We start from the raw sequence: 72,089 nt of genomic DNA, 5'->3' as shown, positions 1-72,089 counted from the left end.
GTGAGCCGAGATTACACCACTGCATTCTGTGCAACAGAGAGATACTCTGTCTCAAAAAAAAAAAAAAAAAAAAAGAAAGAAAGAACAAAGAAAAAGAAAAGAAATACAAGAGAGATTAAGAAAACATTTCAAAAGCTCTGAATGTTCCTACCTTATATTGTATACAAAATCTTAATTCTGAATAGAATGATTAACTGCTTAAACTTTAAAAATTAGAAATTTTATAGTGTATTGAATTCAAAATGTTTCTTTAGTTCTGAAGAAAGTGAACATTTATGTTTGGTCCTTTGCAGTGCTATGTTCCCCAAATTTAGATGCTAAATTCATAACTATATTCTCTTTTTTTTTTTTTTTTTTTGAGACGGAGTTTCGCTCTTGTTACCCAGGCTGGAGTGCAATGGCGCGATCTCGGCTCACTGCAACCTCCGCCTCCTGGGTTCAGGCAATTCTCCTGCCTCAGCCTCGCGAGCAGCTGGGATTACAGGCACGCACCACCGTGCCCAGCTAATTTTTTGTAATTTTACTAGAGACGGGGTTTCACCATGTTGACCAAGATGGTCTCGATCTGTTGACCTCGTGATCCACCCGCCTCGGCCTCCCAAAGTGCTGGGATTACAGGCATGAGCCACCGCGCCCAGCCTCATAAATATGTTCTCATATGTCATCTGGTTCAGAAAAGACACCAAAACAAGGATACAGCTCAAAAGGCAGAATATATCCACAAAGCATTATACAAAAATCAGTATTAGATTTTTGTATAATGCTGTGAGGAAACGAGTGGCTATAAATTCTTTCTAGGTTCATAGTTGTTCATGCTACATAACACTTCACTTGTCAAAATGCTTATTAATTACTTGATATCCACACCCATTTGTCAATTTAAAAAACCCTCTTAATAAACAAATGATAGCAGAACAGTATGCAGGTTGTGTTTATTTTACAGAAAAATCTGGCATTCCTTTAATCCTTTAATATTTACAATCATCCTAAAAGTTGTTATCTCACCCTCTTTACCCATCACTCAGCTTCATTTTTAAACGTGCTCACAGGAAAATATAGCTTGAACTACAAATGGGAGATGGCAGATCTGAGGTACAAACCTGGCTCTGAACCTCTCATCTGCTACCTTTTCCTTACAAATGGGTAAAGATGCTCACTGTAGTTTAATAAGATGCCAATAAAGTATATAAAAAGTGCATTTTCTGTTACTATAACTGAATGTCTGAGATTGGGTAATTTATAAAGAAAATAAATTTATTTTGTACTGTTCTGAAGTCTGGGAATTCCAAGAACGTAGCTGTGGCATCTGGTGAGGGTCTTCCTGCCACATTGTAACACTGTAGAAGGCATCACATGACAAGAAGGAAAGAGCATAACAACTCCAATCTCTCTTCTTCTTACAGCGCCACCAGTCCCATTTGGGTCATCCCATCCTGATGACCTTATCTAATTTCTATTACCTCCTAAGGACCCCACCTCCAAATGTCATGAGATTAAGTATCCAACATGTGAAATCTGGAGGATGCATTCAAACTATAGCAAAAAAAAGTGGGTCTATACCAAAGATCAAAGTTTAACCACTGAGATGATTTCACCATTAATACACACACAAAAAAAATTACTGTGCAACACACTGAAGAATTTCACAGATCACCTGCCATCCTGGCTTACACTTTGGAAAAAGATAAATGAATGATAGAACTGAAGCATCAAAACTGTTTGAAAACAATTCATAAACTCAAATTATTTTTCTTATTAAAATGTTGATGACAAACTTTTTGAGAGTAGAGATTCTAGGCATTGAAGTTAGTATTTTATTTAAGAAAAAAATAAATCTAATGGATAACCTTAGCCATTAGATTCCTTTATGGAAAATTTAGAAGAGTCCTGCAGGTTATTAAAATCTAATAGGCAATTGGATCTTTGGAATTATAGCCACATATACAAAGATGATCAATAATTACTGAACTATTGAAGATGAATTCAAGCTTAAAATCGATATTATATAATACTTTTCTTTCAACTTGAGAGAAAATTTATAATGGGAAAAATCCATCTGCTATTTAAAGCAAATCTCAGTAATGGACTTTGAGAGGTAGATACTACTGTATATATTTTTTCCATAAAGACCTGCTCTTTAAGATAAAAAGAACAGGGATATCACCAGTCTTTTATATGAATGTGCATATGGTCATTTCTTCTGCTTAATACTTCATATTCAATTTTGCAGATATATTATCACATATTTGTTTTACCTGGTTGTGTATTTAGATCCTGCTTTTCATGTGGTTATCTATTGAGATACTGCGCTTCATGTGGTTATCTTGTCTGTATCTACCTCTTCAAAACCATGACAGTCCTGGTATAAATGTCAGCTCCTTGACAGTAACAGTGAAATGAGTCCCACAGTAACCCCACTGTGATTCTGATGTGCTCATCCTAGAGTTTTAGCCTCATGCCCCTCTTGTAACACAATCTCAGATCTCAGAGTCGTGCCGTCAACTATTTGGTGAAGTTGAGATAGATTCCCTTTCTATCCTTACATATTTCAAAGCCTTTGCTTTTTCCATGTGAATTATTGACTGTTTATAAAGTTGGATTTGTTCCCTCACTACTCAGCATCCTTTTGTATTTGCTCAAAATCATTAAACTCAGTCTCTTAAATTTGTAACTGCATAAATTCTCTTACTTGAATACTGTGAAAGAACAGTATGAAATCAAAATGCTGTATAATGCACTGAGTATATTTATCAATAATAAATAGGAAGCAAATAAGGAAGAATATGATCATGCAAAGAAGTTTCTATGTCAGACTGGATTAGAAGGCAAATTCGCTGTAGCTGTCATGACTGAGTTATAATGCAAACTTACTTAAAAATAAATGGAGTGTTGGATCTTATGAGAAGCAGCTTTTTTTTTCAAGCTACTTGGACAATAACACCCAAGCAATACTCTCGTTGTACAATCTTGAAAAGTTTCCCCTCACAAAAGAGATAAAGGTAAGGAGAATGGTCCTTAATGAGGCAGTTTTTGACAATTCAGCTATTTCTGGAGCTATTTCAGAGAAGCTATTCAAGACAACGATTTTTGAAGTGGATGTGTTTCCTGGACAGCATTGTCTGTAAATGTTCCAATGTATTCTCCTACTTGAAGGTATGTAGACATTTTGTAGTTAATATATTTTTGTTATTAAGAGCTGAACGTAATTTTTGTTGGCTTGATAATTACTGTCAATTAGTTACAACATCTGTGGTAGGCAAAATAAAAGCCTCCAACTATGTTCATGTCCTAATTCACAGAATTTGGGAATATTTTTGTATTATACGGCATGGGGAAATTAAGGTAGTAGATAGAATTAAGGCTGCTAATCAGCTGACCTTAAAATAAGGAGCTCACAGAGAATAGTTCAGGTGGATTCACCATAATTTTAAGAGTCTTTACAAGTGGAAAAGGGACAAATAATTCAATGTCAAAGTGATATGATTCAACTAGCCATTGCTGGTTCTGAATATGGAAGTAGTTCATGCCAGTGAATGTTAATTGCCTCTAGAAACTAGAAAAGTCAAGTAAACAGAACTTTAGAGCTTCCAGAAAAAATGTAGCCCTGATAACACCTTGACTTTATCCTGGTAAGACCCATTTAAGATTTCTGATCTCAAAAAGTGTAAGATGGTTTAATAAGTGTTGGTTTAAGACAATAAATGTGTGGTTAATTTGCTATAGCAACAATAGAAAATTAAAACATCTTTTCTTTTAAAATTTCAGTGAGGCTTTTAAACTGTTGGTGGGAATGTAAACTAGTAAAACCATTATGGAAAACAGTGTGGAGATTCCTTAAAGAACTAAAAGTAGATTTATCATTTTTCTTTTTTGAGACAGAGTTTCACTCTTGTTACCCAGGCTGGAGTGCAATGGTGCGATCTTGGCTCACCACAACCTCCACCTCCTGGGTTCAAGCAATTCTCCTGCCTCAGCCTCCCGAGTAGCTGGAACTACAGGTGCACGCCACTATGCCCAGCTAATTTTTGTATTTTTAGTAGAGACAGGGTTTCACCTTGTTGACCAGGATGGTCTTGATCTCTTAACCTCGTGATCCACCTGCCTTGGCCTTCCAAAATGCTGGGATTATAGGCATGAGCCACCGCACCCAGCCGATTTATCATTTTTATCCAGCAGTCCCACTCCTGGGTATCTACCCAGAGAAAAATAAGTCGTTATTTGAAAAAGAGACTTGAACATGCATGTTTATAGCAACACAATTCATAATTGCATAAATATGGAACCAGCACAAATGCCCACCAATTGACTAGTGGATAAAGAAAATGTGGGGGGGAATTCCAAGATGGCGTGGTAGGAACAACTCAGGATTGCAGCTCTCAGTGAAGGCGCAGAGGGTGAGTCCTAGCTGCATTTCCAGACGGATCTTTGTTGTCCACAGAACGGGGAAATTCCCAGGAGTAGGAGAGACACGGGATGCCAGCGCAGCCCTCTCAGCTTGTGCCGCCATTTTGGCCGGCGCCACAGCACAGCAGCACCCCACACAAAACGCGCTGGTCTGGGTGCCCTGTTAAACCGACAATCTGAAATTTGGGAGGGCAGATTAGCATATCCATCTGATTAAACGGGACTTGGAAAGAGAGCCAGACCAGGAGATCCCTGGGAAGTGACATTTGAGTCGGTGCAGTGGGTCGCTGCATGGGAAACTGCACACATCCCAGTGCCCTTTCAGCAGGTGACTAAAACACCTGGGAGAGAGTCAACCATTCAACTTAAAAAAAAAGAGAGAGAGAGAGAGAGAGAGAGAAAGGGCTGAGGCAGGGAGCCAGGTGATCAGGCTCGGCGGGTCCTACACCCACAGGGACAAACAAAACGGTAATTCGAAAGGCTCAGGGTTGAGAGTTTCACCGCGGGCACAGCTGAATCCAGGATGGTGCAGCACAGTGGGGGAGGGACGTGCGCCACTACCGAGGCATTCCGTGCCTACTGAGGTACATTCCCAATGCTGACACAGCCTGCCATTGCCGAGGCAACCCACCATAACAGAGAGACTCCGCCAACAGGGAGGAGCCTATGACAGCAGGGGGGAGTCCACGAGCAACAAACTGGAGCCCACAGCAATAGGGCAAAGCCCATGACAGTAGGGCGGAGTGCACGGCAGCTGGGCAGAGCCCACAGCAGCAGGGCAAAGCCCACAGCAGCAGGGGGGACCCCGCGGTAGAAAGGCGAAGCCTCGGCAGGCAAATAGGGAGTAGACTGCCTCCTAGCTGGGCAGGACAGTGCAATGGATACTCATAAAGAAAGCTCTAACTCCCCAAGACAGAGCATCTGAGGAAAAAAAGGGGATTTATAAGTTCTGTTGCAGCAGACATAAACGCACCTGCCTAACAGCCCTGAATAAACAACAAAGCTCACAGCTCAGTACCTAAGCTCCTATAAAGTACAGTCCGTCTCCTCAAGCAACTCCCTGACCCCTGTATATCCAAAGAGTCACCTCAAAAAGGACTGATCAGACTGACATTTGGCAGGCATCATTCTGGGACAAAGATAGCAGAAAAAGAAACTGGTAGCATCCCTCACTGTTCTGCAGCTGCTATAGGTGTACCCCAGAAAAGCAGGGCCTGGAGTGGACCTCAGCAGTTGTACAGCAGAAGGGCTAGAGTGTTAGAAGGAAAACTAAGCAACAGAAATACTTCATCATCAACAACCTGGACATCCACTCAGTGACCCAATTGAAAAGTCAGCAACTACTCAGACGACAGGTGGATAAATCCACAAAGATGGGAAGAAACCAGCACAAAAAGGAGGAAAACACCCAAAACCAGAACACCTCACCTCCTACAAAGGATGAAAACTCCTCACCAACAAGGGAACAAAGCTGGAAGGAGAATGAGTGTGATGAAATGACAAAATCAGACTTCAGAAGGTGGATAATGAGAAACTTCAGTGAACTAAAAGAACATGTTCTAAATAAATGCAAAGAAACTAAAAACTTTGAAAAAAGATTTGAAAGAAGATTCGAGGAAATGATAATAAAAATGGACAACTTAGAAAGGAATATGAATGAATTGAAGGAGCTGAAAAACACAACATGAGAACTTCGTGAAGCATGCACAAGTTTCAACAGCCGAATTGACCAAGCAGAAGAAAAGATATCAGAAGTCGAAGATCAACTCAATGAAATAAAATGAGAAACCAAGATTAGAGAAAAAAGCACAAAAAGAAATAAACAAAGTCTCCAAGAAATGTGGGACTATGTGAAGAGACCTAACCTATGTTTGATAGGTGTACCAGAATGTGATGAAGAGAATGAATCCAAGCTGGAAAATACTCTTCAGGATATTATCCGGGAAAATTTCCCCCACCTAGCAAGACAGGCCAATATTCAAGTCCAAGAAATACAGAGAACACCACAAAGACATTCCACAAGAAGAGCAACCCCAAGGCACATAATCGCCAGATTCACCACAGTTGAAATGAGGAGAAAATACTAAGGGCAGCCAGAGAGAAAGGTCGGGTTACCCACAAAGGGAAGCCCATCAGACTCACAGCAGATCTCTCAGCAGAAACTCTACAAGCCAGAAGAGAGTGGGGGCCAATATTCAACATCCTTAAAGAAAAAACTGTCAACCCAGAATTTCATATCCAGCCAAACTGAGCTTCGTAAGTGAAGGAAAAATAAAATCCTATGTGAACAAGCAAGTACTCAGAGATTTTGTCACCACCAGGCCTGCTTTACAAGAGGTCCTGAAAGAGGCACTATATATAGAAAGGAACAAACAGTACCAGCCACTCCAAAAACATACCAAATGCTAAAGAGCATCAACAAAATGAAGAATCTACAACAACTAACAGGCAAAACAGCCACTTAGCATCAAAATGGCAGTATCAAATTCACACATAACAATATTAACCCTAAAAGTAAATGGACTAAATGCACCAATAAAAAGACACAGACTGGCAAATTGGACAAAAAACCAAAATCCATCAGTGTGCTGTATCCAGGAAACCCATCTCACAGGCAAGTATACACAAAGGCTCAAAATAAAGGAATGGAAGAAGATTTACCAAGCAAATGGAGAGCAAAAAACAGCAGGAGTTGCAATTTTCATCTCCGATAAAATGGACTTTAAAGCAACAAAGATCAAAAGAGACAAAGAAGGTCATTACATAATGGTAAAAGGATCAATACAACAAGAAGAGCTAATGATCATAAATATATATGGACCCAATACAGGAGCACCCAGATATATAAGGCAAGTTCTTAATGACTTACAAAGAGACAGACTCCCACACAATAATAGTGGGAGACTTTAACACTCCACTGTCAATATTAGACAGATCAACCAGACAAAAAATTAACAAGGATATCCAGGGCTTGAACTCAGAGCTGGAAGAAGCAAACCTGATAGACATTTACAGAACTCTCCACCCCAAATCCACAGAATATACATTCTTCTCAGCACCACATCACACCTACTCCAAAACTGACCACATAATTGGAAGTAAAACACTTCTCAGAAAATGCGAAACAACTGAAATCATAACAAGCAGTCTCTCAGACCACAGTAGAATCAAGTTAGATCTCAGAATTCAGAAACTAACTCAGAACCGCACAGCTTCATGGAAACTGAACAACTGGCTCTTGAATGTTGATTGGATAAACAATGAAATGAAGGCAGAAATAGAGAAGTTCTTCGAAACCAATGAGAATGAAGACACAACATACTAGAATCTCTGGGACACATTTCAAGCAGTCTCCAGAGAAAAATATACAGCAATAAGTGCCCACATAAAAAGAGCAGAGAGATCCAAAATTGACACCCTATCGTCAAAATTGAAAGAGCTAGAAAAGCAAGATAAAAAAAACCTCAAAACCTAGCAGAAGACAAGAAATAATGAAGATCAGAGCAGTATTGAAGGAGATAGAGACATGAAAAACCCTTCAAAAAATCAATAAATCCAAGAGCTGGTTTTTTGAAAAAATCAACAAAATAGACAAACCCCTAGCCAGACTGATAAAAAAGAAAAGAGAGAACAACCAAATAGATGCAATAAAAAAGAATAAAGGGGAAATCACCACAGATTCCACAGAAATTCCAACCATCATCAGAGAATACTACAAACAACTCTATGCACATAAACTAGTAAACCTGGAAGAAATGGATAAATTTCTGGACACCTGTGTCCTCCCAAGCCTAAACCAGGAGGAAGTCGAAACTATGAATAGACCAATAACAAGGTCTGAAGTTGAGGCAGCAATTAAGAGCCTACCACACAAAAAAAAGCCCAGGTCCAGATGGGTTCACAGCCAAATTTTACCAGAAACACAAAGAAGAGCTGGTACCATTCCTTCTAAAACGATTCCAAATAATCCAAAAAGAGGGAATCCTTCCCAATTCATTTTATGAGACCAACATCATCCTGATACCAAAACTTGGCAGAGACTCAACAAGAAAAGAAAACTTCAGGCCATCATCAATGATGAATATAGATGCAAAAATCTTCAATAAAATACTGGCAAACCGATTGCAACAGCACATAAAAAAACTTATACATCATGATCAAGTAGGATTCATCCCGGGGATGCAAGGCTGGTTCAACATACACAAGTCTATAAACATAATTCAACACATAAACAGAACCAAAAACAAAAACCACATGATTATCTCAATTAATGCCGAGAAGGCATTTGACAAAATTCAACAGCCCTTTATGCTAAAAGCCCTCAATAAACTCGGTATTGATGGCTGTATCTCAAAGTAATAAAAGCTATTTACGACAAACCAACAGCCAATATCATACTGAATGGGCAAAAACTGGAAGCATTCCCTTTAAAATCCAGCACTAGACAAGGATGCCCTCTCTCACCACTCCTTCAATATAGTACTGGAAGTTCTAGCCAGAGCAATCAGGCAAGAAAAAGAAATAAAGGATATTCAAATAGGAAAGGTAGAAGCCAAATTTTCTCTATTTGCAGACAACATGATAGTATACCTAGAAGACTCCATTGTCTCAGCCAAAAAACTCCTGAAACTGATAAGCAACTTCAGCAAAGTCTCAGGATATAAAATCAATGTGCAAAAATCACAAGCATTCCTCTACATCAATAACAGACGTAAAGAGCCAAATCAAGAACGAACTGCCATTCACAATTGCTACAAAAAGAATAAAATACCTAGGAATACAACTTACATGGAACGTCAGGGACCTCTTCAAGGAAACCTACAAACCACTGCTCAACAAAATAAGAGAGGACACAAACAGAGGGAGAAACATTCCATGTTCATGGTTAGGAAGAATCAATATCATGAAAATGGCTATACTGCCCAAAGTAATTTACAGAATCAATGCTATCCCCATCAAGCTACCATTGACTTTCTTCACAGAACTGGAAAAAACCACCATGAACTTCATATGGAACCAAAAGAGAGCCCGCATAGCCAAGTCGATTCTAAGCAAAAAGAACACAGCAGGAGGCATCACACTACCGGACTTCAAACTATACTACAAGGCTACAGTAATCAAAACATCATGGTACTGGTACCAAAACAGAGATATAGACCAATGGAACAGAACAGAGGCAGCGGAGGCAACACAACATATCTACAACCATACAATCTTTGATAAACCTGACAAAAACAAGCAATGGGGAAAGGATTCCCTGTTTAATAAATGCTGTTGGGAAAACTGGCTAGCCATGTACAGAAAGCAGAAACTGGACCCCTTCCTGACACCTTACACTAAAATTAACTCCAGATGGATTAAAGACTTCAACATAAGACCTGGCACCATAAAAACCCTAGAAGAAAATCTAGGCAAAACCATTCAGGACATAGGAGTAGGCAAGAACTTCATGAACAAAACACCAAAAGCATTGGCAACAAAAGCCAAAATAGACAAATGGGACCTAATGAAACTCCACAGCTTCTGCACAGCAAAAGAAACAGTCACTAGAGTGAATCGGCAACCAACAGAATGGGAAAACATTTTTGCAGTTTACCCATCTGACAAAGGGTTGATATCCAGAATTTACAAAGAACTCAAACAGATTTACAGGAAAAAAACAAACAAGCCCATTCAAAAGTGGGCAAAGGATATGAACAGACACTTTACAAAAGAAGACATACATGAGGCCAACAGTCATTAAAAAATACTCATCATCACTGGTCATTAGAGAGATGCAAATCAAAACCACACTGAGATAGCATCTCACGCCAGTTAGAATGGCGATCATTAAAAACTCTGGAGACAACAGATGCTGGAGAGGATTTGGAGAAAAAGGAACACTTTTACACTGTTGGGAGTGTAAATTAGTTCAACCATTGTGGAAGACAGTGTGGCGATTCCTCAAGGCCTTAGAAATAGAAATTCCATTTGACCCAGCAATTTCATTACTGGGTATATATCCAAAGGACTATAAATCGTTCTACTATAAGGACACATACACACGAATGTTCATTGCAGCACTGTTTACAATAGCAAAGACCTGGAACTAACCCAAATGCCCATCAATGATAGACTGGACTGGGAAAATGTGGCACATATACACCATGGAATATTATGCAGCAATAAAAAATGATGAGTTCATGTCCTTTGTAGGGACATGGACAAATCTGGAGAACATCATTCTCAGCAAACTGACAGATGAACAGAAAACGAAATACCACATATTCTCACTTATAGGTGGGTGAGGAAAAATGAGAACACATGGACACGGGGGAGGCAGTACTACACACGGGGGTCTATTGAGGGGAATAGTGGAGAAACAGTGGTGGGGGGACATGGGGAGGGATAGCCTGGGGAGAAATGCCAAATGTGGGTGAAGGGGAGGAAGGCAGCAAAATACACTGCCGTGTGTGTACCTATGCAACTATCTTGCACGTTCTGCACATGTACCCCAAAACCTAAAATGCAATAAAAAAATGTGATATATGTATATACACACCATGGAATACTACTTAGTCATTAAAAGGAAGAAAATAATGGCATTTGCAGGAACCTCGATAGAACTGAAGACCATTTGTCTAAGGGAAGTAACTCAGGAATGGAAAAACCAAACATCATATGTTCTCACTCATAAGTGAGAGCTAAGCTATGAGGACACATAGGCATAAGAAAGATACACTGGACTTTGGGGACTCAGGAGAAAGGGTGGGAGGGGGTGAGGGATAAGACTACACATTGGGTATAGTGTACACTGCTCAGGTGATGAATGCATCAAAATCTCAGAAATAACCACTGAAGAACTTATTCATGTACAAAAGTAAATAAATAAGAAATAAAATTTAAGTGAGAAATTTGTATATTTTCAGATACCATCTGCATTTTCTTCACGATAAAAATATAATACTTCGTGTTATTCCCACATTCCTCTTCCAGACAGCATATATAAATGGAAAAGTTATCCCTGGATTTCAACCACTTGAGTTTCAATCCTACGCATGCCATAGCATTAAGACCTGCCAGTGCCTCAGTGATCTTATCTGTAAAATGGAACAATAAGAGGTCCTACTTCATAGGGAAGTAATGAGGATCAAATGAGATAATACATGTGAAAAAAATACTTGACACACAGCAAGTGTTCAGTCAATGGATATTATTATTAACCAAAATCAATCCGTTATTCATTTTATCTTTTAAATATTTCCAATATCTGTTCCTACTCTCCATTCCAGGTGTAGATGCTCATCACTTCTCACTGGGACTATGGATGCAACCGTATCCATAGGCTAAAGTACAAGTTCCATGGCCTCATTCAAGATTCTCCATGACCTACTAATTTCTTCCTGTTTTTCATTGTTTCAATTCTGACCAAATCTGTTATTGAGTTGTATGTTCTAGTGCTATGGAACTGCTTTACATCATTTGCTTATGTTCAGTCTTTGCCCACATTCTTTGTTTTACTGCCTTTTACTCATTTTTCAAAGTAATGCTCAACATTTGTCTCCTCATTAAGGATTGGTGTTTGCTTAGACTCTTTGAGCAACCCCAATCTTCTATCATAAAGTTCTATTCTACCCTTATTTAGAGTAATGGGCTGTGCAAATTACTTCTAAAATGCCACAAGGTTACAGCCTCCTTAAACACAAGACAGAGCTTTATTCATTTTTGTAGCTGTAGGACATGACCGAGTCAGACACAAAGTAGGCCATCTGCATATCTATCTCCATCTATATATTTTCTTGCTATATTGAATAAACTCTAACAATTCCAAGTGTTCAACAAGGTTGCATTCTCTTAGAGCATAATTTTAATATTGAGTAGATTCCCATTCTTTGAAAACATAATATGACAATTGACTACATGTGTAGAATATTCTTAATTTTTTTAACTGGGAGAATAACATCTTTTTATTTATTTATTAAATATTTTCTTCATCACATTTTAAAAAGCAAAAACATAACTATTAGAAAAACTATTGACACTAAACCAGAAGCAATAATAAAATTTTAAATATGAGGGATACTTAAAAAAAGATATAATACACTTTTATTATTTCTTAACTTACTTTAATTCTAATTAGATAATTTCTTCACTTAAAGAGATTATTTATATTTGAAAAAATTTCTACAACAAATTGCATTGGAATAAACTTTTGTCATGAGTAGAAATGTCTACATTTCACCTGTAATTTTGCATATACCCTGTCGTTGCTTCTCAGTATGAAGCTTATGTGAACTTTTCATACTGAGTCACTAAAACAGACCTGAAAATCATGGTTTAGATTAAAATTCCATCCTAGAGGCAACCTAGAAACAAATGATATTATCAACTGATAAATGGAAGACACTAGACTCCGACTCTGAGGACGCAGATGTGTGGCAGAGAATCGATGGGGGTGGTCTGGTAAATGAAGACACAAACATGTGGATCCTGTGTGATAACTAGGATGATGATGAGAAAAGTCAGAAATAATACCCTTGAAATCTGTCTTTTCCTGAAGCTCATTTTTCAGTTTGCTTTCAAACTCTACATATCCACATTTATCAATATTTCAAGGCAAATGACTAACCGTGAATTTTAATGTTTTCTTAAGTTTTCCATGGAAAGAGTTCATCAAATAAAGATCAGTGTGTCAATCAAGTGATGGATGAAACTACTGAGTCAAGAAACCATGGTGTGTGAGGAACTGTTGAAACAGTTCAATAGTTGAACTAAAAATTGTAATGTAAAGAAGAAGATTTGGTGTTGTGAGAGGAAAAAAATAGTTATCTTTAAATATTGTTAAGACTTCTATATAAAAATGGGATTTATATATGTTCTTTGTAGTTCTGGAAGGCGCACAATTCAGAAATGAATTTAGTTCCTAACAACAATTCAATAATAATGACAAATATCCAAGGTTAGAATTGTTTTGAATGCTTCTGAGCATTCTATCATTAGAATTAAGTAAATTCTGAAAGACTGATTGTTAGGAATGTGGTCTAATCCTTCCTAAACTGTGGGGTATGATGTGCTAAATTATCTCTGTTTATGGCTCTTTATTAAACAAATACGTACCAAGCATCTCCTATGCTGAGCCATCATACTGGGACTACAACTTCATATCAATGAGACCCTGTGCCTACCATCAAAAAGTTTATGTCACCACATCATATGCTGTACTGAAGGTAAGATGGCTACCATCATAACACCCAGAAAATATCAAGTACTGGCAAAAATGTGGAAAAACTGAAACCTTCATGCATTGTTAATGGAAGTATAAAATGGTACAACAATTATGAAAAACACTATGGAAGTTTCTCAAAAAATTAAAAATAGAATTACCATATGATCCAGCAATTCTACTTCTGGGTTATATATACTCAAATGAATTGAAAACAGATAAAACAATGTTCATAGCAGAATTATTTGCAAAAGCCAAAATTTAGAAGTAACCCAAGCCTTCATCAACATATGAACAAATAAACAAATTGTCAATAAAATGGAATGTTATTCAGCCTTAAAAAGAAAGAAAATTTTAAACATTCTATCATATGAATAAACCTTGAGGACATTATGTTATATGAAATTAAGCTAACCTCAAAAGAACAAACATTGTATGATTCCAATTATATGAGTTACCTAGAGTAGTCAAATTCATAGACAGAGAAGTAAAATAATGGTTGCTGGAGGTTGAGGAGCAAAGAGAAATGGGTAGTTATTATTTAATGGGCATAGAAGTTTTGTTTGTAAAGATTAAAACATTCTGGAGATGGATGGTGCTGATGGTTGATTAATATGGTAAATCCAGGTTATGTGTATTGTACCACAATCTTTTAAAAAGCTCATTATCTAGTTGTCCTTTTTGCTCTCAGCATCTCAGATTCAATCTATATATGCAATGGGAATCCCTTATGGAAATCTCTTATGACAAAACATTTTAAATACTAAAAATTAGTCTGACTCACATTTCATTGTCTTAGTAACCAGCAACACTAGCCACACATTTATCCAAACTAGAAATCTACGAATCAACTCTGACACATCCTTCTCCTTCTTCACTCCCACCCCCAAGCAGTTATTAAGTCCCACTTTTCTGATGTTTTTAATATGTTTCAAATCTCACACTTCCTTACAACTCAGCAGCTAGTTCCTTGCTCAGGTCACCAAAATTTGATGTGTAAGTTAATGTGGTAACCTTTAATTCAACTCTTTACCTACAGTCATATCCCACTTTAATTTTTAACACACGGTCAGAGAAATCTTTACAAAGTGAACTTCCCTATTTAAATTTCAATTCCTCCTTAGGGATTTCAGAATAAGGTTGAAATAAAGAATAAAGCATAAAATCTTAGCATTGCATTTGACGTCTGACCTCTCTGTAATCTTGCTAATTTCTCTAATCTCTCTCCCTTCATCACTTATGCATTTAATCAACAAATTTTTATTGAGTACTTTCTATACAAAAAGTAGTTTGCTAGGTTACAGGGGTAAATGTTAAATAAAACAGAGTCTACTGTTTCATGGAACATATGGTCTAGCATGGGATGGAGACATTAATTTTAAAATTACACATATAAATATATAAAACAAAAGTGATGAGTGCTGGGGAAGAAAGATAAAGAATATATATATAACATATTCTAGGGGTTTGGAAAGGCCTTTCTCTCCAAGGAGGTGATATTTAAGATTTCTAGGTCGAATATCGATTTTAAAGACAAAATGAGAAAAAAAATTCAACCAGGGAGAAAAACATATGCTCTAGTTTAAGCAAGATGGAGGATAGAGTATCTGAGGAACAAAAAACAGTGTAAGTAGAGCACAAAGAATGGCAGTACAAATGGAAGCTAGAGAGCTGTACTGGATGGCTAGGATTTGATTTTTACTCTTCAAGCATTCATCCTCCACTTATTTTGATGTCTTCTCTCAGGCTTGCTCTCTCTTGTTTCTTGCTCATTGCACACTGTGGTTTCTATTGGGGATATTGTTTATGAGCCTTTACCACTGTTCATCCTTGAGGGGTCAGTTGGAGATCTATCCTTGTCTGAGACAGGTGCTGTGCTTGTGTATATCCCTTGAGCTGTGTATAACCCTTCCATAGCATTTTCTGTACTAAAAATTCCTACTGTTTATTATTATAAGAACATCAATGCCTTCAGAGAAGAAACTAAGTACCATTCATCTTTGTATGTCTAGCACTTACCATCATTTCTAGTGCAGTTTCATCAACAAATATTTATTGAGCACTTACTCTGGAAAGGTACTAAAATAGGAATTCTGAGGAATACAAAGTTATGTAAACATGACCTTGAAGGAACTTGGTGTTTATTTCAAACAATATGCAATATACTTTCCTGAGGCCAAATGTGCACAGAGACAACAGAGAGAAGAGCTTTCTTAGACTAATACTTTAGGGTAAATATATATTACAGTTTAACAAATACATTATGGCTTTCGAGAAATTGTGTTCACTTTAAGTACCTTCCAACTCTTTTCTTTTAACACTCCTATATTCAATAGAAACTTAAGAGGAAAGTGATAAATCTATAGAAAAATTAAAATATTTAAGAACTTTGTTATGTTACCATTCTGTTCAACCAGGCCAATGCCATCTGTCAGAATATTTAACTAAAATATTATATGTTATCTGCTTTCTTACTTTTTATTTTGAGATAATTTTCTTTTTTGATTTAGCAGTAGAAGTTGTATGTTTATGGTATGCAACATGATGCTTTTATATATGTGTACATTGTGGAATGGCTAAATAAAGCAGTTTAACACAGGCATTACCTTACATTCTTATGATGTATGATAGATCTATTTAACTTCTGCCTCCTACCTAATAAAATCTTGTGTCTTTTGATACAATGTGTGATTTTAAAAGCTTTCTTAATTTTTAACCATATGTTTCTACTATTTTTTTACATTCTTATACTTTTATATCTATTCTGCATAAAGCTTACTTTATATTACTTTCCTATCCAGAAGTTGTTGTTAACCCTACAACAACAAGATCAATAACAAGAATATATCACAGTAACTTTTTGAGACATTCATTAAGTTTATTTTTATTTGATGGGATAGACTTTTGTCATTAATACACTCAGAATCCGTTCACAATTAAGGACCTCAAAATTTCAATTTTAGCTTTATTGGAATCTATTGACATCAACCCTTTTCATTGAGTTTCTTTGGATTTGCCTTTATCATGAAAACTTTAGATTCTTTTTTGCTTGAGTAGGTGCAGAATATATGGTAATAATAGAATCCTATGGAGCAGAAATGATGTTAGATCTCCAAATATATTTCTATATTTTCTAGAATATGCTCTAGAGAACACTAGCCAACAAGCCAAACTATACAGAAGTGTTATGTGTCTTAACAGGTTTTGGAAACACTATCATAGCTGTTTGTTGGAAAGATAATTTTGTTTTAATTTTAAGGCTCTGCTATGATAAACCAAAAATAAATAAGCTTATTAGCACTGTTCCAAGATATTTTACCACAGATATTACATTTCCAGCAATATCTATTAAACCATGAAGGTGAATTTTATGAACATTTTAGGAAATGCTAATATGGTAAATTCTTTTAACTCAATATATGAATAAAATAACCTGAATTAGTAATTACATAATATCATCATGAAGGTAGTTGCTGGCAGAATAAGGAATAAAATCTAGCTTTTCTTCCTCCCAGTCTTGGCTCATATTCTTTAATGACGGGGTCCAAAGTGGCTCCCGCCGGAGGTCATGGCGCTCACGAAGATGAGGTCATCAGTTCAAGGCTAACCTGAGCAGCAACCTCATAAGCTCAAACTGATTGGCAAAAAAAAAAAAAAAAGAAAAAAAAAAGAAAATGATAGGTAGGTATACGAGTGCATAAACAATCTGTGGAATTCCTAAAATTACTTATGCACTGTAAACAAAACAGATGGCTGAGCCAATGCTGTGAATTAACTAAGCTTATGTTAATTAATTGGATGATTTAAAAAATATATCAGTGAAAACATTTTCTGTTGACATGTAGGGAAGATAGTAAAATAATCCACCTGTAAGACTATATGAGGTTTGCAGTGTATTCTCAGTTTGGCCATAGTAAGTAACTTGGAATTATGTTCTAAAAGGAAGGATAAATCAAATATAATAAGGCTATATTTCAATAAGATATTTGGTAGGGATATTTTATTTTACTTGCAGAAAATAAAGAGAAACACTGCTGGATTGGTTGTATAATTTGGTGGATTAGTAACTAACTAAAATACACTACTCAGTTCTGATTTGGCACTTGAGGACAATTTGGAGGAAGACTTTTAATACTCTTTTCTTGATCCATTCCTATTCAGTGATTTTATCAGTAACCAGGAAGAAATTCTAAAAATTGCTAATGGTATAAAACTCAAAGAAACTGTGAAGTAGACAGAAACCAAAATGTGGGTTTAAGAATTTTTTGACAGGGTAAAACCTGTCAATGTGTTCAATTTGATATTTTAAATTTCAACAAAAATAAATATAGGGTTCTAATGATGAGTAGAAAGTAAAGTAAACAAAGAAACCAAATACAATATTCTGTAAGCCCAGGATAGGGAAACACATTCACTGATCTTCAGGTCAAGTTGGAGTACAAAATTGTGATGAAAATCATTTAAAGTATGGTACTCTAAGCTTTTAAGGATTGTGGGAGTTCAGAGGCAAAGGAAAGAGGCAGCATAGTTCAGTGAAAAGAAGGTAGTCTTCAGAATCAGGAGTCCAGAATTTGGGATGCATGTTCAAATCGCAGTTCCATATTTACTAGCTGTTTGTTCTTGAGCAAGTTTATTTTATATTCAAAATGTAAATATTAGTAAGTTCATCCTTTTCTTTTTCTTTGTCTGCTTCTTTCCTATTCCACTGGTACCCACCATTTTCTTTACTTCTGCTCTAACCTCACACTTTCTATTTTCCTTCTTTTTCCATTTACTTTCTCTTCCTCTTACTTTTTATTCTTCCACGTTTTCTTTCAAAATGCCATTTTCCTGTAAGTTCCACATGAACTTGATCTCCTGACCTTCCACTTAGGTGGTGTCTAAGAGTTCTGGGCCCTGGATGGCAGCTCTATTGCCCTATCATTGCTGTGGCTATGGGCTAACCATCATATTCTAGAATATTCATACTGATGGATCACAGCCCAGAATTTGCAGTGCCAGACAATGTTCAGCAGAACAGGTAATCACAAAATGGGCTGAGGAAAGAGCAAATATTCAGATCACTATAAATATTATAATAATCTTTATGATGTTTGGAAAATATTAATCTATGTCATTTTCTAAATATTTAAAGTCATCTGCTTTTGAATTTAATTGAATGGGTGTTCAGTAATACTTGAGATTATATGATGCTGTTAATTTTTCAATGATAATATAACTTAAAGTAAAAATATGTTCTAAAATGAAAATATCAACATTTCTTGATATAATTTGTTGTGAGGTTATGTATGTATCTCCATGTAGACTTGTTAGGTTTCTTTTTTTTTTTTTAGAGGATCTGAATTTACATGTGTATATTCACAAGTGAGTGTGATCACTTTCTTTTGATTGCAACAGTATTTGCATTTTGGTAATAGATTATGTTAGTTTTTCAAACTACAATAGGTATTTTTAGATGTTCCTAAATTCTACAGTAGATTGCATCATCACCACTCCTACCCTAACTCCCAGTATCTCTGTTATAAAGAACACAGAAAGTATACTGTCTTTTTTACATTATGATCTGTACTCTTTAAAAAGTTTGAAAGAAATCATCTGGACAAAACCCTGGCCTGAGATCACTAAATGTATTGAACATAAATCCATGATAACTTTTTATGCTTATTCTATGTGTTTAGGTCTTCTAGTCTTTCTCAAATATATTACTTATAAATTATACTTAGATAAATTTTCTATTGAAATTAACATTTGTCTATCTGTTAGCATAGAACTGTGTACAATTCTCATATATATAAATCTTTATATGACTGGTTTTAATCCTGTTTATTCTTTAATTTTTATTATTTTGTTGCTTTGAATGTTTCTGAAAATTGCTGCATTGAGTCTTCTATTCGCTAGAATTAAACTCACATCTACACTATATTTATCTCCAGCATCTAAATCAATATTGAATGTAGTGGGGGAATCTGGCTAGATGGCCAAATAGGAACAGCTCCGGTCTGAAGCTCCCAGCAAGGCCAACACAGAAGGCAGGTGATTTCCAGCTGAAGTACCCAGTTCATTTCATTGAGACTGGTTAGACAGTCGGTGGAGCCCATGAAGGGTGAGTAAAAGCAGGGTGGGCTGTCCCCTCACCCAGGAAGTGCAAGGGGTCTGGGACCTCCCTCCCCTAGCCAAAGGAAGCCATGAGGGATTGTGCTGTCTAGCCCAGGTACTACACTTTTCCCACTGCTTTTGCAACCCACAGATGAGGAGATTTCCTCCTGTGCCTATACCACCAGGGCCCTGGGTTTCAAGTACAAAAGTGGGTGACTTTTTCAACAGACAGCAAGCTAGCTGCAGGAGATTTTTTTCATATTTCAGTGGCACCTGTGGTATTTGATTTTCTGTTTCTGAGTTATTTCACTCAGTGGTCTTCAGCTCCACACAAGTTGCTGCAGAAGATGTAATTTCATTCTTCTTTATCACTGTATGGTATTCCATGGTGTATATATATCCCACATTTTCTTTATCCAGTCCATCACTGATGAACACCTAGGTATTCTAAGACTTTGGTATTGTGAATAGTGCTGCAAAAAACAAACAAGTGCAAGTGTTTTTTTTTTTTTCATATAATGGTTTCTTTTTTGGAAGGGTAGATGCTCAGTAGTAGTACTGTTGGGATGAATGGTAATTCTATTTTTAGTTCACTCAGGACTGTTCATACTATTCTCCACAGGTTGTACTAATTTACATTGCCACCAACACTGTATGAGTTTCCTTTTCTCTTTATCCTTGCCTATATCTGTTTTTTGACTTTTTAATAATACCTATGCTGACTAGTCGAAAAAGATAACTCATTGTGCTTTTAATTTGCAATTCTCTGATGATTAGTGATGTTGAACATTTTTTCATATACCTGTTGGCTTCTTAAATGTCTTTCTTAAATAAATACATGTTCATGTCTTTTGCCCCCTTTTTAATGGAATTATTTGTTTTTTGTTGGTTGAGTTGTTTGAGTTTCTTTTACAGTCTCGAGATATTAGTACTTTCTTGGATGCATAATTTGCAAGTATTTTTCCAATTCTGTGGATTATCTGTTTATTATTTCGTTTGTTATACAGAGGCTTTTTAGTTTAATTAAGTCCCATTTATCTATTTTTGTTTTCGTTGCATTTGCTTTTGAAGTCTTAATTATAAATTCTTTCGCTAGGACAATGTCCAGAAGAGTTTTTCTTAGGTTGTCTTCTAGGATTTGTAGTTTCAAGTCTTGAATTTAAATCTTTAATCAATATTGAGTTAATTTTTGTATATGGTTGAGAGATAAAGGTCCTGTTTTACTCTTCTGCATACAGCTAGCCAAATTTCCCAGTGCTATTAATATTTATTGAATATTTCCCATTGTTTATTTTCGTCAACTTTGTTGAAGATCAGTTACTTGTAGAATATGTCTTTATTTCTGGGTTCTCTATTCTGTTCCCCTGATCTATATGTCTATTTTTGTTACAGTACTATGCTGTGTTGGTTAGTTGAACCTTGTAGTATAGTTTAAAGTTAGGTAATGTGATCACTCTAGCTTTGTTGATTTTTGTTTGTTTGTTTTTCTTTTTTGGAGTGCAATGGTGCAATGTCTGCTCAATGCAACCTCCGCCTCCTGGGTTCAGATGATTCCCCTACCTCAGCCTGGACAATATGGTGAAACTATCTCTACAAAAAAAAAAAAATACAAAAATTAGTTGGGCGTGGTGGCCAGTACTAGTTCTAGCCAGAGCAATCAGGCAACATAAATTTTAAAAAGCATCCAGATTGGAAAAGAGGAAGTCAAATTGTCTCTGTTTGCTGATAATATTATTTTATACCTAGAAAATCCTAAAGATTCCTTCAAAATATTCATAGATCTAATACATGACATAAGTAAAGTGTCAGGATACAATATCAACATACAGAAATCAGTAGCATTTCAATGTACAAATAATGTTCAAGTTGAGAAGGAAACCAAGAACACAATCCCATTTACAATAGTGACACACACATGAACGATACCTTGGAATACATTAAGCAAGGAGGTAAAAGATCTCTACAAGGAGAACTGCAATACACCAATAAAAGATACTGTAGATGACACAAAGAAATGGAAAAAATATTCTATGCTCATGAATTGAAAGAGTCAATATCATTAAAATTACCACATTGCTCAAAGTGATCCACAGATTTAACAAAATTTCTATCAAATTACCAACATAATTTTTTACATAATCAGAAAAATAATTCTAAAATGTAAGTAGAACCAAAAAGTAGCCTAAATATCCAAAGTAATCCTGAGCAAAAAGAACGAAGCCAGAGGCCAGGCACAGTGGCTCACACCTATAATCCCAGCAGTTTGAGAGACAAAGTCCGGTGGATCACAAGGTCAGGAGTATGATGTTGGCTGTAGTCGCAGATAGTTCTTATTATTTTCAGGTATATTCCTTAGATGCCTAGACTGTTGAGGGCTTTTATTATAAAAAGATGTTGGATTGTATTGGATACATTTTCTGCATCTATTGAGATGATCGTATGCTTTTGTTTTTAATTCTGTTTATGTGATAAATCATGTTTACTGATTTGCATATGTTGAACCAATCTTACATTCTTCGAATAAAACTTACTTGATTATGATGTATTAATTTTTTGATGTGCTGTTGGATTTGGTTTGTGAGTACTTTATTGAGGATTTTTGCATCTGTGTTCATCAGGGATATTAGCTTGCAGTTCCTTTTCTGTTTTGACCTTGCCTGATTGTGGTATCTGGGTAATGCTGGTTTTGTAGAATGGATTAGGGAAGAATATCACCTCCTCATTTTTTTGGAATAGTTTCAGTAAGAATGATACCAGTTGTTACTTTGTGCATCTCATAAAATTTGGTTGTGAATCCTCCTAATATTGTGTCTTTTTGTTGAGAGTTTTTAAAATTATTGATTCATTTATTGGTATGTTCACTATTTCTGTTTCTTCCCTCTTCAATCTTAGAGAAATATATGTTTCCAGCAGTTTATCCACTTTTTTTTAGGTTTTTTAGTATGTGCACATAGAGATGCTCATAATTGTCTCTAATGATGTTTTTATTTCTGTGGTATCAGCTGTAATGTCAACTTTATTATTTCTTTTTGTGTTTGTTTGAATTTTCTCTTTTTTTCTCTTGGTTAATCTAGTTAGTGGTCTATTGATTTTGCTTATTATTTTAAAAAATCAACTTTTTTGTTTCATTAATCCTTTGTATTATTTTTTGGTCTCAATCTCATTTAGTTCTGTTCTGATATTTGTTATTTGATTTCTTCTGCTAGGTTTGGGTTTGGTTTATTCTTGTTTTGCTACCACCTTGAGGTGTGATGTTACGTTGCTAATTGGAGGTTTTTCTTTTTGATGTACGAACTTAATGCTATAAACCAGAGGTGTCCAATCTTTAGGCACCTATTAGTGTTAGTGTACTGTAAATGTGTCCAAGATTTGGGACACATTTAAAGTACACTAACACTAATGATGATGAGCTTTAAAAAAAATCCTAATGTTTTAACAAAGTTTATGAATTTGTGTTGAGCCACATTCAAAGCCAAACTGAGCTGCATGGGCCGCAGGTTGGACAAGCTTGCTATAAACTTTTTTCTAAACACTGCTTTTGCTAAATCCCATGGGTTTTGGTATGCTTTGTCTCTATTTTCATTTATTTCAAAAGTTTTAAAAAAGATTTCTGTCTTAATTTAATTGCTTACCCAGTATCATTCAGGAGCAAATTGCTTAGTTTCCATACTCTTGTGTATTTTTTAGAGTTCTTCTTGGTATTTATTTTAAAATTTGTTTTTCTATGATCTGAGAAGATATTTGATATGATTTTGATCCTTTTGAATTTATTGAGACTTGCTTTATGGCCAGGAATATGGTCAATTTTGGAAATTGTTTCATGAGCAGATAAGAAAACTGCATTTTGTGTTATTGTTGGAGAGAATGTTCTGTAAATGTCTATTAGGTCCATTTGCTCTAGAGTATAATTTAGGTCCAGAGTTTCTTTGTTGATACTTCTGCATCAATGATCTGTCTAGTGTTGTCAGTGAGGTGTTGGAGGACCCCTCAATTATTTTATTGCTAGCTATCTCTTTTCCTAGGTCTAATAGCATTTGTTTTGTGAACCGGGGTGCTCCAGTGTGGGGCATATATGTATTTAGGGTAGTTAAATTTTCTTGTCTAATTGAACCCTTTATCATCACATGGTGGTCTTCTTTGTCTTTTTTTTAGTTTTATTGATTTAAAGTCTGACTTATCTGATATAAGAACTACTTCCGGTCATTTTTTTTTCTTTTGTGTGATACATCTTTTTCCACCATTTTAATTTTCATAGGTATGTCTTTACCCATTAGGTGGGTCTCTTATATTCAGCAGATGGTTGGGTCTTTTTTTAAAAAAAATCGAATTTGCCAATCAGTATCTTTAAAGTGGAACATTTAGGTTATTTATATTCAAGGTAGCATTGATATGTGAGGTTTTGTTACTGACACAGTGTTGTTAACTAATTGCTTTGTTGTGTCAATTGTGTTATTTCTTTACAGGATCTGTGAGCTTTGTAATTACATATGCTCTTTTTTTTTTTTTTTGACAGAGTCTCACTGTTACCCAGGCTGGAGTGCAGTGGCATGATCTTGGCTCACTGTATAAATATGAATATATGTGTACACACACACACACACACACACACACACACTCCTATATTTTAGTAGAGATGGGGTTTTGCCATGTTGGCCATGTTGGTAGCATACTCCTGACCTCAGGTGATCTGCTCAACTTGGCCTACCAAAGTACTGGGATTACAGGCATGAACCACCATGCCCAGCCTATATATGCTTTTATAATAAGGAGTAGCATCCTTTCATCATGTTTAGAACTCCTTTGAGCAGTTCTTATAGAGCCAGTCTAGTGGTGATGAATTTCCTTAGCATTTGCTTGCATTTATTTCTCCTTAATTTTTGAAGCTTAGTTTGCCAGGATATAAAATTCTTGGCTGACTTTTTTTTTTAAAGGCTAAACCTGACACCCAATCTCTTCTGGCTTATGTTTCTTTGGAGAAGTCTCCTGTTACTCTGATAAAATTTTCTTTATAGGTGATTTAAAACTTATCTCTAGCTATTTTTAATATTCTTTTTCTTTGAAATTGACCTTGGATAGTCTGATGACTATATTCCTTGGTTATATCTGTCTTGTACCTTCCAGGTGCTATCTGAATTTCATGTATTAGGTGCCTACATCTCTAGCAAGATCATAAAAATTTTTCTGAATTACTCACTCATATATGTTTTCTAACTTTTAGTTTTTCTTCTACCTCAGGGATGTCTATAAATCATTAGTTTCGTAGCTTTACATAATCCCATATTTCTCAAATTCTTTTTTTTTAATTTTTAAGAATTTTTTCTTTATATTTGTGTGACTAGATTAATTCAAAAGACTAATCTTCGCATTCCAAAATTATTAATTTTGCTTTGTTTAGTTTATTATTAAAGCTTTCAACTGTATTGTGAAATTCAGAGTTCTTTTTTTTATTTATGCAAGTTCTATTTGGGTTTAAATATATATATAAACATGTATATATATGTATATATATATGTGTGTGCACACACACACACAAACATATGTGTACATATGTGTACATATGTCTGTCTTGTCTTTCATATCCTAAGTTGTTTTTCTAATTAATTTGTGTTGGTTTTCAACTGTCTCTTTAATCTCAATAAGCTTCCTTACAGTCTATATTTTGAATTCTCTATCATTTCAGAATTTTTATCCTAGTTAAGATCTGTTACTAGAGTGCTAATGTGATCCTGATGAGGTACCTAAACACTGTCTTTTTGTACTGCCAAGTTCTTACTCTGATTTCTTCTCATCTGAAAAAGATGTCACTTTTTATTATTAAATTTGCATGAGACTTTTATTTTGTTTATTTATTTAATTAGTTAGTTTATTTATTTTAGTTTTGAAACAGAGTCTCACTCTGTCTCCCAGGCTGGAGAGCAGTGGCATGATCTCAGCTCACTGCAACCTCCACTTCCTGGGTTCCAGTGATTCTCCTGCCTCAATCTCCCAAGTAGCTGGGATTATAGGCACGTCACCACACCTGGCTAATTTTTTGTATTTTTAATAGAGATAGGGTTTCAAAATGTTGGCCAGGGTAGTCTCAAACTCCCTGTAATCCACCAGCCTCGGCCTCCCAAAGTGCTGGGATTATGGGCATTAGCCACTGCACCTGACCTAGATGGAAATTTTAAATGTTGTATTATTTTCTCCTTTGCAGGTATGAATGTTATGCATGTTGTATATGAGTGTTTAGCTTTGTTGCTGGGTGTTTTCAGAGGGCCAATGTTCTGTATGAGTTCCTTGGTTACGAATACTTTTGTGCAGTGGCTTTATCAGCTGCTGATTGTTGGATCAATGCATTAGGTTTATAATCTGACTCACTATGTTCTACAGGGCTTCGAGTACAGAAGTCTCAGGAAGCTTATCTTGTACCCTAGCACTATGCCCTTCTGTCTGCAGTTTTTTTATTTGGTGGTGCAGTTCAGTCTCCAGTTCAACAACAGGTGGCACTCAAGTATAAGAGCCTCAGCTCATCCTAGGATACTCCCATAACTAGGGAAATCACCTGCTCTGATGGAAGAGGGAATTCATGGTGCCATTCACTGAGATCTCCATCGGAGGTGAGGTGCAGGGAGGGGACTGCACTGGCTCCTCATCCTGGCAGGCAGGAATACAACCAGTTTTCTTATCACTCCTGTTGCAACGCTTGCAACCTTTAGTTCAGATAGACACTGCCCTATATTTCCAGCCCACAATGCAACTAAGGTGTATAAAGAAATGCCCACCTGGGTCCTGCCAAAATGGCCTCAGGATGATACTTCTTCCTCCAGCCTAGAAAGACAGTTGTGTGGCTGGTTTATTCTCCATTGCAGGAGCTGTTGCCTTGTTTAGTGGGGCAGGGAGATGAGCCCCACCCTTCATGCAAGCCCAGGCAAAGGGCATACCTTCAATGCGAGTGCATCCACTGCAAACAGCACTGGAAAGTCTGTCTCCAAATCCACTCATGCAAATCCCCAAGAAGAAAAGCCTGAGCTGCATCCACAGCATTGGGTGGGGTAAGGTGGGGGAGCAGGTAATGGGATATGATCCCCTCTCCACTTCCACTCCCAGCACAGGTGCCACCTGCCCACTCAGATGGAATAATGCTTCCCTTATTCAGGGATCAGCACTGTGCCCACTTCTCTGCTGGGAGGTGAAGCGTCACCCTCTAATCACAAGTGGGAGCTTTCAGGTAAGAGAGAGAGGACAATGTGATTTTCTTTATCCCAAGGAGAGCTTTGATGGTTTTCATCTCCCATTCCTTATGGAAAAGCCTGTGCTGAGTGCTAGACCTCGGAGTGTCTCACATCTGCCCAGGGTCCTACTGGTCTCTTGTGATTTCCAAAGTCAGAGCAGGTTCTGGGGTATATTTGTGGGGGATATGGAGATGCAGCAATACAAGGGCTGAGATTCTCCAAGCCAGATAGTGGCCCACAACTGGTGCACTACCAGTACAATGCTTGCCATCATAGCATGGGTTTGAGCGGAGTGTGTGTGCACATCCACACAAGCTGACTGCCCAGTGCTCTGCTCTCAGGGAGTTCTCAAATCATTATCAACAGCATTGTCTGGGCTCATAAAGGCAGAAGGACACCTTGGCAATATGGCAGCCAGAAGTCTGTCACAGGAGTGAGAGGAGTAAAGAAATATCTCTACTTACCCTTTCTGAGGGACTCCAAGATCCTCATAGATGAATCTCTGAGACTCTTGCTGCCTTCCTTTTCTGTACCCAAGCTTCTCTCAGCAGATTCTCTTATTGGTTTTGGCTCTCTTCCCTCAGTTTTCCATTTGGGTCATGAGCATTCACCTGTAATTTTCATCTTCTTTCTGAAAAGAATACCAAGAAATTTTAATGTTTTATTGCTAAAATATGTGCTATGTGACCATGGAGAAGATACTGCCTAATGCTACTTCAAAAAAATTTTTAAGGATTTTATAGAGTAAATGACAGTAGACCTGAATCTTGAAAAATACTGAGAAATTATCCAGGTATAATCACTTAGCTCAGGTTTCCTAGAAGACTTTCAGATGAGAATTCTTGTGAAATTGATTTATTGCAAGAGTGCCCTCAGGAGAAAGAGAGGAAGAGAAACAGGACAGGGTAGGGGAAGAAAACTAAGCAAGCATATCAGTTTAGCTAGAGTTTAGCTTCAGTTTGGTCCTGTAAGGAGCTCTGAAGCATGAATTGCAGTATTTGTCTCCACTTTGCATCAGAAGAGCTCTCTTTTGTACCATTGTGTCAGTCATCTGTTGGTTATCACTACAGGTGCTTCAGTTTGTCATTTCAGAGAGTGGGGTTAATCTCCTAGCTATGGCAGTTCCTGTGCAGCCATGGGCAATTCACTGGAAAAGGGGGCAAAGATGAGCCACTAGCAGTCAATATTTTCAGCAGTTGGGAATTCTATCCACTGATCTATTAAAATGGTTTTGAATAGAGCACCAATCAAATTGACGATTTGTATAAGAATGGGAAGGACAGTCAGAAAACAGCTTGTAGAAAGCATGAGCATGTACAATAGGCCATATTTTGTGTTCTGTTGGTGTGTTATAATATACCCATGTATATATAAGTGATAAATATATAATATTTAACATACTTTATATATAATACAAATATAAACATGTTACATATATAACACACTACATATATACGTATATATGTATCTATACATCATGTACAATGAGAAATGATGCTAAAATGATAAACAAATATCATTTATCATTGAACAACAAATTTTAGACTTCAGCTTCTAGGTTTTCTCCTCTATATGAATGGCAAAAATAGTTATAAATGGATAAAAAATACTGATTAAGATACAGTGTTATATCATGCCCCCAAAGACCTGTTTCCTCTTTGACTCTGATGTACAATCTAGCTCTCTTGGGAATTATACGCTTACTAGTTCATAAAATTACTTAAATGGTCTCATATTATCCATAGAAATAACATAAACATGCTTTTTGAAGTAACATTTACTATCATCTTTTAAAAATGTTTTAGAAATTTTTTAAGATACAAAACCCAGAAAATTTCCACTCAGCTGTTTTAAAGAATAAAGAAAATATATTAACTCACATAATAAAAAGGTTTTGGGGGCAAGCTCCTCTAGAGATGAGTTTAGCTTTTGCATAATGTCATCAAGCTCCTCAGTTCTTGCTCTGCCATACTCAGTGTGTCCCTAATCTTTCAAGATGACAATAAAGCTACCCAAGACCCAGTCATTTCTAGTCAGATAACAAAGCATTCAGTGGGAGAAGAAGTTATTTCCTCCTCTGTTTCACTTTTTATTACTGAGGAATATCTTTCACAGAAGAACCTCAACAGAACTCCTCATATTTCATTGACTAGCATTGTATCACCTTCATGTAAAATTCTACCACTAATGAGAGAAATAGTACTACTGTGATTGGCTTCAACTGATAATGGCTCAATCTCTTTATTTAGACATGGTTTCAAACCATTCTAGGCATACTTCTGTAAATAAAATCAAGACTTTATTTGGAAGAAAAAATCAAATGTTGGTTAAAAAGGCAACTAAAAGTACTGCTATGACATAAAAATTAGAAATCAAAATTCCAAAAAAAAACTAAATAAATGAGGCTAGCTTGGTAGATCTTACTGTAATTAACACATATTACTTTCTAATAATCATGATACTATCTTTTATACTCCCTAATAGAGTCTTTGTTTGGAGCAGAAACAAGTACATTCAAATAATTATATTATAAACATAATGAACTAAAATGATATCAGAAAACACTCAGTTTTCGGTTTGGGATCCAGTCTTCATTACTAATTTACAGTGGAAAGACTCAATCATCACAAATGGCAACATAGGCATTGCCAACATATAGGCCATCTTTTCAAAAATTAAACATTATTATTGGCTGACATCTCAATGGGTAAATTAAGATATATTCTAAACATGTATTATTCAAGTTCCCCACCCAGATATTGACAATTTCAAAGGATCTACTGGTTTCAGGACAGAGATATGGTGAGATTATCTTTGAATAATAATCCAGGGACTGAATCTAAAAATCAATGAAAGGCAAACAGTTAACCCAAAGCTTTCATTGGGAAGGACTAGGCAAAGTAGAATCTATGCAGAGCTAACATTTATCCAATTTTTTTTCTGCTGAAAAACATTGCATATTTTTTGCACCATATGTAAACATGATTTTAATCTTCACATATTGAGGTAAGTGCAATTTCTGTATCTACTTAGCAGAGGAGAAAACTAAAACAGTGACAGATTAGATAATGTGTTCCATACAACAAAGGACCCAAAATAAGTCTAAACATTTATAGCTGAATCATTTTCAACAAAGGCACCAAGAACATACACTGAGGAAATGACAGTCTCTTCAATAAACAGTGCTGGAAAAAAATAAATAACCATATGCTGAAAAACGAAATTAGACCCCTATCTCTCACCATATACAAAAATTACATCAAAATAGCTTAAAGATTAAAATCTCAGAATATGAAACTCTAGTTAAATGCACTGGGGAAAGGCCTTAGAACATTGATATGGGCAAGGTTTTTTTTGGTTGGAAACCTCAAAAACACGGGCAACAAACCAAAAAACAGGCAAATGGGATTACATCAAACTAAAGAATTTCTTCGCAGCAAAGTAAACAATGAAAAAGTGAGGATACAGCCTGTCACATGGGAGAAATTACTTAAAACTATCCATCCAACAAGAAACTAACAACCAGAATACATAAGTAACTCAACTCAATGGCAAAAAACCAAATAATCTGATTTAAAAATAGGCAAAATATCTGAATAGACATTTCTCAAAAAAGACATACAAGACAAACATGTATATGAAGAAATGTCCAACAACACTAATCATCTAGGAAATGCAAATTAAAACTACAATGAGATATCATCTCACCCCAGTTAAAATGGCTTTTATCTATAAATAATCTTTAAAAAAATTTTAGTAAAAAATAATGAATGCTGATGAGGTTTTAAAGAAAGAGAAACCTTCATACAGTATTGGTGGAAATGTCAATTAATATTACCTCTATTTCCATAGACTGTGTGGAGTTTGCTCTAGAAAATAAACCAGGTTTATTGTAGCACTCTGGAAAATAGCCAATATATGCAATTACTAAGTACCCATCAACAGATGAATGGATAAAGAAAACATGGTATATATACACAATGGAATAGAATAAAATCATGTCACTTGCAGCATCATGGATGGAACTGAAAGTCACTATGTTACTGAAATAATCCAGAGACAGACAAATATCATATATTCTCACTCATATGTGGGAACTTAAAAAGCAGATCTCACAAAGATAGACAGTAGATTGATGGTTATCAGAAGATGGGAAGGGTAGCATGTAAGGGGCAATGAAGAGAGTCTTGTTAATGAGCACAACAATACAGTTAGAAGGAAAACAATCTAGCACTTGATCATTAAGTAAAGCGACTTATAGTTGACCGTAATTTGTTGTATATGTCAAAATATTTAAAAGAGAAGAATTCAAATATTCTCCATATAAAGAAAAGATAAATGTTTGCGGTGATAGATATTTCAATTACCCTGATTCAAGCATATTATATATCATATGTGTGTATTGAAATGTCATATATACTCTTAAAATACGTACAACTATTAGTTATAATTTTTTTTAAATGTGTTTCAAAGCATGTGGCTAAGAAGTGTCAGAGCCACAATTTACACCTGAGCAACTGCATCTGAGGCCAGGTGGTTAACTGTTGGGCTGTGGATAGCCCATAATGGGCCTTGTGATAAAAACCAGGAGGATCTGGACTGGTGGTGAGGGATAGAAGATGTGGGGTCTGGAAAAACTCCCTGAATGCTGGGAGCGTAGCTTGGGTAATGTCTTACTGGTGCATATGTCCTTTGTCTCATACATAGAGGGCCCTAAAAAGGCTTTATTTTCCAAAATAATTTTAATTGTTCAATAGATGAATCACAAAACAAAAAGTGTACTGGTCCTATGTTTAGTCATCATATGCCCTAGACATAAGGGCCTCAGAACAATAATATCACTAGAATGCAGTCTGAGGTTTAGAACAAAATATCTCTAGATTTGTCTTCTCCCTAAGCTACATTCAAATGTGGAAAATGCTAGTAAGTTCCTGAGTAAAATTAAATACACTTTTATAAAAATCAAATTGAATTACAATAAAACTAGTTGTTCTCCTGAAATAATTTTAACTATCACAGTGCTGAATATCAAGTTAAAATTCAGTATTGGATATATGAAGAAATTACTGTTGCTCATTCATAATCCAATTCATTACATTCCTATTCTGTGTTGATACTGTATTAGGATGTTGAGAATACAAAATTAAGTAAGGTATACTTCTTGTTTTAAGTGACTTATAGTCTCATGAAGAGACCCTTAGAGCTATAGGTGTCATATATTTTTAAAATAATTAGTCAGTAAAATGATTAGGAAATTAGGAAATCTCTTTTAAAAGAAATAGAGAATAACAGGAAGTAGAGTCTGCCTGGGAGGCTGAGATATCGGTGTGTCTTGCTGCATAAGAAACTGTTACTCAAATTTAGTGACTAAAATGACAATTGTCTACTTACCTCTTTTATGAATCAGCAATTTGAGCTGTACTCATCTAGGATGACTCAGTTCTGTTTTAAATGGTGTCAGCTGGGATCATGAGTGTATTGGACTTCATCTGAGATGAACAAGTCTGGGACCTCTCTATACATGCTCTCTCATTCATGAAAAAGCTAGTTTAAGCTTTTCCACATAGTGAGTAAAAACGTTTCAGGAGACAGCAAGCTCTAATTCACAAGTGCTTTTCATTTTATGCTTGCAATTTACTTGCTAGTGTCGCATACGGTAAAGCACATCATAGAGCCAATATCAGAGTCAATTTTGGAGGGTACCATAGAAGAACATGGATACAATGAAGTTGATTCCTTGCGGGTGACTATAGAAACATAACACCACCGACACCCTCTGGCCTCAATGATTCTCATCTCCCCTTACTAAAACTAAAATAATTATCTATCACTTCTCCCAAAACACACAATGTATATTTGTGAGACAGGGCAAAGAATAACTGCAATAATTGCATTAGACAATCTCATTCAAAGGATATAAGGCATACAACAGTCATTTGTTCACGGCAATTATGAAATTTAATCCAGCATATTTTGTTAGGCTTCCTATACCTATTACTAGTTCAAGGAGTATTCCTTTATCAGGATACAGCTCTGCTTTCATAGTCATTTTCTAGTTGGTTGTGATTCATGGCTCTTGGCTCTGCCCTTCACTCCTCCCAAGAACCTTATTTTTCATAAGTGTGTGAGTAGGTTCTTCATCTTGTTTCCTGTCTATTGAAAGTTGGATCACTGGCTGCACATGGTGGCTCACGCCTGTGATCCCCACACTTTAGGAGGCCAAGGCAGGTGGATCACTTGAGGTCAGAAGTTCAAGACTAACCTAAGCAACAGGGTGAGTCCCTGTCTCTACAAAAAATAAAAAATTAGGGGTGGTGGTTCATGCCTGTAGTCTTAAGTTACTTGGGAAGCTGAAGTAGGAGGATCCCTTGAGCCCAGGAGGTGGAGGCTGCAGGGAGCCTGCACTGTGCTCCAGCCTGGATGACAGAGGAAGACCTTGTCTCAAAATAATAATAATAATGAAGAAGAAGAAGAAGAAGAGGAGAAAGAGGAGGAAGAGGAGGAGGAGAAGGAAGGGGGGAGGAGGAGGAGAAGGGGGGGAGGAGGAGGGGGAGAGGAGTAGGAGGAGGAGGAGGAGGAGGAAGAAGAAGAAGAAGAAAGGATCCCCCAAGCTCTCTTTGCTTTTAAGTTGTTTCTGTCCTTATTAAACCTCCATACTGATCCAATTCCCTAAAAGTTATGTTTTCAATGAATTATAGTTCACTTCATGAGACAAAAGCTACATCTATTATTACTTTCTTTCTGAGATATCCTTTTTCCAGATATCTTCAAAAGTATTTTGAAGTTAGACTTTTAAAGAGCCATAACTTCTATGTTCTTGAAGTCTTCTGTCAAAATGAGAGGGTCAAATAGGCACTAACTTGAATATTTCAGAATTCCTAACAAAGGCTCTGATGTCCTTGATGCAATATTTACTCTGTGATGGTTTCTTTCTCTAAGAGTGTTTTTCTGTCAAGGAGTAGAGATGTGAAATAGTCCTTATAGTCAAATCCAGCCATCCTGGCTTCTCTGTATTTCTTCTAATAGTGCTTGAAAACTTAATAGTTTTCTTTTTAGCTCATCTCCCTCACCCTGTACTTTATCATATACATTAAAAGAAGGCAATTGACATTTTAATAATTCTGCCCAGAAACCTTCCTATATTGAGTTGGTCTGTGAAAAACTCAGGGATTAGGGAGCAGAACCCTCCAAAAATTCACATATAACTTTCAACTCCCTCAAAACTGAACTATTAATAGCATGTTGACCAAAAGTCTTATTGATAAATATTTAACACATATTTTGTGTTATGTGTACTATATACTCTATTCTTAAAATAAACTAATCTGAAAATGAAAATGCTATTAAGAAAATCAGAAGGAAGAAAAACTGTATTTACTATTCATTAAGTGGATGTGGAACATCATAAAGGTCCTCATCCTTATCACCTTCATGTTGAGTAGGCCAGGAGGAGGATGATGTGTTGGTCTTGCTATCTTAGGGGTGATAGAATTGGAAGAAAATGGGCCCACACAGGTCAAACCTGCACTGCTCAAGGGCCACCTGTATACTCCATTTCACATTGATCTTTGACTACTTGTTTCATTATTACATGCATGGCTCACCATTACTTCCAGGCTCCAATATCAGATGCCTTACTTAGTTACTGGAGTCCACTAACAGGAATTTTTTTATAACTTAAATTTTGATAACAGTTTCCTCAACATTTTTATAGCATTTGGCTACCACTCAGTCCCAAACTCAAGACCACATCTTAAGATGATGCAGGTACACGTGACACTCATTAGAATAGTATCTTGGCAGAAAGCTCTTTGAGACAAGCAAAGCAGAAAGGGGGCTGGTTAAGTTCTTAGCTCACTACCAGATTCAAAAGAAAGTCATTGATGGGGTGGCAAAGATTATATTAAAATAAACAGAATATTTCATTATCTCAACTGGGCTGAATAGATCCTTATTTATAACATATCCTACACTTTAATTTACTAGTAGATTATAATTTGAAACACCAAAATATAATTTAATTGTATCATAACAACTCTTCCCAAATTTTGTTAAAAGATCAATTGATGTTTAAACATCACTTCTTAAAACAACAATTGCAAAAACAACACAAAAGTATGATTGCTAAAGTATCATACTGTTCCAACTAGCATGCTCTTAGATGTTTCTTTTAGTAATGCAATTTCTGAATTCCATCCTTGCTGTCTGATATTTCTATAATTATATGACTAACATAAACTCTGTTATGCAAATGAAATCATGTGAGATATGAGATAGTAGTGGTACATAAAGTTATTATTTACAATGGATTTATGGCATAGTTATTACAAATGTCTAATTTTTTTCTACACTAACCAAGTAAATAAATCATATCACAGTGGTAGGTTGAGAATTACCAAAATAAAATATTACATTAAGATAACATCACTCATAGGAAAATCACAGGTTTATGGTTCATAGCCAGAAAGGGAGGTGAAGCCAACACTAGCATATTTGATAAGAGGAGACCCTGCTCCATCCTCTCTGATTATCTAAAGTTCACTGTTTCTTGAATTCCTGGCTTCTAAGCTGTTGTAGCTCTTCTTGCCTTGAGTTTTTATGTAAAGACTTAACTACTGAGTCAAATTTGTACATATTATCTTTTATGGACATCCCCTCCCTGTAACACTAGTTCTCAAACTCTTGAAATAATTCATTCAGGTATTTTTGAGTATCTATTGCACCAGACACAGTGCAGCATTTTGGGTTTATATATGGTGCAAAAAAATATCCCCTCAAAAGACAAACTTCTGACCTTATGAAGCTTATTATTAGGTTAGAGGATCCAGAAGTTAATAAAAGATTACACAAATACAGGCTGGCCACAGTGGCTTACACCTGTAATTCCAGCACTTTGGAAGGCCATGGTAGATAAATCACTTGAGTCTAAGGGTTTGAAACCAACCTGGCCAACATGGTGAAACCCTATCTCTATTAAAAATACAAAACTGAGCCAGGCATGGTGGTACGCATGTATAATCCTAGCTATTTTAGAGGCTGAGGGAGGAGAATCAATTGAACTGAGGAGGTGGAGGTTACAGTGAGCTGAAACTGTGTCATTGTAACCCAGCCTGGGCAAAAGAACAAGGCTCCATCTCAAAAATAAATAAATAAATTTACATGAATACATATATCTGTAGTAAGCGCTAGAGATGAGGTATGTGGTTATGAAAGCATATGATGGGAGAAATTTAGGAGGTTAGGTAAGTGAGAATAGTTCTTAAAGAAAAACTAAAAAGGAATCTGAAGGAATAATAGGATTTAACTAGGAAAAGCAAAACTGGAGGTTAGAAAATAACTTTCTAGACACAAGCAGTAGTATATACAAAGCCTCTATGATGTAACACAGAATACTATGATGTAACAAGTATGAGGAAATGAAGGCAGAACACTATGGTAGCAGAGCAGAGAGTAAGGGGACTTGTAAGAGAGGCTTGTAGAGTTAGAATCCAATATTGCATAGATCATGTTAAAGATGTTGCTCTTTATCCTAACAGCAATGGAGAGTCTTTGATTAATTCTAAGCAAATGATACTATATCCTACAAAATTTGTATGACTGCAGTGTTGTTAATGGAATAGTTAGAGATGTATCAGTCAATGTAGAAAGTATCGTCAAGATATGTATCTGGTACTTATTGAGCACCTCCCTTTGTGTATTCGCTCTCACATTTCAGCCCCTTGCTTTACTCCAGACGCAGCTGCTTGGCCCCACTGCTGTTCTACTCCCTGTGGTCTACGAGTCACTTATCTGGGAGGCCCACTCTTCCCCTGTGGTTGCTGCTGAACTACTGAAGTCAATGAACCTCATGTTCTGAGTTTCCAGTTTTTTCTGCTAATTCTGCATTTGTATAAAGTATCATTTCAGAGGATACAAGATTGAGTATTTCAAGTTGTCACCAATGAGGCCAGATAATATTTACTCTAATGTTTGGAAGTTAACCCTTTGATAAGCCACTTTGATAACTGGGAAACAGGTGATAGGAGGAAGCCCGTAAATAAATGTACTCTGTTTCCTCCTCCCTATGGAGAATACCTTGGCAAAATTTTTTTTTGTATGGTATGTCTAGAGATATCTCATGTAGCTGAGCAACCAGCTGCATCTGTTTTGTGGCTCATGATGATGTAGTGGTCAACATAGTAATGCAACATTTTGCATTATTTATAATATTTCTCTCTCTTACTTTGCTGTGTCTCACTCTCCATGCCCTGGGGTGGCACCTCAAAAATTAAACATTAGTACTTAATCTCTGTTTCAGATTCCAACAGGTGAAGGCAGTAAGCTTTTGTAGCATGTGGATGACAATGGCCTGGAATAGGGTGATGAGACACAGATGGTGTATTAACTTCCTAGGTCTGTCATAATGAAGTACAGAAAACTGGGCGGCTTAAAACAACAGAATTTTATCCTCTCACAATTCTGGAGACTTGAAGTTTGAAATCAAGGTGTTGTTGGTGGTGTTATGCTCTCTCTGAAGGTGCTACAGAAAAATCCTACTTTGCCTCTTTCTTGTTTCAAGTGGTTGACTAAAATCATTGCTGTCTTTTGCTTGTAGATGTATCTTTCCAATCTTTGGTTCTGTCTCAAATGGATTTCCTCTTGGGTGTCTGTGTCCAAGTTTCTTGTTATTATAAGGATACTAGTTATTGGTTTAGAGACTAGCCTAATCCCATATGATCCTCACTTGATTACATCTTTAAAGTACCCATTTCCAGCTAAGGTTATGCTCACAGGTTCTGGGTGGACATAAATTTTTGGAAGACATTGTTTGACCTAGCATAAATGCAAAGATACTTGGAGTTAAATCGGCAGGACTTTTTAATGTATTAGATATTGAGGATGAGGAAAAAAGATGGAATCATGAATAACCCTTGATGAATAACCCATGTGTAGTGATGTGATTCATAAAGATAAGGAACCTTGAAGAAAAATGAGGTTTTAGGATAAAGATCCTGAATTCAATTTTAAGCATGTTGAGTTCAAGTCACTTTGAAAGGGCCTTAACTCTTGTTATTCTCAAGATTCAGCACATAGCAGGTACTTAGTAATTACTGATGGATAGCCTAATGATGGTGGCAATAATGACAATGATAATAAAGCTTAACATTTTTAGCAGCTTTAGCCTCAGCTATTTCTTTTTCAGTATTGACTGCCAGTGCCAACAAGAGGGAATGATATGATCCTATTACTATGAATGATGATAAGAATGAAACAATATTTACCATTTATTGAGCACTTATTATATTTATGACTCCATTAAACACTACAAACACTATTTATGATCATTAAACAAGCCAGTTTTTAGATGAGACACGTGATGTTCACAGAGATTAAATAACTTATGCAAGTTCAGACAGAGAGTGTTAGAATATTAAACCTATGCTAGTTTTATTGAAAATATTTTCTTTATACTGCTGTATGGCTTGAAATAAGGGCACATTTGACAATTTGACAGGATAATCATCTCCCACATTCCTGCAGGATAAGTATTATTTTATTTCTATAATTCAGATGTTCAACACACAGTAAACATAAAACATCATCCTGAAATATTTATTATATTTAAAGAGTTAAAACACTCATTTTATTACAAAATAAAGAATGATATATTAATAGTGAAATAATACACTAAGTGAAAAAAATTTTAGTTTTTCAGTTAAAACCTAAAATTTCAAAGAAATGTCATGTTGGTAGCATGCTGTTTATAGTCACATTTCTGGACACCTATGAATTCTTTTGCATGCTTAGCTGTCTTTAAGTATAACTTAGTTAAAAACTAGAACAGCATGAGAGTTACTAGATAGTAAGTCTCATTTTAAAAGTTTTTCAGTGGTTACATTCATTTTTATTTCTTTGAAGTTTATTTATCTATTTTTATTTTTTCTTTGAGACAGAGTCTAGCTCGATTGCCCAGGCTGGAGTGCAGTGACGTGATCTTGGCTCACTGCAACATCCACCTCCTGGGTTCACGGGAGTCTTCTGCCTCAGCCTCCCAAGTAACTGGGACTACAAATGTGCACCACCAAGACCAGCTAATTTTCGTATTTTTAGTAGACTTGGGTTTCATTATGTTGGCCAGGCTGGTCTTGAACTCCTGACCTCATGACCTGCCCATGTTGGTCTCCCAAAGTGCTGGGATTATAGGTGTGGGCCACTGTACCTGGCCCTCATTGAAATTTTGGATTAGAAACTTCACTTTTTTTTCCTTCTCTTCATATGTACCAGTTTCTCATATAAAAAGGAATTAATACATTAAAAGGAATTAATTACATTTTGAACATTATGTTATATTCATATGAAATTTTAAATCTTTTTAACATATATTAAACTATGTCTTATATCACACTTAATGATTAAAAAACACCAATAAATGTCAAGACTTACATCTAATCCAATCAGTCTCTTCTTATTAAGCATGGAAACTCTCATGTTCTCATACAGACACCATTCGGCCATGCTTAGATACTACCCATTTTGAATTGCTCCCTATTCTTGTATACGTTTGCAAGGAGAGAAGAAAAATCAGCTGTTTTTTTATTAAGTAGATACTCATCAAACATGGTAGTAACTGAATGTCATATTTTGATGAAAATCACTTTTCTTCCATAAACAGGGGAAACAGATAATAGTTTATTTAAAAAACACAAATTCTCCTGTTCTGGACATTGCTTAGATAACAAAATATACTAGCTATACAATAAATGAACAGAAAAGACACTCATATATGGGTATGTGCACATACACAAACCCAAAAAGAGTAAAATATGTGTGTCAAATAATCACATTGTATTTGGACCTCCAAACCAAATACAAGTTTGTCTGCACTTTTTCTTTCTGTTATTATCTTAATCAATAGTCATAAGGGTCTAGTTTAATTTCTTCTCCTTTCTCCATACCCATTAGCACAGTCCCTAATAGTAATTTAAGAAATATTTATTCAATAAATGAACAAACGGCCTTTTTTTTTACCCTGATCACTTTAACCTACTATTATTTAGGTTTACAATCGTATCTACTTCTATTCAGTCATGATTAATCATCCTGGCCCACATCATCATTGTAGCGAGGTGAAAAGGAGTCTGATCGCTCTCATGAGACCCCTAGACTCATGACTAGGAGTAAAATGTGGACAACTTCACTTACTCTTCTGAGAGCCAGATTTTTTTCTTCTACAACATGGAACTCATAAAATGGTTTTAATTTGTTGAGAGATTATATGGCTAAAGTGTGTTAAATATTTTGCACATTATCTCATAAAGATAAGTCCCCTTCACTTCTGGCTTTTGAACTCAAATCAGAGGATGAGAAATGACTGATGTAGAAAACTGTTGGATGTTTTAGACACATGCAGAAAGGATATCTTAGACAACAGGAATCCTTAGATAACACTTTGATAATCACTGCTGTAGCAAATAGTTACTAGTTTCACAAAAAGCAAAACAAATAATACTACTTAAGAAACTGCAATGTATAAATATCCTTTTTGTAACAGAAACATTGATCAGACATATAAACTGAAAATTGTAAGAACTGGATATATGAAGATACTGTGCACAAACAAGAAACTTAGTAGAAATTCAGCACAATAAAATGTAAAAGGTTATTATAAAAAATAAATATTTTTGAAGTCTGACTTTCCTCAAGATCAAAAAAACAAGAAAAAAAAAGAGAAAAAAACCTAAATATTTCTTAAACTCTTCCAAAAAATAGAGCTAGTGGGAATATTTTCAAACACACTTTGTGAGGTCAACATCACCTTGACTAAGCCAAACAAACACACCTCAAGAAAACTCAGGCCAATGCAAGAATCCTCAGTAAAACATTAGCAAGCCAAATTTAAGAGTTTATTGAAAGGATTACATATCATATTTAAGTGGAATTTATTCCTGGGATGCAAAGTTGATTTAACGTGTACAAACCAATGAAAGTGATATTTCACATTAACAGAAGGAAAGATAAAAACCACATGATTATCTCAATTGACACAGCAAAAGCATTTAACAAAATTAACCATACTTTCTTAAAACTCTCAACAGTTTATGTGCAGAAGGAAAGTTTCTCAATATAATAAGCCATTTATGAAAAACTCACAGCTAACATTAAAATAAATGGAGGAAAACAGAAAGCTTTTCCATTAAGATCTGGTACAAGGCAAGTCTGGTCAATCTATTCAACATAGTACTGATTGTACTGGCAAGAACAATAGACAAGAAAGAAATACAAGTTATGCAAATTTGAAAGGAAGAAGTAAAATTATCTCTGCAGATGGCATGATTGCATATATAGAAAACTTCAAAGATTTCATGCACATAAAAACAAGAAAATGAAGAAAACCAAAAGCTTCTTCTTATAAAAGATCAATAAAATTGGTAAGCCTCTATTTAGACTAAGAAAAAAAGAGAGAAGACAGAAATCACTAATATCAGACATAAAAAAGGAACCCTTACTATAAATACCTGGACACTAAAGGACAATAAAATAATATTGCAAACAACTCTATACCCACAAATATAATAACAAAGATGAAACGGACCATTTCCTCGAAAGAGAATCTACTAAACCTCATACATAAATAATCTGCATAGGTCTATAACCATTAAGGAAGTTAAATGAATAATTAATAATTCTTTTAAACAGTATGCAATAGATCCAGATGAGACCTGGGTTTTTTTGCTGTGCATATAAATTTTAAAATTAGTTTGTTCTTATCCATAAAACAACTTTCTGGAATTTTGATAGGAATTTCTTTTTTTTTTTTTTCTTTTTTTGAGACGAAGTTTCGCTCGTTACCCAGGCTGGAGTGCAATGGCACGATCTCGGCTCACCGCAACCTTCACCTCCTGGGTTCAGGCAATTCTCCTGCCTCAGCCTCCTGAGTAGCTGGGATTACAGGCATGTGCCACTGTGCCCAGCTAATTTTTTGTATTTTTAGTAGAGACCGGGTTTCACCATGTTGACCAGGATGGTCTCGATCTCTTGACCTCGTGATCTACCTGCCTCGGCCTCCCAAAGTGCTGGGATTGCAGGCGTGAGCTACCACGCCCAGCCTATATTGGAATTTCATTGAATTTGTGGATCAATATTGAAAAAGCTAACAAGTAGACAGTATTGAGTCTTTCTATCTTGAACATGGAGTATCTCTTTATTTAGTTCTTACTTATTTGATCAGAGTTTTACAGAGTTTTCCATTAATTATAATTAGATAATGTAAATAGTTAATCAATATTAACCTACTAACCGTTTTCTTTTCTTTTATGACAGTCTTGATCCAGCAAAATCATACCTTACTGTAACCTTGAACTCCTGGGCTCAATCAGTTCTCCTGCTTCATCTTCCTAAGTAGTTATGAATATAAACATGTACCACTATGTTGGACTAATTAAAAAAAAAAAATTGTAGAAACAGGGTCTCACTATGTTGCCCAGGCTGATCTTGAACTCCTTGCATCAAATGATCCTCCTGCCTTGGCCTCCCAAGTGCTAAGACTGCAGGTATAAGCCACCATCTACAGCAACATTAAGTACTTCTCAATGATCTGATTTATCATGATTTTTCTCATTATTTCTTTTATAGTATTAAATTTTTTGACTCAACACATTATTAAAATTATGATTTTGATATTCCACATGGGAAGATCAGGTAAGTATTATCATAGAGCTAAGATTTACAGGTAAATGTGTGTATTTTTATACATTTATATTTATCTGTAATTAAACAATATAAGAATATGAGAAAAATACATATCAAAAAGTCAATCATTACCATAAATAAAAACATATCTAAAGTTTTTTGTGTATTTTTCTTTTAATATGCACTTCTTAAAATTTTTTATTTTTTAACTTTTATTTTAGGTTGAGGGGTACATGTGCAGGTTTGTTACAGGTAAATTGCATGTTATAGAGTCTTGGTGTGCAGGTTATTTTCTCAACCAGGTAATAAGCATAGTACCCAATAGGTAGTTTTTCGATCCTCACCTTCCTTTCCAACCTCCATCCTCAAGTAAGCCCCAGTGTGTGTTAGTACCTTCTTTGTCCATGTGTACTCAGTGCTTAGCTCCCACTTATAAGTGAGAACATGTGGAATTTGGTTTTCTGTTCCTGTGTAGTTTGCTTAGGATAATGGCCTCCAGCTCTATACATGTTGCCACAAAGGATATGATTTTGTTCCTTTTATATCTGCATAGTATTCTATGGTGTATATGTACCACTGACACAGAGTAAATGGCAAATAAATTTTAGTTTGTATTGTTCACAGATGTGAATGTCTTAATTCTGACTACTACAATGAGTGGATATTTATTAATTGTTAATGTTAATAGTTAACTAACATTAACTGTTTTTTGTTTTAACCCCACCTAAATTAGGATGCTGCCCACAGCATCATATCTGGGTATATATAAGGCAAACAGATAGATAGATAGATAGATAGATAGATAGACAGATAGATCATAGCAAGTTAATTTCTGTCTGGGTAGCTTTTATAGTATGCTAAACTGTGCTTTTCATAATATTTATTGAGTGTTCATGTTATGTGTCAAGTTTTATTTATGTACTTTCCACAATATAAACTAATTTATGGATAATTCTGTAATTATATTTTTCAGTAAAATAGATTTTATGCAGGGGACAAGATGCTCCAAGCTTTCCATTTTTCTCCTCATCTTATATAAAGCAATAATTAAAGTTGATTACCAACACTGACAGGGGAAATTATATCGGTTTCCTAGGGCTGCCATAAGAAAGTATCACAAATTGGGTGGCTTAAAACAACAGAAATTTTTTGTCTGTACCTCAGTTCTGGAGGCTAGAGGTCCATAATCAAGGTGTCAGCAAGATTTCTCTCTGAAATCTGAAAATGAGAATCCTTTCTTACTTTCTCTATCTTCTTGTATTAGCCAACAATTCTTAACATTCCTTGGTGTGTAGATACATTCCTAATTAAGTATCTGCCTATGCTGTTACTTGGTTATCTTTCTGTGTGATTTTACACGTCTTCCCTCTGTGTTTATCTGTGTTTTTGTCCAAATTTGTCCTTGTTATAGTGACAGCAATCACACTGGATTAGGCCCTCTCCTAATGACCTTATCTTAATTACATCTACAAAGACCCTATTTCTACGTAAGGTCACATTCACAGATACCAGAGGTTAGAACTTCAATATATCTTTTTGGAGGACATAATTCAAAACATAAACAAATCCTTTTGCTTTATGTAAAAAAAAAAAAAAAAGCTAAAAATATACCTCCTTTTTAGTAAACATCTCAGCAGAATAATGGCAAAAACACTTTTACAGAAATAAAATGTCTTAATTTCTGCTTAGTCATTCTTTGTAGGACTAGTGATAATTTGGGAAATATTGCAAACAAAAATATAGCCATGCATCTTGTACAAATGTGAAGATATTTGTACAAGAATGTTCATCATAGCATCACATTTTATATCAAAAAATTAAAAATGAGAGTCATTAATAAAGTGTTGGTTAGCTACATTGAGATTCAACGTCCATAAAGTAAAACACCATTTTTGGTCCTTTTAATAAGTGACGTATATTTGTTACTAGTGATACAGCAATAATAATTATAAATTAATAGCTAAAATACAATGAATGATTTCCAATTACTAGGCAATATGTTATATGCTTACTGCATTATATTTAGTCTTCACAATAATCATATGACATGGATGTTCTGCTATCTCCATTCTACATATAGGCAATAGTTAACAAGATTAAGCAATCTACCTGATTATACCCAGTGCTGAGTGGAGCAGACAGTATGTATATCCAGATAGTCCAATCTCAAATCTCAGGAGCATTGTCCCTATGTGGTTAATGCTTGAATAGATGCAACAATACATATCAATTTCAGGAAGCAATAATTTAAGGAATACTTTAATTCCAAGTGTGATTCCAGCTTGGGAGAAAGAGGTGTGTGTGTGTGTGTGTGTGTGTGTGTTTAAAGGTGGAAGCATACACAGTGGGGTAGAAACGGGGATGGAAACTAAAATTACTTAGTAGCACATACCTAACAATACCAAAACTTTGCAAATTATAAGATAGAAAATGTGATTTAATACCCTTCTTTGTCTTACCAGGAAATAAACAGATAGAAAGGAAGTGAAAAGGAAATCTTGAAGTAAGTTTGCAACGAATCAGTTATTTACACATAACTCATTTCTCTACTCTGCAGTCCTGGAACAGTTTCCCAAAACTCATTTCTCTACTCTGCAGTCCTGGAACAGTTTCCCCAACATGATTACCTTGGTGTGTGACAGATCTGCTATCACAAGTTGCTTCTATAAAAATTATATTTGTTTTTGAACAGGAGGCAGAGAGAGACATTGAGATGCAGGATTGGTAATAACTAGTTTAGAATAGCTAAGATAATTTTTTGATCTGCCAGGAGAAAGAATGGTGAGGTGGGGAGGTGGGGGCGTGTATTTTTGCCCTATCTCTAACATAGAGAGGGCAGGCTTGGAAAAATTTATGGCCCTAGTCTCACAGAGAAAATAGTATTCACAACTCAAAGTACTCATTAAGCTACTGAAGTAGAAAGGGCTTGGGAACTCCTCACATGAGAAGGCAGCAGGATACTGGCAGAAACAGTTGGTGGATGGATGTAAGTATTCAGCTACTGGGAAGCAAGTGAATCTTTAAAAGGAGGTTCATGATTAGAGCCCAGCAGTTTTGACACACTGCAATCAAGCTGTAAAGAAACACAGCATAGTAAGGGATAAGCTTGTCAGAAGAATAAAAACCAAGGACACTCAGGTAGAGCCGAGACATGTTTTTGGAAAGAGAAAAGCACATCAACCAAACTAATTTCAGACAGCATTGTTTTTACTTGAATCAACCATTTAAGATGAACAAATATTAAATACATTAAATCTTTTCTTAATAGTTTAAAAGTAAAATTACCTATGGGAATAAAAACAACAACAACAACAAATACAATAAAGAGACTCACTCCAAAATTGGGGATTAGGCAGTAAGTACTTGTGGAAATAGAAAATGAAATATTCTTACAGTGCATTTTTAAATACCGGCTAATCAATTGTGCTGTGTTAGGTAAGATATGTTTTTATCTACTGATTCAATCTAAATTTCTATTTTTGACAAAGAAAAACATATTTCTGACTATAGAAAGAAAGTCATTTCATATATGGCTGAGCTACTACAATTAAAGTCAACTCATAGTGATCATTAAAGCTTATTGAACTTATAATGCAACAAGCAATATTCTAAGCACTTTTTAATGTTTGTTCACATAGTGAGGGAAGGTGTTCTCTTTCCGGGTCCACAGGGGGCGTAGTTTTAAGGACAAGAAGTTACTAGCGCCATGCCCCCCTTCCTATCTGTCTCAATCTGGGAGATTTAACGGTTTATGTTTAAACTTGCAGGCACGAGAAGAAACTAAGTCAATCACTCCAGCAGAAGTTCTAGGGAACTCGTTTCGTTGGCCTAGGGTCTTAGAAGGTGAGGGTTCCTCCCAGGTTAAAGTCCCCTTCTTCCACACCCCTTTGGACTCCATGTTTGGGTCCCCTTCCACGGACACTCCTTTGGTGGAAGCCATCTTTCTCTCTCCTGGATTTCCCCTCTGGAGTCCCCTTCCACACTCTCTCATGGAAGCCTGTCTTCCCCTCCTAAACTCCATCTCTCCCTATTCCCTTCCACCCTGAGTGGGTTCCAACTCCCGGATTCCATCTTTCTGGATTCTTTCTCTTGGTGTGAGGGTTAGCTGTTTCTTTCTCTCTCCTCTGGTTTTTCTCTCTCTAAATAAATAAATCACTTTCTACAAACACTTTGGAGTCGGCATTTACTGCACACTGTGCCGTGGTCCCCTCTCATTCTTGAGAGGGCAGGAGACCAAGAACCGAGAGAACCGTTCTCTCAGGGGAGCTGAGGGCACTCTGAACCCAAATATTACATTTGGCGAGCCAGCCAGTAGAGGGGTACACCAGAAAGAGGGACAGAGCCGGAGAAAAACACTTCAAAACCGTGAGTAAAACCAGCCCCATTCCGTCCTGTCTCACCTGAAGCAGCAGCGGCTTGCTGAGGGGAACCTGAGCGGAAGCGCCTCAGAGGCACAACCCAGGCTGTATTCAAGGGCTGCGAGGCCGGCCGGAATTAAAAGAGCAGTTTTTTTCCTGTGGGGCGGAGCAGGCGAGCACTGCCCTGGGGCCTTTCGCTCCCTGTCGGCTGGAAACCAGAACCCATGGAGAGCATGGCCCAGCCCCGCGGGTGGGCACAGGTGCGTTCAGCAAGCCTTGGCCGCCAACACCACAGGCTGGGAGAAAACAGCAGGGAGAGGCAAGGTACAGCCCAAGCCCGCAGGGGGCCTGGGAGCTCGGCAGCGAGGTGCATGGTTTTGGCAGGCCTCTCCGGTGTTTCTGAGTCTCAGGCAGCAGTATAAAATAGGCTTCCCCAGGTCCTTCACCTGTGCTGGCAGGTCCCTGTGTGGGCAGCTGCTGGGAGCGTGGCCCAACCAAGCACGTGGTTCTGGGGGGGGGTCTACATGGCGACCAAAAGCCCCGGGCAGGGGCAGAGGAACTCACGGCCCGCCCAGCAGTGGCTGTAAATGAGGCTTTTAAAGTGAGGGCGGCAAGCGGCTTTTTCCCTTTGTTGGTGAGGCTGAGGGAAAGGAAGCGGCAAGAAACTGAGAGTCAATCACTCCAGCGGAAGTTCTAGGGAGCTCCTTTCATTGGCCTGGGGTTTTAGAGAAGGTGGGGTAAAAGTCCCCTTCTTCCACACCCCTTTGGACTCCATTTTTGGGTCCCCTTCGACGAATATTCCCTTCATGGAAGCCATCTTTCTCTCTCCCGGATTTCCCCTCTGGGGTCCCCTTCCACACTCTCTCATGGAAGCCTGTCTTCCCCTCCTAAACCCCATCTTTCTCTCTTTCTTCTCTAAGATCCCCTTCTACTCAGTGTGGAAGCTGCTTTCCTCTCCTGGATTCCATCTTTCTGGATTAAGTCTGTGTGAGAGTCAGCAGTTTCTTTCTCCCTCCTTCTCAGGTTTCTCTCTCTCTCTCTCTCTCTCTAAATAAATCACTTTCTACAAACACTTTTGAGTCCGTGGTCTCCTCTCATTCTTGAGAGGGCAGGACACCAAGAACCTGGAGAAATGTCCTCTCAGGGGAGCTGAGGACACTCTGAACCCCAATATTACAATAGTAGTCAAAAGAAGCCAAAGGTAAGAACTATTATTAACTCCTGTTTGAAAAGAAAATGCTGAGGCACAAGTTAGCCAAGCAATTTACTCAACATATTAAAGCCAAGATTGTGACCTGGGAAGTCAGGCCCCAGAATCTGGGCTCTGAGCACTGCACTGGATAGCCCCACTAACTAATAAGGAAATTCATAGAGATTTAAATGTTACTGACACATGCTCATCCCCCTTTAATAGCCGCATTCTAGAAGCACTTCTAAAATAAGTAACTGTGGTAGTTTAAATATATGTACACAAATTATTCTTTTTTTTTTTTTTTTGAGAGAGAGTTTCCCTCTTGTTACCCAGGCTGGAGTGCAATGGCGTGATCTCGGCTCACTGCAACCTCCACCTCCTGGGTTCAGGCAATTCTCCTGCCTCAGCCTCCTGAGTAGCTGGGATTACAGGCACATGCCACCATGCCCAGCTAATGTTTTGTATTTTTAGTAGAGACGGGGTTTCACCATGTTGACCAGGATGGTCTTGATTTGTTGACCTCGTGATCCACCCGCCTGGGCCTCCCAGAGAGCTGGGATTATAGGCTTGAGCCACCGCGCCCGGCCCACAAATGATTCTTTTCCTTTCAAGAGATGGAGCCTATCACATTTTCTAGAGTATACATGAACTTATTTCTTTGTTTCTAATGAATAGATAAAAAAAGAGAAAGTGACCATGTGGAACTTGAGAGACAAAGTCAGAAAAGACTGTGGCTTCTGCCTTTGTCTCTCTTGGATCACTCGCCCTAGGGTGACAAGTTATGATGACATTCAAGTAGGCTATGGAGAGGCTGATGTGTGAGGAAGTAAAGAAGCCTCATGCCAACTGCAATATGAGTAAGTCATCTTGGACACAGTTTCTACAGCCTCAATCATGACTTTGGATGACTGAAGCCTCTATTAACTTCCTAACTGCAACTTCAGAAGACTCCACTCTGCTAATCTCCTGAATCCCTGAACCACAGACACTATGAGCAAATGAATATTTATGGTTTTCAACCACTGAATTTTGGGATAATTGTCATGCAGCTATTGGCAACTAAAACAGTACCTATAAAACAGTATTTTAAACTCATTTGATATTTTTTAGTTATAAAATGTAAAATAAGATAGGATACCTGTTTATAAACTCAAATCCATAAATTCATATATTTTACTTTGCTAAAACCAATCAAAATGTTCTGAAAACTCAGAAATATGTTTTACAGAAAGAAGCACAATAAGTCTTACTTGGTTAAAAACTGTTTATTTAAAATTGCTCAGAAAGGAATTTTGAAGACAAATTCTGGTATACTTTTATATTTTGATTTTCTATATGATTTTAATTTATTTCCTTTAAAAAATGCATTGATGTTTTATGTTTTGTAGGTCACAAGCAATCTAGATGGTAGGTGTCTAGCTTAGTTAGTTATTTACAGTGTTTATACTCACCTGCATATTTCTCTAAGATAGTCTATTGGGAGCTGCCTGCTTAGTGTTGTTTACATGGTCTGTTTCTCTCAGGAAATAATGCATTAAACAAACTTTGAATTATCTTCACAGCTGCCTTGAACCGTATATCCTTCAGGGACAGTTATTATAATCCCTACTTTAGAACTAAAGGTTGATTTACTGAGGAAATATGTGCCTGAATTGGGGGGCATGAAGCAAATGTTTCCACATTTCCACAGGACACTTGGTGGCCTAAATGTAAAATCAACAGCCTAAAACATTCAGTAGTGCTACATTTCTGAAGGGAGACCAGGTCTCTGCGCCTTAGTATTTGGAGTGCTTGCCATATAAAAGACACTGAAGGAATTGTTTCCTGACCTTTCAATGAATTATTATTATTATTATTATTTTGTTTTTTTTCACCAATCCTATATGAGAGTAGTTTCTGTGACTATATCAATTTTAGGAAAGAGAAACTGAGTCACTAGAGGTTGTTTTGCCCAAAGATAGATCACTTTTAAGTGGAATATTACAAATTTTAAGATAAATTTTCTCATCAGAATTCCCTGTGACTTTGATTATATTTATCCGGAAAATCACTTTTTTTGAAGAGCTTTTTATATTAAGAGGACTACTTTCTAAAAAGTTCCTATTCATTTTAAATGTCCATAGATGCTTGCATATGCATTCTATCATTTAGGAAAAGAACTTCATGGAGCCAGTTCCACTTGCTGCCTTGAAAGCAAGAAGACCTTAAGGCTGTAATCCCTCACTGACTTCCTGCGAGTCGCTGAGCAGCCCATTTACCCTCTCTGCATCTCCACTTGCTTCATCTGTAAAATTAGGATGTTAATAAGTGCTGAGCTGCCTTACAGGACTGCTGTAAGGGGAAAGGGATAAAAATTCTTAAAAGGTCTTGGAAAAATTTGGCATGTCAGATAAATTTAAAACTCCAGCTTCTCATTAAACTTCTTAGTGCTTTGCTTAGCATTGCTATGGCCCACATTAATTTATATTGTTTATATTGAGATCTGAATTTCAAACAACGTGCTGCTTTCCTATAATTTTACTGATTATGGAGCATGCCAATTGAACAATTGTGTTAAAGAGTGCTGCACTTAAATATCATCATTATCATAAGAAACGTGATGATGACATTAAAACAAGCCCATTTCTGTTTCCCTGAAGTGTTCCTCTTATTAAGATACTTGTTCAATAGGTGTCAGTTTAACACCTATCGAGGTCACTGCTGTGATAACAGGGTGTTTTGCTGTGAGCAGAATGCCAGGTTATAATCTCTTACTAATTACTTCTAAGGATTATATAGCTACCCAGGGCTGTAGTATCTTTCACACTTATCCCAGTTGGCAAATTACTTATCTATGTTGCTAGGAAAGTTCACCTGCTGTTGAGCCTAAGGAGACCTTAATTAAAGTCAGTTGAATGTATCTGTGTGTCTTCAACATTAAAAGAAATACACTCGTGAGTTCCCTTTGGAGACTCTATGCTGCTTCTCACTACCATTTCAGTATTGACTTCCTGATTTTCAAGGAAGCCTCTGATCTTTCTTTAGAAGGTCTGTCCATAGCAATTTTTCTCTCAGTTAAGAAGTTCAGGAGGTTTGGAGGGAAAACAAAGTTTAATGGGCATAAGTATCTTTGTAGGCTTCATCCTAAGCTGTACTTCATTTTTGCATTGCCTTTTCTCCTTTCCTTTGAAATATGTGAAATTACCCAGGAGTCCCAGATGTGTCTACTTGTGGGGAGCAAATTTTAGCAGGAACAGGGTAGAAAGGAGGTAACCAGTGAGGTGACTCCTGAGGTCATTTGGGTACGATATCACAGAGGCTTCTTCCGGATGATAGTGTCCTCAAATTTTTTGTATTTTAGGTTTACCTTTTACAAAAGGTGAGAACATTTCAAAGACATTTTATCTTCCTAAAATGAAAGGATTAGATGTCATTTCTTAATGTTTATATAATGTAAAGACTTAATTTGCTTATCTAGAAATAGGTGTTGAGTATTGTGCTCATTGCTAGGGATACAGTAGTGAACAAAACAGAAACTTCCCTGGTGCTCATGATGCCTGTATACTTATGGGGGAGATAAATATCAGATAGGCAAACAAACTCATAACTGTAAAATCAATAGGTGTATTTAAGTGCTCTCAAGAAAAAGAACAGGCAAAGTAACACAAGAAGTCTATTCACGAATGAGTTCTCATTAAAGAAATGATATTTGATATGACCATAAAAATGTTAGAAGGAGCAGTCCAGAAAAGGAAACAGCATATGCAAAAGCTAAACAGTGGGAAGGAACTCACTTCATTCCAGGAAGAAAAAGTAGACCAGCGAGTCTTGAATAAAGTGAATTCAGGGAAGAAGCAAGAAATGAAGATGAAGAGTTAACACAGATCCAGATGGTGCAGGGGCTTGTCAGTAATGATAAGGGACTTAGATTTTTATGTAAAGTGCAATAGAGATTTATTAATATGATCTTATTTGCATTTTGAAAAAAATCACTGGCTTTCATTACAGAGTAGATTTTTTTTTTTTCTTTTTTGAGATGGAGTCTCACTCTTGTTGCCCAGGCTGGAGTGCAGTGGCACACTCGGCTCATTGCAACTTCCGCTTCCTGGGTTCAAGCTATTCCCTTGCCTTAGCCTCCTCAGTAGCTGGGTTTAGAGGAGGCTGCCACCACGCCGGGCTAATTTTTGTACTTTTAGTAGAGATGGGATTTTGCTATGTTGGCCAGGCTGGTCTCGAGCTCCTGACCTCAGAGATCTGCCCACTGCAGCCTCCCAAAGTGCTAGGATTACAAGCATGAGCTACCATACCTGGTTGAGAGTGGATTTTTGTAGAGAAAGAATGGAGTTATTGGAGTGTGAATAAGATGTGATAATAACTGGTATGAGTGTCATGGAAGTGACCAGAAAAGAGAAAGTACATATGTTGGAACAAAATGAGTGTACCTGGAATACTTAGTATAAAAATGTTGGATTTCTGGTTTAAAATAAATGAATGTTCTGGTTATAAGAACTATTATGGAGGATTGGAGAACAGCTATTGTGTATGGGGGGAAGTTAAAGATTACATCTTCAGTTTTGCACATGTTGAGGATGTGATACCTTGGGACCACCTATGTGGAAATTTCAAAGGCAAATTTGATATATAAGTTTGGAATTCATGTAAGAAGTTGGCAGGGGTGTAAATTTGGATGTCATCTCATAGAGATGCTGTAAAATTTAATGAAAAGTAATGACAAGAGGGAAATAATACAGAGAGAGAAGTGAAGGAATGTAAAATATTCTGAGAAAATAAAAATTGTGGTATTATGAGGAAATTGAGAAATTAACAAAACAAGCTGAGAAGGAGTCCACAAACTGAGAGAGTGTGGTAATGTAATTAAGAAAAAAAAGTCTCATTAATTGTGTCAAATGCTAAGGTAAATCATAGTAAAATTAAGTTCTGAAAATATCCATTAGATTTTTTTAAAACAGTGGGTTTACCCTTGGCCAGATCTATTGCAGCAGATTTATAGGAGCAGACACCATAATGGAAAATAAAGAAATGAAGAAAGCAAATGTTAGGTTACTCTTCAATGAATTTTGTTTAAAAAAAACAAAAACAAAAGAAATTAACTGGAAGCAAATATGGTGTTGGAAAATTTTTATAAATATGAAATTAATATGTAATCTAGTTTATTTCTTAACTGTTATTTGTTTATTTAAAGCAATAATTATTGAGTATCTGCTCTATGACAGGCATTTTTTATACACAGAAAAACAAATTATTTTCAGATAATTAGAGAGGAGATATATATGAAATATGCCAAATGTATTTAAAAAAAGATATTACACAAAAACTAAAGAACAACCCAAATGTCCATTAACTGATGGTTGACCAAACTATGATTTATCTATGCTATGTGATAACATGTAAATATAAAGAAAATCAAGAAAATATATACACTTATGAGGTGATCTGCAAGATAGATTACGAAAAAAAATCAAAGTGGAGAAAAGTTTTGGGTTTTGTGTAACAGTCTTCCATTTATTCAGAAAAGAGGAAACTGTGAATGTGATTTATTCATTCTATAAAATCTATGCGAATATATACTTTTTTCTCATGTTTTTTAAATGATAGGATAAACCAAAAGCTTAAAAAATATTTTTCTATAAGTGGGAAGTGGGAACAAGTGAAGAAGGCACCTTCTCTGAATACACAATTAGAACCATGTAAATGTTTTATAATAATAAAACAAAATCAAATTTTTAAAATTAATACCTACCTGTAATCCCAGCGCTTTGGGAGCCCAAGACGGGTGGATTACCTGAGATTGGGAGTTCAAGACCAGTCTGACCAACATGGAGAAACCCTGTCTCTATTAAAAATACAAAGTTAGTCAGGCGTGGTGACGCATGCCTGTAATCCCAGCTAGTCGGGAGGCTGAGGCAGGAGAATCACTTGAACCAGGCAGGCAGAGGTTGTGGTGAGTCGAGATCACACCATTGCACTCCAGCCTGGGAAAAAAGAATGAAACTCCATCTCAAAAAATAACAATAATAAAATAAATAATAATACCTAAAAATCAAAGGTAAAATGAAATAAATGAATATGACTTTATGTCAAGGATTTATATCAAATGACTTTATGTACAGTAATTTGATTGTATATATTTGCAGATAGATTCTAAGGATAAAAATAACTGTAAAAACTCATATTATTATTAGCATTCTTTGAAACTATATATATGGGTATATACAATATATAAGTTATATAAACAAATATGCTAATATAGTTAATGCATAGTTATTGTAGTTAGAACCAAGATCTTTACTGCCTCAAAATGAAATTTGATATAAAATTAAATAGAAACCTTTAAATATTAAATTGGAATTCAAATAACTATGTGAGCATATAATTTGTCTTTAAAAATACATATTTCTTGACTGTATCACACAAAGAAACTAGGGATTAGTAGAGACATGTTTGTTTCTATGTTTGAGCCAGCTAATAGAAAAATCTGAAAAAATTTTTTATGCTAGAAGAAAATAAAGTTGTCAAGACAACTGGAGTGACTTGCAAAAGATTCCAGGATCAACTTAAAAGGACTTTTACTGGCCAAAGATGGTATAATTTGATCATCAATAAGAAAATAACTGAAATGGATTGAAACTCATCAAATATACCTAAATCCAGGAACCCATGATAAAATTGTGCAAAATTCTACTGGTGATTTATGTAGGATGCTAAGGAAATATCTCTGAATATTGGTAAATAAAAAGAATTAATCAAGTATTTATTCAGCCTTTAATGAACAAATGCTCTATCACAATGAAATCAATACAATCTAAAAACTGGGAAACTGTGTAAAACAAATGTTTCACTGTCTCTAACAAACAGCTTGGAAAGAAAAATTAGATTGAAAGAGACTTGATCATTTCAATCAATTGCAGTGCATGACTATTTTAATTCTGATTTGAATAAACCATGAAAACATAATGACAATTGAGAAAATGTAAACTATATGTACATATTTGGTGATATTAAAGTCTTATTAAGTTTTATGTGCAATTATATTTTTAAAAGAGAGTTATTATCTTTAACACACACACCCTGTGGTAACTAACTATCAGTTTTTCCTTCAATGACCTTTCCTTTCCAGTGTTTACACTCTTATGTAGTCAGCCCCTTACCACGTCACATCATGGTTGGAACAACAGAAGTAAGGATGTGTGACTTGAGGCTATGTCCTGAAAAGCACTATGGCTTCCCTTTTGGCCTTCTGCATTGTTTGCTGCAGAGGAAGCCAGACAGTATACTGTAAATATGCTCAATCAGCTCAATTAAAAAGCCCCCTGTGGGAAAGAATTGAGGACCCTGGCCTCAGCCCAACTTGTCATCCATGTGAATGAGCCAGTCTGGAGGTATGGGAAGAACAAGTGACCATCAGTTGTACATTGTTGAAACGGAATGATAGGCACAGGATTGTTAATTGTACCATTTTTCCTACTTTTAAATATGTTCAAAATTTTCCATAATTAAACCATTAAAGATTCTATTGACTCAAAGACTTAAGGCATGGGACTTTTTTTTCCCCAATAATGAGTATAGATTGCACTAAACCATTTTCCATATGAATTATTTACAATTTCTGAAAAGGTCAGTAGGAATTATAGTTGGAAGCTATGGTTGAGGAGTATATTTCTTCGGGACCACAAAGCTTCTGACTGAGCTGTCAGCACCCATTCTGAGAAATGTTACCTGGACTACTGCCAAAGAAAAAATTATAAAAATAACAGTTTGCTTATAATTATTCCCTAATAACTTTAAATGTTGAACTTGGAAAGTATGTTTAAGGTATAAATCATAGAAAGTTATCAATTAATTAATTAAATGAGACTTAGAGGTTATCTAGTATACAGTTCCTCTTCTAGCATTAATTTATTTTTGACATCTTCACAAAGAAATTTTTTACCCAGTATTTCCCAACTGTAGATTCAATCACATTTTTATGGCTGTAATTATTTATTCAACTGTACAGCAGTTGTAGCCCACACTACTGGCCACCTGTTTAAAAATTGAACACTATTAAGAGAATTTTGCTGGTCAATCTCATGTTAATGGCTGATACATTTTAAACAATTTCCAGTAAACTATAAAAAATAATATAAATCTATTTGAAGGGAGACAATATCAAAAAATGTTATATTTTTAACCATATTTGAAGGTTCCAAGAAAGATAATAATGATGATGGATTGGTGGTTTTATTTATTCTCAGAAAATAGAACTTGAGAGATTTCTACACTCATTATTATTAAATTTAAAAATTATGAAATTCTGACAGCTGTTTATGTATAAAGAACTACCTGAAGATCAGAAAGTAAAGCAAATTTGCTTCTCAACCTATGATTATATCCATCTATATCTATCTTCTATCCTTACAATCATCATCTATCTATCATCTATCTGGTTCTGCAGTGCTTATACATTCACAGCCCATGATGTCTAATTCCAGAATAGGTTTCTATTTAAAGCACAGCCCAGTAGAAATTATCTTCACAACTCTGCGTGATAACCTTTAAGGTTATCTAAGTACAAAGACAGCAATAACCTCCAACAACCCTGCCATCACTAAATTTCCAACACATTAAGATTCTCCACACTCCGACGCTTCTAACTGTAATCCTGTTCCCAATACCTTGATATTTCAACGTTTCCTTCCTGTACTAATCATTACAACATATGAAAGTATCCCTATTCTCATCCCTCCCATACCTCCTAGAGATGCCTAACTGATTATAATCCTTGTTTTCTTCTTTTACTTTTGTCAAAGAATCTGTTAACTCAGTTTTATTTTTCTCATTAGAGAATGAAGGATGAGTAAGAGGCTGGGTAGACAATGCCAACATATTCTGACTCAGGCACGTGTATATGCAAAATACAGAGGTGTGTCACTTGGATCCCTCTTCAAGGAAGAAGTCACTTAAAAAGGAGTTTAGTCAGCAGAAAACTTCAGCTGTCAGCACCTCAGTTCTCCTTCAACTATAGAAAACTGTCTCACTTGAGACCAGGACTTCAGTTAGTGATCAAAGTAGGGACATAAAGGCCAGGACATTTTGGTCTAAAGAATAATATTCTCATTGGCAATTTTTGTTCCAGGATTCTTACCAAGTTGTCTGAGGTTGTGGGACCTAAACTGCAGTTTGAATTATCTTTATGCCTCATCTTGCTCCCCCTCTTTCCTTTCATAGGGTTGATCCCTAATAAGTATCTTTAACCCCAAACTTTTTAGTGTTTGCTTTCAGAGAACACAACATACAACAGTGTGTTTGTAGAGGATGACTTCTTGGGACTTCTAATAATTGTTATTTCTTCATATGAATAAAATATGCTGAAAGTCAAAAAAAAAAGGAAGAAATAATCATGTGGACATTTAGGGTATTTCTGGTTGGCCCTTTTTCCTTTGTCCATTTGATTTATATAGATGAGAGTCTGTTGTAAATGGGCATGAATGTATGATTGTGTATCTTCATTTTGTCACCTAAAATCATAAAATAAATGTTCAACACTCAATTACGCACTTGGACATAAAGGTGTTAATTGTGGAAGATTGTAAGTGCTGAGTCTTCTTGTTTAACACTTTATAATCAACCTGGAGGAAGAAATACAATGTGAAATACAAAGCTAGTTGATAGAGCTCTTCTTCAGGTGGACATAATGCATTAGGGGGATCTCAAACAGATAAATTCTCAAAGCAAAAGTGAGAGAGGAATTTCAGTGAGATAAATGTAAAGTGATGCACCTGGAAATAATAGCTTCCGATTTGTCTACCTAGCAGTCAGAGTGATCTAGTTAAAATGAGAATCAGATCTGCCCTAAGTCCTCCAGTGGCTACCCACTTCATTCGGAATAAATTCCAATATCCTTACAATGCCTAGGAGACTCTCCAGAATCTGGCGTCTGATTATTTCTTGGATCTGCTCCCTTCCTATTTTCCCCTTTTTATGCTGCACCATATTCACTGACCTTGTTGATTGTCAAACCTTTGTACCAGCTATTTTCTCCGAGTGGTATGTTTTCCCATATATCTGCATTGCTCCTGATCTTTCCTTATTTAAATCTTATAATATCATTCAGGCTTTCTCTATTAATCATATTTAAAATTGCAATGCTCACTCCATCACTCCTTATTCCATTATCCTCCATACTTTTTAGTGTCACCCACTACCCATTAACATACTACCTATTTTGATTATTTTCTAGCTCCTGCCACTAGATCATGAGAGCAGGTATTGTGTCGGTAATTGCTGTATCACAGCTCCTAAACACAAGGTTGGACACATAGTAGGTGTACAATAAATATTTTTTAGATAAATGAATACATTTACATTGTTAGTTTAAAAAATGCAATGATGACCCTTTTGTATTAAGAAGCTTTAGGTAGCATCAATATGAATTTCTGCAGATGATGATGAATTCTGGTCAATAAATATTAGAAAGATGAGAATGTTGATTTTGAGAGAGGTGCCTTCTTTTTCATGGAATTTATAGAGGCAATCCACAAAAAATGTCTACTTTTAGAATTTAATTAATAAAGTCAATTTTGATATACAACATTATAATATAAACCACCCTCCTTAAGGGCATTCACATTTTTGAAAGAAAATCCATATAAGTAAATTTATTAAAACTTACATTTAAAAAAATTTTATCAATATGTTCTGATTGCTGAAATATCCTTGTGTAGAGAGGATGTAAAACAATTTTCAAAGGAGAACCTTCATAACTTCCAAGGTGAGACTCTCTAATCATGAATTTAGTCTTGTTAGGTGCTCAGTAGAGACAGATAGTATTATATCTAGGTGAATTTTCTTTAAGTTTTATAAACCTGTATTTAACTGGTTACCCAACATGATTTATTCTAGATTAATATGCTCTCCAATGTAATGTAACTGTGTACCAACATATTTATTAAAACTGAACTAAGCAAAGAACCTCTTGGAGAATAGACTCTCAATTAGGTCAGGTAATTTTAAATGTATTATCAAAACAATCTATATCAATATGGAGCTGGGTGCCATGACAGCATTGTATAGCTCTCTCTCCTGTCCACTACCTGCCACCTCCCTCTATGGAAGGATGTTTAATAAAACAGCACTATTAAACTTTATTTGAAGGCTGTTGTTAAGGGAAAGCCCTCTTTTTTTTTTTTTGAGACGGAGTTTCGCTCTTGTTACCCAAGCTGGAGTGCAATGGCATGATCTCGGCTCACCGCAACCTCCGCCTCCTGGGTTCAGGCAATTCTCCTGCCTCAGCCTCCTGAGTAGCTGGGATCACAGACACGTGCCACCATGCCCAGCTAATTTTTTGTATTTCTAGTAGAGACGGCATTTCACCATGTTGACTAGGATGGTCTCGATCTCTTGATCTCATGATCCACCCGCCTCGGCCTCCCAAAGTGCTGGGATTACAGGCTTGAGCCACCGCGCCCGGCCTGGGAAAGCCCTCTTACACTGAGAATAGATGTATGTCTTATGAGTAACTGGTTATGTTTTCTTTTATAGACACTAAGAAGTAACAGATCTGACTTTCTTTGACATCACAGCTGCTGAGAAGCTATTTTGGTAAGCACATTTGCTGGAGTATCAGGTTGGCCAGGAAAGTATGAGCCATTCTGGATATTCTAAACAGTAAGGATTTTAATACAGAGAATTAGCTAGTGAAAGGCCTGGGGCACAAACCTGTTAAAGTTTGTGACATACAGGAGCTCACCTGGAAGCACTGATAAGCCTCAGTAATTATAGCTTCTATTAATTGTAGCTTACCTGGTTTCTAAAGCAGATGATTCTCAAAATCTCCTCTTCTGCCCAGGTGTATTCCTGCAATGGCCTCCCATAATGCTAATGGCATTTCCTTTTCTATCTTCCGCATTTCATATAAGCAGAATCCTACAGGAAAGGGCATCATGGTGATGCTCAACAGAAAACATACAGAAGATACCTGCAAGTTCTAGGCGACTTGTAAACTCAGTGGTTTATAAAAACACACATAGCAAGAAAATGCCATTAGAAGGATCATACAAGTCAAATGTAAAGGACCCTGTCCCCACTGTCTGTCCAACTCTGTACAGAATTAGAATACTCACCACAGATACTCTCCTGGAACATGCAGCTTCTGGTGGAGCTGACCTTACTCGCAGACACAGACGGTCATTATCACATTTGCATGACCTAGTTACTTCAATATTTTGGCTTGTTTTTATATTTTTGATTCTAGCCGTTGTTTGATTAAATATTTCATATACAGTCCAGAGCTGTGGCTGATCCTTAGCATTTTAACCCTTTCTAATCTCAGCAATTGTGCTATATAATTCTAACATTGCAGAGCAATCTTCCTATTCAGTTCTCTATTAGAAATTTTATTGTATGTCTCCAAAACTGTGATTCCTTTTGGTAATTTAACACAAAAGCATAAGAGGCTAGCCCATGAGGGAGAAAAGTTTTGATGTTCATCTCTCCAATTAAAAATTTAGAACATGATAGGCTTCCTGGTTCAAGCCTGTAATCCCAGCAGTTTGGGAGGCCTAGGATGGCAGATCATTTCAGGTCAGGAGCTCGAGATGAGCCTGGCCAACCTGGCAAAACCCTGTCTCTGCAACAAATACAAAAATTAGCCAGGAGTTGGTTGACACCTATAATCCCAGCTACTCAGAAGGCTGAGGCAGGAGAATTGCTTGAACTCAGGAGGCAGAGGTTACAGTGAGCTAAAGTGGCTCCACTGCACTCCAGCCTGGGTGACAGAATAAGACTTCATCTAAAAAAACCAAAAAAATGTTTAGACCAAATTGTGGTGCATGCATAGCAAAGATTCTGTAATTCTCTTTTGCTTCTAAAATTAAGCTGTAGCCTTGTATTTATGTATCATTGCAAGGCTCCCCATATTCTTTCTGGGACAGAAGTAATAAATGTACAAACACAAGCATTTTTTCATTTACTTACAAATAAATGAGATCTTCTTCTAAGCAAGTTCTGCTTTTTTTTTTTTTTTTTTTTAAATAAACAACTATGGCCATTTTTATTGTGGTTAAGTAGATACACAACCTAACCATTTTTTTTATTATACTTCAAGTTCTGGGGTACATGTGTGGAATGTGCAGGTTTGTTACATAGGTATACAGGTGCCATGGCAAGTTATGCTTTTTTTTAATTGCATTTTAGGTTTTGGGGTACATGTAAAGAACATGCAAGATAGTTGCATAGGTACACACGTGGCAGTGTGATTTGCTGCCTTCCTTCCCTTCACCTATATCTGGCATTTCTCCCCATGGTATCTCTCCCCAACTCCCCACCCCCTGCTGACCCTCCCCTATTCTCCCCAACAGACCCCAGTGTGTAGTGCTCCTCTCCCTGTGTCCATGTGTTTATCCAGTCAACATTCAAGAGCCAGTTGTTCAGTTTCCATGAAACTGTGCCGTTCTGAGTTAGTTTCTGAATTCTGAGTTCTAACTTGATTGCACTGTGGTCTGAGAGACTGTTTGTTATGATTTCCATTCTTTTGCATTTGCTGAGGAGTGATTTACTTCCAATAATGTGCTCAATTTTAGAGTAGGTGTGATGTGGTGCTGAGAAGAATGTATATTCTGTGGATTTGGGGTGGAGAGTTCTGTAAATGTCTATCAGGTTTGCTTGTTCCAGGTCTGAGTTCCAGTCCTGGATATCCTTGTTAATTTTCTGTCTGGTTGATCTGTCTAATATTGACAGTGGAGTGTTAAAGTCTCCCACTATTATTGTGTGGGAGTCTAAGTCTCTTTGTAAGTCATTAAGAACTTGCCTTATGTATCTGGGTGCTCCTGTATTGGGTCCATATATATTTAGGATCATTAGCTCTTCTTGTTGTATCGATCCTTTTACCATTATATAATGTCCTTCTTTGTCTCTTTTGATCTTTGTTGCTTAAAAGTATATTTTATCAGAGACAAGAATTGCAACTCCTGCTTTTTTTGCTCTCCATTTGCTGGTAAATCTTCCTCCATCCCTTTATTTTGAGCCTTTGGGTATCCTTACATGTGAGATGGGTTTCCTGGATACAGCACACTGATGGGTTTTGGCTTTTTATCCAATTTGCCAGTCTGTGTCTTTTGATTGGTGCATTTAGCCCATTTACATTTAGGGTTAATATTGTTGTGTGTAAATTTGATACTAGCATTTTGATGCTAGCTTGTTGTTTTGCCCATTAGTTGATGCAGATTCTTCATTTTGTTGATGCTCTTTGCCATTTGGTATGTTTTTGGAGTGGCTGGTACTGGTTGTTCCTATGTGTAGTGCCTCTTTCAGGAGCTCTTGTAAAGCAGGCCTGGTGGTGACAAAATCTCTGAGTACTTGCTTGTTCGCAAAGGAGTTTATATTTCCTTCACTTATGAATCTTAGTTTGGCTGGATATGAATTTCTAGGTTGAAAGTTCTTTCCTTTAAGGATGTTGAATATTGGCCCTCACTCTCTTCTGGCTTGTAGGGTCTCTGCCGAGAGATCTGCTGTGAGTCTGATGGGCTTCCTTTTGTGGGTAACCTGACCTTTCTCTCTGGCTGCCCTTAGCATTTTCTCCTTCATTTCAATCCTGGTGAATCTGACGATTATTTGCCTTGGGGTTGCTCTTCTTGAGGAATATCTTTGTGATGTTCTCTGTATTTCCTGGACTTGAATATTGGCCTGCCTTGCTAGGTTGGGGAAGTTCTCCCAGATAATATTCTGAAGAGTATTTTCCAGCTTGGATTCATTCTCTTCATCACATTCAGGTACACCTATCAAACGTAGATTAGTTTCTTCACATAGTCCCACATTTCTTGGAGACTTTGTTCATTCCTTTTGGTACTTTTTTCTCTAATCTTGCCTTCTCGTTTTATTTCCTTGAGTTGATTTTCAACCTCTGATATTCTTTCTTCTGCTTGGTCAATTCGGCTGTTGAAACTTGTGTATGCTTCGCTAAGTTCTCATGTTGTGTTTTTCAGGTCCATCAATTCACTCATATTCCTCTCTAAGTTGTCCATTCTTATTATCATTTTGTCAAATCTTTTTTCAAGGTTCTTAGTTTATTCGCATTGAGTTAGACCATGTTCTTTTAGCTCACGAAAGTTTCTGATTACCCACCTTCTGAAGTCTGATTCTGTCATTTCATCACACTCATTCTCCATCCAGCTGTGTTCCCTTGCTGGTGAGGAGTTATGATCCCTTTTAGGAGGAGAGGTGTTCTGGTTTTGGGTGTTTTCCTGTTTTTTGCACTGGTTTCTTCTCATCTTTGTGGATTTATCCACCTGTTGTCTGTGTAGTTGCTGATTTTCAGTTTGGCTCTCTGAGTGGATGTCCAGATTGTTGATGATGAAGTTATTTCTATTTCTTAGTTTCCCTTCTAACAGTCTGGCCCCTCTGCTGTAGGACTGCTGAGGTCGTCTCCAGGCCCTGCTTGCCTGGGGATCTCCTGCAGCAGCTACGGAACAGTAAGGGTTGCTACCAGTTTCTTCTTCTGCTATCTTTGTCCCAGAATGATGCCCGCCAAATGTCAGTCTGATCAGTCCTTTGTGAAGTGACTCTTGGATATATGGGGATCATGGAGCTGCTTGAGGAGACAGCCTATTCTTTATAGGAGCTCAAGTGCTGAGCTGTGAGCTCCATTGTTCATTCAGGGCTGCTAGGCAGGTATGTTTATGTCTGCTGCAGCAGAACTCATAAACCCCCTTTTTTGTCCCCAGATGCTCTGTCCCGGGGAGTTATGGCTTTATTTTTGAGTATCCGTTGTGCTGCTGCCTTTTTTTGTTTTTCAGGGTGCCCGGCCCAGCAAGGAGGCAGCCTAGTCACTGTCTGCCTGCAGAGGCTTTGCTTAGCTGCTGTGGGCTCCGCCCTGCTGCTGTGTGAACTTCCATGCAGTCCTGTTTATATGGGTGTGGTTAGAACTGCCTCTGCAATGGTGGCCCTCCTCTGTAATGGCGGACTCTCTCTGTTATGGCGGGTTGCCTTGGTAACGGCAGGCTGCCTCAGCAATGGCGGACTACCTCCATAGGTGTGGAGTGCCTTGGTAATGGCAGACGACCTTCCGCCACCGAGCTGCACTGTCCTGGGTTCAGCTGTGCTTGCTGTGAAACTCTCAACCCTGAGCGTTTCCAGTTGCCGTTTTATTTTTTGTGGGGGTGGGACCCGCTAAGCCTGATCACCTGGCTCCCTACCTCAGAGCCTTTTTTTTTTAAGTTGAGTGGTTGACTTTCTCCCAGGTGTTCTAGTTGCCTGTTGAAAGGGCACCAGGATCTATGTGAATTCCCGTGCGGTGACCCACTGCGCTGGCTGAAACAACGGCGCTGTCCGGGAATCTCCTGGCCTGGCTCCCTGTTTCAGACCCATCTAATCAGATGAATGGGTGAATCTGCCTTCTCGAAGCTCCAGTTGCCAGCTTAAAAGGGCAACCAGACCAGTGTATTTTTTACAGAGAGCCGCCGCGCCGGGGCGCCGGCAAAACAACCACGCCAGCTGAAACAGCCATGCTGGCCAAAACAGCCGCACTGGCAACCCATGGGGCTCCTCCGCCTGGGAATCTCCTGGTCTGTGGGCACTAAAGATCCATCTGGAAATGCGGCGTCCACTCACTGCACTTTCACTGGGAGCTGCAATCCTGAGCTGCTCCTAAAGGGCCATCTTGGATCGTCTCATATTCTGCTTTTTAAGGGATCATTTCAGTTTGCCTTGCTGTGAAAAGCAAGAAAAATGTTTTCTTGCTTTTTCCTGAGATATATATTTTTTTAAAATCTCTACCTGACTAGGTGTAAAGTCCAAGTTGATTATATTGCCTATTTATTTTAGATTTTAAAAAATAAGTCAAAGAAGAGACTAGGATGTTGGCTTTACCTGAGTGCTAAGGACTGCAAACTTTGCCGGTAGTACAGGATTTATGAAACTATTTTAAATGGGTAGGAGTATATCCCCAAAGAACATCAATAATTGAGTGGTTTCTTATGGGACACTCAAACTATCCCTTAGGCAGAGTTCCAGGTGGTGAAGCAATGGCAGACCAAGGAGTCAGGAATCCTAATTCTAGGCTTTGTCAGGAGTAGTCTACTCTCCAATCACCCTTGTAATGGTTCATTTGAAAATCATTTAATTATAATGAATTCATTTATAGGAATAAAATGAGTATATTGTCATACAACTCTCCTCAAAGAAGTCTGGATAGGATGAGATGTATGATGGAGAGAGTGTATGAGCAGTTAAAAACTAATTTGAATTCTGACATTGTCTGCTACTAATTGTGACTTTGGACAAATTATTTAGCCTGGGGAACCAACTGCGCTTTCTAAAACTGATTAAATTTCATATCCTACTTAGTAATCTATAAGATCTTCCTCCCAAAGTTGTTTTGAGGATTAAATGAGATAATCCATTAAAAGAGCTTTGAAAACAGCAAGCTCTAATACACATTGTTTCAGCTCAATAAGTAGCCATGCCAGGAGGCGGAGAGAAATTGAGAAGCTTTGCATTGACAAAGCATTGAGAATTTATTGACATGCTAACTGGAATTCACAGGGCAGGGAAAATGGCATCCACAGGTTTCTCCAATAAAGCAATTCAGCCTAAATATATACCAAAGCACAGTAACTTTAGTGCCACTGTCAAAGCAAGGCTGAGCCTAGAAGGACACCAATCCAGCTCTGATAGCATTCTCATGACAATCCTAATTTGTTGGATTGGCTGTAGTCAATATATTAACATATACCTTCTATAAGATGTCAACATATAGCCTTGAACATATTATAGAACATATATGGCAATATATTAACATATTATAATTAAATTTTTTATGTTACCATCCAGGAACAGATAACAAAGCAAATAATTTTACTGTTCTGATTATTAGCACCTTACATTCCCAATGTTAGTAAAAGTCAGAATATGTATATATTTATCAAGACGTGTGTCTGTATTCAGATAGATAAAGAATATAATTTATCAAATTGGAATTGTACTTTGTGCAGTAGACATCACCAGTGATAGCAATATCTATCTTTCCACATGAAAGACCTTGCTTTTCAGCCTTTTTGTAGCCAATGAGCTGTCATGTTAGATGGGGACAGTGAAATACAGATTTTTAGTCTCTCATTTTTTCCTTCTGAGAAGAGACTTGGTGTTGAGGTGGTCAGCCTTGACCATTGAGATAGGACATAGAGTTTACACACTGAAGAGAACTGCCCAGGCCTGTAGTGAACTTTCTATGAGCAAGCAATACATTTAAGTGATGCCAAATAACTAAGATTTTGGAGTTGTTATTGCAGCAGAACCTAGCCTACCTGAATTGATTGAGAAATTGACAGAAGGTATATGGTTTATCAAAGTGGAATCAGAATGTTACCTTGTTTTTTCTTAAGCTATATGACAAAATGTTTCCTTACTAGTTAAAAATGTTGTCAATATAATTTTAATGCTTATTAAATTTATGTATCACAATGTACTGAATAAATCCTGCACATTATATATTTAATTTATTAATTTTGTATATTTCTCAATAACATGTTTAAAATAAATTCACTCATGTGGAATGGTGCTAATTTATTTTCAACCATCATTATAGAAAAATTTCTACATCTTCACCCACTTACCATAACTATATGATCAACTTTTTTCAGTTGTTAGGTAAAAATTTCATTTGGTGGCTGCTTTAATTTGCATTTTATTAATTTCAATTGAGTTTCAGTATTGAAAAGCATTTTTTAGACATTTCTATATTTTATTAATTAAATTTTTGCCAACTCCCTTAATGTTTTTCATAAAATGCATATCTACTTTTCAGTGATTTGCAAAATCCTTATATTAGGAAAAACAATTCACTATCCATTTAATATATGATTATTTTTATAGATGGTCTTGCCTTTTTTTTTAAATTTTTTATTGCATTTTAGGTTTTGGGGTACATGTGCAGAACATGCAAGACAGTTGCATAGGTACACACATGGCAGTGTGTTTTGCTTCCTTTCTCCCCTTCACCCACATTTGGCATTTCTCCCAAGGCTATCCCTCCCTAGCTCTCCCCACCGCTGCTGGCCCTCCCCTTTCCCCCCCAATAGGCCCCAATGTTTAGTTCTCCCCTCCCTGTGTCCATGTGTTCTCATTTTTCATCACCTGCCTATGAGTGAGAATATGCAATATTTCATTTTCTGTTCTCATGTCAGTTTGCTGAGAATGATGTTCTCCAGATTCATCCATGTCCCTACAAACGACACGAACTCATCATTTCTTATTGCTGCATAATATTCCATGGTGTCTATGTGCCACATTTTCCCAGTCCAGTCTATCATCAATGGGCATTTGGGTTGGTTCCAGGTCTTTGCTATTGTAAATAGTGCTGCAATGAACATTCGTGTGCATGTGTCCTTATAGTAGAATGATTTATAGTCCTTTGGATATATACCCAGTAATGGGATTGCTGGGTCAAATGGAATTTCTATTTCTAAGGCCTTGAGGAATCACCACACTGTCTTCCACAATGGTTGAACTAATTTACACTCCCACCAACAGTGTAGAAGTGTTCCTTTTTTTCCACATCCTCTCCAGCATCTGCTGTCTCCAGATTTTGTAATGATTGCCATTCTAACTGGCGTGAGATGGTATCTCAATGTGGTTTTGATTTGCATCTCTCTAATGACCAGTGATGATGAGCATTTTTTCATATGATTGTTGGCCTCATATATGTCTTCTTTTGTAAAGGATATGTCTCTTCATATCCTTTGCCCATTTTTGAATGAGCTTGTTTGTTTTTTTTTCCTGTAAATCTGTTTGAGTTCTTTGTAAATTCTGGATATCAGCCCTTTGTCAGATGGGTAAACTGCAAAAATGTTTTCCCATTCTGTTGGTTGCCAATTCACTCTAGTGCCTGTTTCTTTTGCTGTGCAGAAGCTGTGGAGTTTGATTAGGTCCCATTTGTCTATTTTGGCTTTTGTTGCCAATGCTTTTGGTGTTTTGTTCATGAAGTCCTTGCCTACTCCTATGTCCTGGATGGTTTTGCCTAGATTTTCTTCTGGGGTTTTTATGGTGACAGGTCTTATGTTTAAGTCTTTAATCCATCTGGAGTTAATTTTAGTGCTTGTCTGGGGTTCACCTATAGCAGCTGTGGAACAGTGAGGGATGCTACCAGTTTCTTTTTCTGCTATCTTTGTCCCAGAATGATGCCTGCCAAATGTCAGTATTCTGGATATAGAGGGGTCAGGGAGCTACTTGAGGAGCACATGTCTCCATGAGGAGACAGTCTGTACTTTATAGGAGCTCAAGTGCTGAGCTGTGAGCTCTGTTGTTCATTCAGGGCTGTTAGGCTGCTACGTTTAATTCTGCTGCAGCAGAACTCATAAAAAAATCCTTTTTTTCTTAGATGCTCTGTCTCGAGGGGTTGGGGCTTTCTTTATGAGTGTCCATTGCGCTGTCTTGCCCAGCTAGGAGGCAGTCTAGTCACTATTTGCCTGCCGAGGCTCTGCCGTGCTGGTGTGAGGTCCGCCCTGTTGCTGCAGGCTCTGCCCTGCTGCAGTCTTCGCCCTGTTGCCATGGGCTATGCCCTGTGGCAGAGTCTCTCTGTTGTGGCGGGTTGCCTCGGCAACGGCAGGCTGCGTCAGCAATGGGAGTGTAACCTCAGTAGGGGCAGATTGCCTCTGTAATGGCGGATGCCCCTCCCCCACCACCGAGTTGCATCATCCTGGTTCAGTTGTGCCCGCAGTGAAACTCTCCACCCGAAGCGTTTGGAATCGCCGTTTTGTTTGTCCCACTGCACTGGCCCAAATGCTGTTTCCCTGAAATCTCCTGGCCTGGCTCACTGTCCAAGTCCCGTTCAATCAGATGGATATGCCAATCTGCCCTCTCAAGTCTCAGATTGCCGGTTAAACAGGGTACCCGGACGAGTGCGCTTTGTGCAGAGCACTATGGAGCGCTGCTGTGCTGTAGCGCTGGCTGCCGGCTGCACCAGCCAAAACTGCTGCGCTGGCATCCCATGTCTCTTTTATACCTGGGAATTTCCCCGTTCTGTGGACAGCAAAGATCCGTTTGGAAATGCGGCCCTGACTCACCCTCCGCGCGTTCACCGAGAGCTTCAATCCTGGTGTTCTCACCACTCCATCTTGAATTGGTCTTGATGGTTTTGCCTTTTAATGACCTATGTTGGATTTTAATGACCTGTATTTTAAGATACAGGTATATTTTTTTGTTTTTATTTATTTTTTCTTATCTTGGTCTGTATTTGTCCCCTGTTGTATATTCTCATTCCTCAAATTTCCAGTTTTCATAATATTAATAGTAATTATTTCTAAAAGTAACACATCCAATGTAAATTACAATATAACATAAAACAGTTTTTTTTTTTTGAGACCGAGTTTCGCTCTTGTTACCCAGGCTGGAGTGCAATGGCACAATCTCAGCTCACTGCAACCTCCGCCTCCTGGGTTCAGGCAATTCTCCTGCCTCAGCCTCCTGAGTAGCTGGGATTACAGGTGTGCATCACCATGCCCAGCTAATTTTTTGTATTTTTAGTAGAGACAGGTTTTCACCATGTTGACCAGGATGGTCTTGATCTCCTGTCCTTGAGATCAACCTGCCTTGGCCTCCCAAAATGCTGGGATTACAGGTGTGAGCCACTGCGCCTGGTCCTATAAAACACTTTTTTAAGAAATACTTGCACCTTGACAACTACATACATTTCTGATGACTACATCATAAGAATAAACTGTAGCTAGAAAACCGAACAAGTATAAAACAGATAAGATGTCATACTGCACTGGAACATTAGTTCTTTTTGCAGAAAATATTACATTTTGTTCATATGGCATGTGTAGTGTTCTATCCTCTATTGTTCTTTTGATATCATTTTCATATATTCATTGAACAGTTACATGCCAAGGACTGGTAAGCAGGGCTGGTACATAGGGTTGTACTTAAAATCCTGACTTTTAAAAATAGTTTTCAAACATAGGGCTTGAGGGAAGTTACCTTGAATTTACTATATTAATCTGAGGAATAAGTAAATATGTGCCACCTGCTTTGTGCATAGAAGATAATTATGGAAACATGGAAATTGGCAAGATTTATCTTAATATATATGTATGTCTCTCTCTCTCTGCACATACACACACACAATGTCTGTGTATATTTATTCATGTGTTATTAAGGCACAAATTCAAAGGCTCTCTAATAGAAGTGACACATTTGTTAACTTATAACACCTTTAAAAATACATATTTAAAGGTATTTGACTCTTACAATGAGATAACTTTTCTTATTTAGGAGGGCTGTAATCAAAAAGACACACAGTGAAAATACTAGAAGCCTCAAAGTAGAAATGTAAAATGGTATAGCCACAATCTTTAGTTCTTTAAAATGTCAAACAGTATTACTATATGGTGCAGCAGTTCCACACTTAGGGATACAACCAGTGAGATTAGATTTGAGAATCTCAGTAAGGTAGTGAAGTCTAAGCTGTGAATTTTGGGAAATACAAATGAAAGTATTCTGAGGTCTTATATCAGAACTGAGAGACTGAGGGGAATGACACTTTTCTTTTGAGCACTCTGAATTATCTCTGGACGTTCACACATAGAGGAATCAAAGACTGGGAAGAGTGTTCTTAGTTTGAATTTTTAGGGCTCCTTTATGATCTCTTAAATATCTGGAGAGTTCCTTGTACCATGCCATCCCTGGGCAGGGTCAATCTTATCTAGAGAGCATAGGGTACACTCTTTACACTTGTATTTCTTGATAATTTAAAATCTCAATAATAAAAAATTACATTCCTTGGAAGCTATAACAACTCTTTTTATTGATATATAATAGTTACATATATTTTGGAGGTATATGCGATGTTTCTGTATCTGTATATATTTATATGCAGATTATATTCACATTATAATGCATAATGATCAAATGAGGGTAACTGGAATATCCATTGCCTCAAATGTTCATCATTTCTTTGTGTTGGGAACATAAAGATTAGTTAATTATTAGGCATCCATATAAAATGTGGCCTCCAATAGATACAAGACAAAATTGACAGAATTATATGGACAAATGAATCTATCCACATTTCTCTCATATTTGCTATCTCCTGCAGAAAAAAGATTTAAATAATTAATGGTAATGATATAATAAAAAATAGAATGCTTATGCAACAATTAGTGAACAGATACTTTTCTCAAGAACATAGAGAGTATTTTTGCAAATTAACTATTTACCAAGGCATAAAACGACACAAATTTCAAAGAATTAATATCATACCGATGTTCATTATTGGTTTCTAAACTAATTACAATGTGGTTATTTGGAGCATTGAACCTCCAAATAACCATATTGTAATTAGATTAGAAATCAATAACAAACATTATAACAAAAAGTATATATATATTTAGAAAGAAAAGAAACTTCTAAATAACCAGACAGGCAAAGAAGAATTTTATCAGAAGCTAGAGAATAGATTTTGGAGAGAAGCGGAATACATGTTAGTCAGAAATTCATAGTGCCATTGGCTTATAGTTGAGAAGAAAGAAAAGCTGAAACATCACTGAGTTTAATGTTCTATTTAAGAAGCTGAAGAAAAGATTCACAGAATAAATTTAAAGAAATTTAAAAATGACAATAATGAAGAAACATTTAAAATAATGCAATAAGAAATAAAGATAATAAAGAGCATCAAGAAGGAGAAAAGTATGTTCTTTGAAGCTAACAAAACAGGCAACACTGATAAAAAGAACAAATAAAAATAAAATAAGTATCAAAGTGGAATATAGCCACAGACAAGCAGAGATTTAAAAAACAATACCTGAGAATATACCAGTTTAATGGACTGGACCTCTTTATATATAAGCAGAAGTGAACTTCCCATTTTCTTACCCTTCTTGTTCAAAGCTACAGTAAAAAGTGTTTTGTTTTCCATTGGAAGAAATCTCTAGCAAAGTTTGTAATTTTTCTAGTGTCTTAGAAAATGAAAAGTCTTTTATTTT

The 72,089-nt window shown here is 36.7% G+C and overlaps 1 long non-coding RNA gene across 1 annotated transcript; it reads right to left on the bottom strand.

Annotated features, from left to right (window-relative positions):
• Positions 1-13,992: 13,992 nt before the first annotated feature.
• On the bottom strand, positions 13,993-47,893 carry LOC144577771 (uncharacterized). The gene is made up of 3 exons (XR_013522330.1): positions 46,986-47,893; positions 27,381-27,547; positions 13,993-21,292 (listed from the first exon to the last, which is right to left on the bottom strand). It is a non-coding gene; the product is annotated as an uncharacterized LOC144577771 (long non-coding RNA).
• Positions 47,894-72,089: the final 24,196 nt, after the last annotated feature.

The sequence above is a fragment of the Callithrix jacchus genome, chromosome 9, assembly GCF_049354715.1.
Source record: "Callithrix jacchus isolate 240 chromosome 9, calJac240_pri, whole genome shotgun sequence".
Classification (NCBI taxonomy): domain Eukaryota; kingdom Metazoa; phylum Chordata; class Mammalia; order Primates; family Cebidae; genus Callithrix; species Callithrix jacchus.
This window is presented reverse-complemented; position numbering and strand designations above follow the sequence as displayed.